Raw genomic sequence first — 60,948 nt, 5'->3', positions numbered from 1 at the left:
GAGGGCCACGAGTCGAGTATCGATTACGAGGTCCAGATGATGTGATAGATTAAGCTTGATGAACACACTTTCCATTACAACGTGTCATGGTACAGGATGGAACTTGAGGGATGCATCATAAGATCTCACTCCACTTAATCAAACGAATTATCTCACATCACATTCAGCACATCGACATGTTTTGGTCCATGGTAGATAAAACCCTTTCGACTACGACATGTCATGGTAGAGGAAGCTTGGAAGAAGAGACCTCTCTCAACTACGACATGTTTAGAGACTTCTTAGACGACGAACCCCATTCGACGAGGCAAATTAAACACCTTTCCCGGCCAGCCACAATAACGCACTCCTGATGGCACACCAACCGAATAACGCACTCCTTTTAAACACGCATTTTACCCACTTCTCTTGTGGGGAGAAACTCGTTGTTCTTTTCAACGCCTGGTGGCGCGCATTTCCCGTATTTTTAGATGCTTCTCTCTGGAGCGACGCGTTTCTTGACTTCGTTGCTTATAAGTTATTCAACGCAGTAGCGATCATTCAAAGAACTTCTCCATCAACCTCAAAAGATCGTCGTCTTCAACTGATAATCTGCTTCCCAACTGAGCTCCATCTCCGACCAACAAGAACGCCAAGGAGCTAAAAGTGTTTGGGTGAAATTCGCGACCCTCTACTTCAACCGTTTCGGAATGGTACTCCCGACTCCAGCACAACACACCGACGAAATAATGCTCACATCATCTGCAACAGTTTATTTCTCGTGTCCTTCTTTTGCACCGCACGTACGCGTTCGCTCACGGTTTATAGGTTCTTTTTTCTGTTTCCGCAAGAACAATTTGCTCTTTAAATCATTCACAAAACTTTGGTTATGCATAAAAGATAAATATCATAGGCGCATGCACGCCAGGTGTGTTCGGGTTTGTGTTTGTTTTCCTGTCCGGTTTCCGGGTTTGACTCTGCCTAACATTCCCATGTACGAAACCGCGGCGCTAGTGATCTTAGCGATGCGTGTTTCATGCATGGTGATGCGTAATGTGTAGAATAAATATATCGAGCCGTCTGATCTGTCTGTCCTTCGTGTATAATTTATTACTCTCTTGTATGAACTACCTAATTACGGATGCCGCTAGGATCAATATGTATACATATATGTGTACATGCTGCTTACGAGCATCACACGTGTTTGCGCTGCCTTTGATAACTCAACTCTACTCAGTGTCATTGGATTTGGAGCATCTCCGAATTATAATCCTACACATATACACGTCATGCATAGAAGTACACGGTAAACGAAGAGGTGACGAAACATAGGTGTCCACAAATTATACCATTTCATCTTTTTTACATTAAAACAACTAACCGTTTAGAATTTTAGTTGGACACACTGTCCTCGGTTTGTGGCAGCATTCATCTACTGCGCCGATCGCAATAGCCGCTCGTTCCAGGCAACGGTAGATTGAACAATAAATAGCCTTTTTCTGTCCTTGTGTCAAATAAATTATATTTTTCCCCGTTACTTTGGAAGATTTTTGGTAATAATAGGTTGTTCACACTGCTACCGGTGCTTCGCGTGTGCTATTCTAATGCAAGCGCTGCTTGATGATCGCTTGATCGGTCGTTAAAAGAAGCTTGCTAGTAGAGAACGATCGCTTGAATTGAAATATTGTTCAAATGAAAAAGTTTGCAACCATTCGCTGTATGTTTCTGAAACCTGACGGTTAGTTTTAGGTAACATTGACCACGTCGTTTTTTTTTGTTGCTTTTTCGTTAATGGCTCTCAACGTAAACATATTTAAACGGGCGCAAACTCCAAACATGATCGTATCATGTGGAATACACAACTTCTCGGTATATGACAACGTAATATGATAGTTTAGAATGGTTCACTAGTTGAAACTGCACACAGAAGACACACTCAAACACACAATCACAAAAACAATTCAAAACTTAATAAAAAAGAAAAAAACAATGGATCCGATTCTAGCTCAGCTTCAAAACCCTATAACAACAGATTCTTGCATCTTTTTCACAGACATCAAGATTGAATTGAAGTTGTCGGACAAGCGAGAATGTTATTGGATGCTTAGTGACACATTAAAACATACGATGCACAAAATAGTCTTAAAAGGTGCTAACAGACAAACACGCACACACACACACACACACAAAGTCCGTCCTTCCTCCGTTAGGGGGTAAGTAGTGTGGTTAAATGACAAAAAAAAGGTTTGAAGGTAACAACGTTTGAGTTTCAATGACAGTTTTCATAACGGCACTCCTTAACGTCCCTTGTTCGTTCCTTAGCAACAAACAACTCAGCATTGACGCACAGCATTGCTATAAGCAAGTGTTTTGCTCTGTTTTTCGTTCTCTCTCTCTCTCTCTCTCTCTCTCTCTCTCTCTCTCTCTCTCTCTCTCTCTCTCTCTCTTTCCGGACCGAAAGAAGTTGTTGTGTTTATAGAGCACTAGGTAAATTTTGATCCTGATATCCACGAACGTATAGTGGTATGTCAAACATGTACATCAATATACCAACACTCGCAAAAATCGGATAATCAGTGTGGATATGACCTATATTATATCACAATTTTACTGACTTCGCCACTACACGCTAAGCTACATCAACAGCCAATATAATCTTTGTGTTCCTGTATCCTTTCGTATTTCTTTTGGTATGCTTTGCTCTGCTTGTTGTTGTCATTTATGTATTATAATTCTGCTCCAAAGATCGAGCACAATCTGTGGTTAGTAAGGCAGAGATAGCGCGCGCGAGTGAGAGACAGGCTGCTACGTCTGAAGACTCTATCGAACGTAGCAAGACAAAACGAAACAAAAATTGAGTATTTGTTTGTCAGTTCCAGCTCCAGCCAATCCTACCAAGCGGAACTGAGAAAGGATTACAAAAAAAAAGCGAATGAACTTTAAATGTTGTACTCTTGACAGCACTTGGAGCAATAAAAGTTAGTATTGATACTGCCATAGAATTTGCACCCTTCCGTGCGGCAAAGCTGATTTTTGCCATAGTGACTGCTGGTTACGATTGGTGGTGGTGCCGTTTGGTGTCCGCTACCCCCACCCACCCCAGCACCGAGCGAGGACGAGGACGACGATGACGAAAAGGGATGCATGGAGCGTATGGCTTCGTTCACACCGGTAGCCGCTATTCCATTGTGGCAGTTTGCAAACTGGCCACCATCCGGGCCCGGACTGCTCGATACGGGGGGCAGATTCACCACACACAATGCTCGCTCGGTACGGGTGTAAGGTGTGCTCGAACTGTGGGGGGTACCGCTCTGTCCACTGCCGCCCGGTGAGTATACGGACGCAACAATGCCACTCGAGCTGGAAGTGGTAGAGCCGGATGATGATGGACCCGCAGGTGGTTTGGCACTGGTAGAATATTCCATGCACGCCGCGGTAGCCACGTGCGGCTGGTGCTGGTGCTGTTGATGGTGTAACGGTTTGCTCATTTCTTCTCCTCTATGATAGTGGGGCTGGTGTTGCTGCTGCTGCTGCTGCGGCTGCTGGTGATGGTGGTGGTGATGATGATGATGATGGTGAAGCTGTTGCGGTTGAGAATTCTGTCTGACAAACCCCACTGCCGCCGCATGTGGCACCTGTTCCGGTACACTTTGCCTGTAGCCAGAGCCCGCCAGTGAGTGGATGTCGTCCGGTTTGGTATCGTTGTAGAACGTCGATCGCGACAGATAGAGTGTTTGATCGAGATCGTTCAAGCGTCTCGCCGACGGTAGCTTTTGTATTCGATCGTGCGCGTCCATGTCAGCTTCAGCGTAAAACTTTGACTTTCCCGTCCCGTAGCGAGGGGTGTAATCCGTCGGGTCGACGTTACATTTCGTGTTGGATGACTCTCGCTTGCATTGCATTTCATAGCAATCTAGGCACATGTAACTGGTTGCCGCTGTACCGTAGTTGAGACACCCGGCATTGATACAGTTCACGGGCGGCCCTCCGTCCAGCTCGGACAGTTCCGGCACACCTGCATCACCCGTGTAGTCAATCTCGTGGTGCAGCTGTCCTACCTCAGCCACGTACTTGGTGAGACGCTCGATTTCCTTCCGATCGCGCAACTTCTCCGCCTCCAGGTACCGCTCCTGGGCGCACTCGAGATAGTTCTTGATCATCTCCTCCTGGTACTCGTGGCGGCGCGATTTTAACTGTGCGCACAAAATCCGAAACCGCGGATACTCGTTCCGGAAGTTGCTCTTATCGCTGCTGTAGTGTGACTTTTTACCATTGGCTCCACCGGTGCTGCTACCGCTGTGACTGCTTTTGCTACCGATGCGTGTAATCGAGCCGATGTTTTTGCGCAGCTTGCGGCTCATCGATTTTCCGATGCTGCCAAACTGTTTGGCAACACTTTGCAGCTGTTTGGCCGCTTTGCTTTTCCCTCCAGCGTCTTTTCCACTGCTACCGGCCGGGAGCGATTGGTTGGAAGCCGTCATGGAAGCGATTGTTCCTCCAGCAACTGGAGTTGCGGTCGTCGTTGTCGTCGCCGCCACTACCGTCGAGGATGCAGCTGCTGCTGCTGGTGCTGCGCTAGTGACCGCTACCGGCGTCGTACTAATGTTATGATTGTAATTTTCGTCCGATGTGAACACTATTTCTCCTTCGGCAATTTTCTTCTCATACTCATCGTCGGAGTAATCGTCGTAGTAGATCTCATCGTCCGGACTCTCGAGGCCGGTTGCATGCACTATGTCGAGATATTCCTTCAACAGCGCTATGTGCTCACGGTCCGTCAGTATCCAGTTTCCGTCGCTACCGTCGTACTCGCTCCAGTTGAAATCTTTCCCCGGATCAATACAAAACTGTATCGGAAGCAGCTGATTGGTTTCGTCCACCAGCGGTATTAGCGCCGGCGGACTATCGCTACCCGCCTCCATTGCTACTAGCGCCGAAAAGTGTGCCATGTCGTACGCCAGCAGCAACGGCGCACGGTGGCATTCGTTCGACGGTACCTCGAACGGCAAGTACACGCCACCGAACGGTATGGGTGAAAATGCTTCGCCATTAATGTCCCTCAGAAACACATCGGACACTACGATGATCGTGCGTCGCAGAATGTGCGCCAGCGCTAGCACATGAATCTCCTCCAGACTTTCGTACGTAGCACTTTCGCCCTCCCGATCGTTAATGAGCGCCGCCGAACCCGTCCCACCCGTTACAGCGTCAAAGTTTTTCTCGATCAACAGTGATCGACGACGGGACGGGCCTGTGCTTTTCGAATTGCGCCTCGGTTCGGGTGACGCGATGGCCACAATTTCTTCCCATTCCTTGGCCCACTCGCTTTCGCAGAACACAAACCCTGCCTGCTTGTTGACGCGCGTTTGCTGGAAGCGCCACCGCCGGTACAGCGCGTCCCGAAACTCTTCCTTCGACAGGATGTCGTGCAGCGTACGGCGCAGCGTCAAACGACGGTCGTGAAAGCCCCACATGGCCAGCGAGGCGGCGTGTAGCAGGCAGTTGCCATCGCCGGTAGTTGCCAGTGGCCACAATTTGCGGCAGGCGCCCGATTCATACCACCAGTTCAGCCGGTTCGTTGCTTCCAGCGAGTTGAGCGTAGAGTTTTCGATAAGATCTTTTTCGAGAAATTTGCTGCAAATAAACAAACCAAGCAAAGCATTGAGTACAAAATTCACATTTGCGCACAGCTCGACTTACCGGAAGTCGTCCGTATACTTCGTTAGGTCGGGCAGCGTGAACGTATAGTCCGGCGTATCGATAAAGTTCAAGTTTTTGTCATTCTGCTCGTGAATGTGAGCGTGAAAATCCATCTCAAACTCTTGTCTGGCACGCGACACCAGTGTCACATTTTCGGTGGCACGAGAAATTCCCCGCTCTAACTTTTTGCCTTTAGGATACGGAATGAAAAAGCGATCATAAAACGAAAGCATTAGCGTTAGCGTACACTTTCGAGGGCTTGGTACACGTAGAACGATAGAAGCATATTTAAACAGCGAAATACGAAATTGATTAATTTAGTTGGTAGACTTTATGTAAAATTTGCACTAAGATACTGATACGTAGCTTTCAGACACTTTTAACATTTTTTTTTAAATTAGACGTAAGAGACGTACAAGCAAGACGGTGAACGCAACGACGTTAAAGGTTAGAATCGTACAAGTAAAACACAAAAGGTGGAGAGAGTGGTGAAAAAATGTGTTTAAAAAATCGTGAAACATACTATCGAAAATGTCAATTGAATCGGCTTTCTTGAGCATTGGCTTCAGCTGTACGGTCGGTGTGTGTAATGCGGAAGTGCTGTAGTTGACGCCACAGCTGCTGCTGCTGCTGCCGCTGATGCAGCTGTCCGGATGCGCATTCCCCAGCATCGGCATGCCCCCGGTGGCCGACGACCCGGAATGGTTAAAATGGTTAAACGGTGGTGGATTGCGATGCGACTTCACCGCGGACAGCGATGAGGTGGATAGCTTTACCGATGGAGATTGCATTTGCGCGGCGGTGGTCGTTATGTTATTGCTGCTATTGCTAATTATTCGGTTGCTTTCACCAAATGTGCCGTTCTTGTTGCAGATCACACTCCCGTTAGTGACGTATGAATATTGTGAATCATGAATGTGTTGCTGCACATGTAGCGGGTGGTGGTTGGGTTGGCGTTGAACTTTACTAAATGTACCCGCGGATAGCATCGATCGCGCCGCTGTTGCCGATGGCAGCATGGAAGGAGACGCCGATCCGTACAAATGTGGCGCCGATGTGGATGCGGATGATTGTGCTTTCATTAGATCTTCGTTTTCATTTTTCTTGTTGTTGAAATATTCCGTAGTCGAAGTATCTATCGAATGATATGTTGAATTACTAATTAATACAAATATCAAACTAGGTCACATCAGGACAGGTAACAAATCAATGGACAACAGCAAAAATGTGGATTGGATAAAAGCTTTTGCGGTCGGTTTAAACAAGCTGCAAAACGTTGCTTTTCCGTTTTTTTAGTAAGCAAGATGAAAGCTAACTAGGCGTTACATTGCATTAAGGTGTTTATAGAGATATGTACAGCATTTACAGAACGATCGTATGAGGAGTAAAGAATAAAATGCACCAAGTACTATAGTATCCGGGAAGATTGGTCGAAAACTAAAGGCCACGAGCCACGGCAAGAAACAGAAGACATTGCAACAACAACAACAACAACAAAAGAAGAGAAGAACACAAATCCCAAGTTTGATGAAGCGTCAACTGCACCGCCATGATAAAGAAGTGTATATCAACCAATATCTTAAAGGACATGAAGGGTTATAAATACCATTGTAATCGATTAGCGCTTTCTTCAAATCCCACTCCCAAGATTTTAAACAGCTGACGGCATCTTGTGTATTAGCTCCAGTATGCGTGATGAATTCCGTGACCAAGTGAGTCGTCTCCATGTTCATTGTTCCAACGATTTGCCTTTATCTCGCGCAAATATTCTGCACGACGGATTGCTATCGATTGATTAAGTTTACAGCGCGGCAGGCCGCAATTTACGACGTTCCGATTGTGGTCCGCTCCTCCGGCGCGGCTTACATTATTTGCTACGGTACGATACATCGACCAACCATATCTGACACCACCTGCTGTGGAGGGTTTTTTTTATGTTGTTGTTGTTTTGTTTGGTGTTCAAGTCAGTGCTACTATGATTTGAATGTAAATTTAAATTCTGTTCGTAGGTTTCACTATCCACAGGACGTAACACAACGTTCGTGATCGGATACGTATATGAAGATCGCCATGTAAGTGGCCGTCCACCAGTACATTTGCTCCTGTTTTTTAAGGTTTTACATAGACGTAATCGTTTTCAATTGCATAATCGCTCAGAATATTGTTTTGAAGCGATCAAAAATTCAATACTGATGCGAGAGAAACGGAACTGTCCCACCAGAGCGTTTTTTGGCAGTTTTAATGATGCAAATTCTGGTTAACATGTATAAAGGAAGTGTATGAGTGTAACGGCAGCTGATGTTTTGAATGGTGAAGTGAGTATGTTTGTCAGCACACATGAAAGGAGCTTGAAAAGAGATGAGAAAAGGTTACATGAAGAGATCATTAGTACTTTCTGTTTTAATGCTAATGTTAACACACACAGCAAGGTAAACATACGTTATATTAGTCACAGTGTTTTTACTGTACAGAAACGTAAATATAATGCATAAATAAACTTGAAACCGATTAAGTAAGGTTGAAAGTAAGTTGAAAAAGGTTGATCGTACATAATACTGAAGATATACAGTGTCCTACAATAAAACTGTTTCTAAATGGTTTATACACGGTTTAAACATTACTATACCTTGCACTAGCTAATCTCGCTACTACTAATAGTGCAAGTGGTATGTATAAGCTTAACAGAATAACAGATGCCCGCCAAAATCACTAATCCCATCAGAAAACGCAGCTCAGCTCCGTCGTCAGGTGTATCGCATATTAAACGTAATATTGTTCATATTTGGCTTTTTTCCATAGATGGTACAGCTTCGTTAGGATTTTATTGTGATTCTCAACCGTGCGTTGTTGGCTATGACTTGAATTAACCGAAGCTTTAAGCTGGAATAGTCAACGGGGACATGGATCATGTTGAGATCTGAACCATAAAGTGGGCGTTGCAAGACTCTTGTGGATATACTGATGCCTCTGTTTCTTTGCAATTTGCTTTATAAATCCTACACAGTCGAAACACAATGTGTTGTCTTTTATTGATGGACCTGTTCGCTGTTTATTTCTTTTGTATTGCATATAAACATTTCTACACAAGATCTTCCATGAGTCCTGTTTAGTCAAACGGTGATTTGAGTGTGCATCAAGTTAACTATTCTGGTACTGTTATCTCAACAAATAGCAAATAGCAAATTTTAGTTTCAGATGAAATGAGTTGCATTCAACGAGCAAGATTCAACATTAAGCATAAATAATATATCAATTCAATAATATATTGAATCCGCCACTGTAGAGAACGTAACGGAACGAGCATTGAAACCGATCTGAAGGTGTTAGCAACCGGTGTCGCTACCACAGAAACGTAGTTCACTAACGCAATGACATTGGGTGGTACGTATCGAGATGAAAGGTAAGGTGAATGCACTTGTCCGGTGCTCCGAGTTGCTCCACAGGTGCAATTAACTGCAGTTGGATAAATGTTTCTATTCGATTGGTTCAGGAATATATCCGGATAGACTATATCGTTGTTATGGGGATTGGTAATATAGCTGATGTATCTTTTTCTGCGGCCTACTGAGTATATTTTTGCTGTACCGTATCGTATCCAGCTACATCCAGCCCCACTGTTTACGAAGTGTTTCAACTTTTTCGTCAACGCATAACACACAGGGAATGTGCGATGTGCAGACACAAAAGCAATGCCTTACGTCTCCCACACAATGCAACATGTAACACCGATTCAACAATCGTTTTGAGGCCAATGGAGTAGAGCTTCCAAGCGGCAATAAAGCATCCATCATCAGTTGGTGTGTTCAATCACAAAGTTCAAGGTAAGCGATGGACGCGAATGCTACACTCGCGTAAAATAGAAACAGAATCTTTAGATAACTAATCCACGGTACGATAATTCAGTGCTCAGCAATCACACCAAACTTACTTTCATTCTCAAATAATAACACTTTTCATTCACCAATCTGCTGAGTGTACTGCAGTATTTGTGTTTTGTTGTTGTTTATATTAAGTGCCATCGTTCTCTTTTTTTTTCTTTGTCAAACACTACTTCTCACGCTCAGCCAACCTCAAGGACGGGGAAGAATCGGTACATTATGGTTACATTACGCGTTGTTTCCCCTTTTAGAAATTTGCCATGCCTTCAAATGTTTCCTTCGAATGCGCACCGTTCTGCTATGCTGCAGGCAGGCAGCACACATTATCTATTTCCGATATCACTTCCGTTCCGTTTTACACCCGAAACGTTCGCTACAGGTTCCCGACCTTACTCAGTGTGCAAATAAATCCGACCGTCGGTGCTGCCATATTCTATCGGAAAACATGAATCATCTCTCGCACATATTACGCGTTTTGTCTGCCTCTCGGACGAGGAATTTCGTTTACCTTGGGTTATATATTTGTGACCGCTAGTCCGATTTTCCACTTGTTTTCAGATACGATAAATCGTCGAGACACAACATAAATAACAAAAAGACGGCTTCACTTCTTTACCCGATTCACTTGCTATTATGGACGCCACCAATATTCGGTCAGTCAACCATTCGACCGACACAATAATCTATTTCACCCCGAACAACGAATTACTATGGACGATTACAAAACTGCTTAATTTGGAATCGCACTGCACACATTCCGTAGGAAAACTTTGTGTGCGTTTTTTTCTCTCTCACTGCCTGCAAGGGATGTGAATCAGATGGCCATGAAATCGAGCAACAAGAATGCAGCCCCCTACAGACGGCAGCACTAGCAAAGTGATAAAGTCCTTTGGGATATTTGCTGTGACTTCTGTTTGCAAAGTACATTGTGGTATTTGCAACAAAAACTCAAAATTTTTTCAATGCTGAACGCAAAATACAGAAATCGAAGGACCAAGGATGTGTTTAATAAAATCGTTTCAATTGTGTACAGTGTACAGGGAGCTTTAGAGAAGCATTCACAGCCATCTTCACTTCAGGTCAACCTGGTACTATAAACAGGCTACGCTTCAAGTTGGATTCGGTTGATCGGACGAAGCCCGCTTGAAAGCGAAAAACCTGCGGCGAAATGCAGTTCCCGCTGTCAAAACAGTAAAATGATCGCGATTTAGTTTTTTTTCCCCACTGTTGTCGCTTGTTACCTCCGATTGTTACGCAGCTACTGTATGCCGTCCTAGCAATTGCATCTAAAAAGGGCAATAGAACGGGATTGTGGCCAGAACCCTTTTTCTATGTTGGTCCGACAATGTTCAACGCTGAGCAGTGGTAGTGTTTGGAGTCTAACCTGAACCGTGGTAGAACCGTGTATGTGTTCGTCGTAGCAATCACACGCATCAGCGCTATCCTGCGTCCCAAAATTTACGAAACGCTGATACGAAAAAGGAAAAGAAAACTGTGTGATTTCATCGAGCCAAACAAACCGTACACCGTAGTGTTGTGTGCATCAACGAACAAAGTTTGCTCGCCGGATCATCTCTTCCCCGAAGGGTGTTGTTTCCTGGCCCCGTTCCCAACTCCAGTTCTATCATTGAACGACGCACGACGGGGCGTTTCCGACTGGATTCGGAAGAAAGCTCAACCCACCAACCTAGCTCTGGCCACTGGTACGATATGATGGTTCCATTTCGACGCAAGAAAACAAACAAACAGTTTCCAGTAAAAGTGTGCACCTTTGATTCGGAGCTTGAGTTTCACCTTGAGGTAAGCTGCCAGTTGCTACCGAGCGTGCTCCGAGTTTGCTAATGTGCGCGTATATGTCGTTTTTCTTTTTGTTCACAGCACCGTGCAACAGGTAGATACTTGTTCGATCTCATTTGCCGAACGATCGGGCTGCGTGAAACATGGTACTTTGGGCTGCAGTTCGAAGATTCTAAAGGGAATCTTTCGTGGCTGAAGATGGATAAAAAGGTGCAGGATCAGAGCGTACACATGACAAACGGCAGCTGTATGTTCATATTCTTGGCCAAGTTTTTTCCCGAAAACGTGGCCGAAGAACTGGTCCAGGAAGTAACGCAGCATCTGTTCTTTCTGCAAATTAAGCAAGCGATACTGTCGATGGACGTTTACTGCCCTCCGGAAGCATCCGTACTGCTCGCCTCGTATGCCGTTCAAGCTAAGGTAACTTTGATGAATGGTTTAGGCGATAAGCTGGCTGATGGATTGCTTCGATCTGTATCATTTGTTTAGTACGGCGATTATGACGAAGCCGTGTGCAAACCGGGAATGTTGATCAGTGAAAATCTGTTACCGCAACGAGTGATCGATCAGTACCAAATGACACCGCAAATGTGGGAGGAACGCATCAAAACGTGGTACGCCGATCATCGGGGCATGTCCAGAGATGAGGCAGAAATGGAATATCTTAAGATAGCACAAGATCTGGACATGTTCGGTGTTAACTACTTCCCCATTACGGTATGTAGTTGTGATGGTTTTTGTACGGGAAAAAGCGGAAAACCATTATCAATCTCTCGTTTTGCTTGCTTTTCGTTTGCAGAATAAGAAAAACACCGAAGTGTGGCTGGGAGTGACGGCGCTAGGATTAAACATATACAACAAGGAGAACAAGCTTCTACCAGTGACGACCTTCCAATGGAACGAGATTTTACACATCAGCTTCGACGATCGAAAGTTTGTGGTCAAAACGAACGACAGCAAAAACCCCAAGCCTGTGATATTCTACTCGCAAAAGCTGCGCATCAACAAACTGATACTGGATCTGTGCGTGGGAAACCACGATCTGTACATGAAGCGGCGCAAACCAGACACGATGGAAATTCAGCAAATGAAAGCTCAAGCGAAGGAGGAGAAGCAGCGAAGGCAAGTCGAGCGGAATAAGCTAACACGCGAAAAGCAGCTGCGTGAGGCGGCCGAGCGAGAAAAGGCTGCAATGGAGCAGCGGCTAATGCAGCTGCAGGAGGAAATGCGGGCGGCCAACGAAGCTTTGGTAGCTTGGACATTTGTCAATTTCTTTCACCGTGCATGGGCAGAAAACTAATTTTCTACTCTTATTACCATTTTTGGCTGTGTTTGTGTTTGTTTTTAGCATCGAAGCGAGGAGGCTGCAGAACTGCTGGCGGAAAAGAATCGGCTCGCCGAGGAGGAGGCAATGCTGCTGTCGCACAAGGCACAGGAGGTGGAACAGGAGATTAACCGGATGCGTATGACGGCACGCAAAACGGAGGAGGAAAAAATGTACCTGGAACGAAAGACACAAGAGGCCGAAATGCTCACCGCGCACATGATGGAGGAATCACGCAAGCGAGCACTGGAGGCCGATAAGCTAAAGAACGAGCTCATCCATGCACGGGTGGCGGAAAAGGAGGCGAAGGAAAAGCTGCTGAACTTTCTAAGCCGAACGTCCACCGAATCGATACTCATCACACCCTCGTCATCACCGGAATCTCCAATGCATGAAATGCATTCCTACGATCTCTTGGCCGATGGTGATATGGAGCAGCTTTCGCTAGAAATCGAAAAAGAACGGTAAGCGCCAAACGTCCGATGCGTAATGTAATGTATTGTACAATGTTTTCGTTCTGCGTTTGTAGGGTTGAATATTTGGCCAAATCGAAACAGGTGCAGAATCAGCTGAAGGAGCTACGCTCCGAGATCGAACAGCTAAAGATTGGTGAGAATCAATGTCCACTGGATGATATCAATGCCGAGCAGTTGCGGCTAGGTGAGACAAAATATTCCACCCTGAAAAAGGTTAAGTCCGGTTCAACAAAAGCACGAGTAGCATTTTTTGAAGAACTGTAAGTTGTGTTTAATCTCTGTACTACACCCTTGTTTCGTTTTTAGTTTTGAGTTGGTTGAGCGTACGCTTTTCTTTTCTTCCCCCTTCATTGCTTCTTTCCACTTATGCTGTTCGTGAGCATACAGCACAAAGGTTCAGCAAACTAGAGCCATGTATGCATTACGCTGCTGAACGTGATTCCTACACATTTTTGAACAAAATAAGTAGCAGAATCCGTTCACTTTCTCCAAATTCACTCAAAGTGTTCAGTGCATTACCAATTTGCTGTATGCATTTCGGAACAGACGGATTAGAAAGAAGCTTTGATAGTGGTTAGCAGCTACAAAAAAAGGCATTGAAATGTCGTTTGCTTCTGTTTTCATTTTTAGAGTTGAAAACTGAATAGTGCATTAAATTACACTGTGTATTACAGTCGCTGGCCATCTAAAGTCCATAGTTTTTTTTTTTATATAGTTTTGCTTAATGTTCTCCGTTCTGTAAAATACTGCGTACTCAATTCCTTTACACACTATCATTTACATAGTATTTGCAACGTACGTTACAGTGGAAAATTGCAGTATATAGTTTGATAAAATAATGTCTTTAGTGAAACCGTAGATTGGTGTGTATTATAATTTATATGCGAGATTTCAGAGAACCCCCATCACACTATGAATAGCTCATCCGTACTAGACGTTGTTTTATATTTTATATTAATATATCATACATCTATTATATGTCAACATCTCTAGCGTAGTATCAAACCCGTTGTCATCCGCTTCCATTATTCGAGCATTGTGTAGCGTGTATAATAAAGTGAATTGATTCATCTTCGGTTATGTTTCTGCTCATTTTTGCGTTGTACCACATACTTCCACCCATTTGGTTTCGTCATTGGTTCGGAGTTATTTGTGTTGGGGTGTTTCGTGTGTGAGTGTTTCGTTATTATACATTTATCCATTTGGAAATTATGGTTTATGTATGTGGTTAAGGACACAACATTACATTTGGTTGCTATTGGTTCATTACGTTTTATTCATCTCTCGATGGTGTGGCACAAACTTCTTTTGTTCAAACTACATAATCCGTTGTGTTACGGGGCTGTGGAAACTCAGCGACTGGCCATTTCATTCGTTTTATGTTGCGCTGCAATTGTTCATGTGTTATAAGAGACATAGCTGTTGGTTGTTGGGTTACATGTTGTTTTATTCACAAAACACTGAACGAGTTTGTTGGTAAAATGGAAATGAAACTCTGATGCACCATATTCTGTAAATTACAGGGAGCCGGAAGAATCGATAGTATAGAGGGAAGTATATATGCGAGACTGATGCATTAATTTCTCGCCACCATCACCAGCCATCTCAGGAATGACAACTATTGTAAACGGTGCCTTATGAAAATTTCGAACATATCAAATTGTTGTGAAAAGCAACAAACAGAAAAAAGAAATCCAACAAACCCCGCCAAAAAGTGTGCAAATCAATGATGATAGAAGCCTTATGATGAGCTACTTCGAGAGACTGCCAGTTGCCTACCGAAAGAGAGAAGGTATCGCAAATGTGGAAGCAATTGTTTGAACATAAACCATGTTTAATTGCGTTGACAATAAATAATTTGAATGTTATTACTACTAGCGGCTAGATTACTACTTATTTTTAATTTATAAACTGCAGCAGCAGCAATGAACACTTCAGTCCATTTTGTGGAGCTACGATTACAATTGGGGTGGTTTTAGTGTCTTCCCATGGCTATTGTCCGTGGCGCAAATTGTACAACTAACATATAAAACATATTTCATTTTTTTTTAAACTAGCAGATTGAAGCATTCACAATTCGATGGTAATATGTTTTGCAAACAATTGTATCCAGACAGCAATACGGCCAGGCCGTTCCTTATGAATAAAAAAAATTGTATCGAGACCACCGAGGAACACCGTCAAGGCCCAATAGTGCCAGCAAACTATGGGAAAAGATATAGCAATTTTATTCACCGGTATGTATACAGTGTTTCACAATATTTCGCACAATCTCCCTGGGAACGTGTTCCAACCTAAAGATAAGTAATGGCCAACCGAAAGCAGCAACCGCCTTTCGGGACATTATTTCCCGCGACAGCGCTTCACTACCGCTGACCACGTTTTATCGGGCCAGGAGTTGGTGTGTACAAGCGTGCACAATGTGCGAATCCGTTGCACCGTTTGCACTGCACTGTAAACTAAGGGAGTATCAGCTGGTCATAACATGAAAAAATGCACGCGTGACAGCAGTGAAATTTAACCACATTTCGTGTACGGCAGCCAGTGTGTTTGCGACCGCTACTTGGATAAGGGGATTTGCTCCTGTGAACCTGTGAAGTCGACTGTCGATAAAACTTTGGTGATCATCCCACGAGCCTCGAACGACCAAAATGCCGCTGAAAGCCGTGTGCGTTCTTAATGGAGAAGTAAAGGGAACGATTTTCTTCGAACAGAGCGTAAGTACTGTGTGCGCCGGGCGATGTAGAGGCCGCGATTGGCCGCGATTCGTAGATAAGCAAGTACGAGCTACCCAAGCCAAGCCGCGGCCATAGTACTGCAAGCAGGGGGGTCGTTCCCGGAAATCGATCGCTATTTTATGTAATCTCGCTTTAGATGTGTACAATGTGCGGCTGGCTGGTTGGTGGTAGCGCAACCTGTGTGTAGCTTAACAAATGCATGCGGAAGAAATCCTGTGATCGGAGCAACCGTATGTCCCTAACTTCGTACCGATTGCATAGAAAAGAAGAAGAAAAAGAAAGGCAAACAAAAACCGCAAAGTCATGACTGCTGGTTCCACTTGTTTTATCATTGATTATTCAAGACGCCATTACGGTGAAGTTCATGCTCTTAAGAATAACAACAAGCACAATAATAACAATTGCACCTTATCGGTACGCTGCTCGCCTCTGTGTGTGCGCGACTGTGCCGATAAGTGCTAGGGAGCCATCCATTCAATCGCATTAATTTGATTCATCCCATTTGTGTACATGTAGGCGGAATCGGACCCGGTCAAAGTGACCGGCTCGGTCACCGGGCTGAAAGCGGGCGACCATGGATTCCACATCCACGAGTTCGGAGACAACACCAACGGTTGCATGTCCACGGGCGCTCACTTCAACCCGCACGGCAAAACACACGGTGCCCCGGATGCGGACGAGCGCCATGCCGGTGACATGGGCAACATCGTAGCGGACGCCAGCGGTGAAGCGAAGGTGGACTTGGTCGCGAGCCAGATTGCGCTGAGTGGACCGATGAACGTAGTGGGCCGCTCGCTGGTAGTTCATGCCGATCCGGACGATCTCGGGCTGGGAGGGCACGAGCTGAGCAAAACCACTGGCAATGCTGGAGCACGTTTGGCTTGCGGTGTGATTGGACTGTGCAAGATTTAACCGGCCATGCTCTGCCATTCGACGATCAACGCTATTCGCGCCCTGTGTTAGGCGGAAGGGAAAACGGCCAATAGCAAACGGTAACAACCACCACCCCGTACACATTTGTATTTATGGCCGCCATCAGCGTGGAAGAGTTGATGTAAAATTATTGTTAATTCCGTTGCTAAGAAGGGAACAGGTCTACTACTGCTATCACTACTACTACAGGTACATTTTGTTGTTAATAAATGTCTGAAAACAAAGCTGCTACATGTTTGAGTGTGTTACTAAAAGCTCGCCAAGCCAAACCTTTTGTCCCCCTTCCTCTTTTTTTTTTGTTCCCTTTTCCACATTGGATGTAACTCGGGGAGAGTTCCGGTTTCCCGTTTTTTTTTCTTTCTCCGATTCCAGGGATCGTCCGTCGCTATTACGGGCGCGGTAGAAGGTTTACGGCCGGGCAAGCACGGATTTCACATTCACGAGTTTGGCGATTTCTCGCGCGGGTGTCTTTCCACTGGGCCACACTACAACCCCGATGGAAACGATCATGGGGCACCGGATGACTGCAATTCCCATGCTGGCGATCTTGGCAACATAATGGCGTACAGCACCGGGCTGGCAAAAGTACAAATCGCAGCCCGGAAGATAACGCTTGCAGGCGACCGAAGCATCATCGGCCGGACGCTCTCCATTACCGAGTTCGAGGATGATCTGGGCCGTGGTAGGCACGACTACAGCAAAACGACGGGAAACTCGGGTAACTGCATTGCGTGCGCCATCATTGGGGTCGCTCGGGAAGAATACTTTGCCGAGCGGCTGCATCTGACCACGGATGAATGATTTCATTCAGTAGCGTTATATAGCAAAATTCTATCGAATGTAATGCATCCCTTCGGTACCACAAGCAAACAATTCACGGCTGTGTATTTATTTTTGCTTATTTTATTGTCTACAGGTGTTACGATTCCATAAAATCAAATAACATTTCCATCCCTCCACCCGAAGTGGAACTAGTTGGCAGCGGATCAGAGGAAGAATTTCCCATCGATACGATGGGACGGAGTTTGTTTACCTGTCTTCCGGGACTGTTGTCGGGACTGTAGACCTCGGCATGCTTCATTGTACTGAGGTGCGGCGGTGGTTCAATTGTTACTTGCGAAACTCCACTTAGACCGTCGTTGCCCTCAGCCTTGGGTACCGTCACCGGTGGGCTACTTTTTGTTTCATCGCTAGTTTTCGCACTGCGCTGTATAAAACTGACCATCTTTTGTACTTTATCGTTGCTGGGAACAGTGGTCGGCTGTTGGTGCCGTACTGTTGGGGCTGCTGTTTCCGTCATTGTGTTCAGCTTGCTCACCAACTCCAGTGGTTTTAATTTTTTACTTTTCACCAACAATTTCGCTTGCTTCAGCGTCCCGTTTGAGCTAACATCCAGCGGGAAAGGTTTGACTAGGTTCCGCTCCCTCTGTTTGCCCGCATTTGTTCTTGTTTGACTGTACGCTGCTTGCGGAACCCGTTTTATCCTTACTCGGGTGGGCGATATGTGTTCAACGACGAGACTATCTTTCGCCGGACTCTTTGGCTTCTTGCAAACTCTAGCATCACCAGGTTTCTCGAATTTTTTGAGACATTTCTCCAGCTTACGGCCACTACTGTTACTACCACTGCTACTTCTACTACCACTGCTAGATTGTGTGACGGATTTGCACGGTAAATTTTGATTTACTGTGACGGTAGAAATGGGTTTTGTAGAAACTTCTTTAGTTTCCACCGGTTTCGCCACATTTGGAACGGGGTTCGATGCCCCAGGAAAAAGATCTTCCAGTAGTTCAATAAGTCCAGCATTGAAATCGTCCGCGGGATCAATGGTACGCGCGCTTTGGGCAAAGTTTAACTGAGGTGCTGTACATGGTTGTGTCGTGATGTTGTCGCCGGCAGCATCGCAGCTTAAGAAATCCACTCTGTTATCCACCGAAGCGAGGTGGTCAATGGAGTTTTCGCAAGTGTCGTAACTGGTGGAAAAGTCCTCTACGTAGTTCGTGTCGAAATCATGCTGTTGTGATACTGACTGCAGTTCTTCGTACCGGTATACGGAACACTCGTCAACGTTTTTGTACTTAAAGTCCCGAAAGGGATACATGCAATCGTACGCTTCACATTTGTATATGGCTTCACTTAGGTTAAGGAACAGATAGCGCACCATGTTTTGTTGATCTCGATCTAAGCACCGGGGGCACGGCACCACCTGTTCCTGTAATAAACGATAAGCAGACAAATGGATTAGCGTTTTGCAAGTGAATGGTTTGTTAGCAAACCGGCAATGCGGCCTTACGTTCGCAGGATCCTCCTCGATGTATATTTTACGAACCGGTGGTCTGTTAATATAGGATAGACCATCTTTAATTTGTTGGACGAGCACATCGAACGGGTTTCTCATATTTTCTGTCTGCATTATGATTAAATTTACACTCTTCTTCTCCTTCTTTCAGTGTGTGGTTTCTATCCTCCTATGGGACGTCTATCCCATAATCAGTATGATAGAGAGTGGGATAGAAGGACTGTTGCGTCTATTTCTCTTGCGTTTCAATTGTCATTTCGTTGTTTTTCCTTTTTTTTCTATTGGTTGTCACAGTGTTTATGTTGTGAGTTTTGTTTCTGTATTATATGTGTTTTGTTCAAGGGTACGGTTAGTATGATTTTTTGTCGGGGTTTTGTTTTATTTTTATGTTTTTTGTCGATCTGTGCATTTTTCTTTTTTTATGAGTTTGTGTTGTTCTTTTTTATTGTTTTGGTTTGCTGGTTTGTATTTCTATCCTGACTTAAAACTTTTTTTTATTATTGTGTTTGTCCTGTTTTGGAGGTTAAATTGTGGGTTATACTGATTTGTGTTCTATTGTGCTTGGTGTTCTATTGTGCCAAAATTAAAGAAATCGAACAATAGTGCTGCTTGAGGGCTGCTTAAGGAAAAAACGCACCAGCGCCGAACCTTGAGGCAAGTTAAAAAGAGCTTGGAACTTGATGGAACTATGAAGCTTTTCTACTTGCACTTGGAACTCGATGGAACTATGAGGCTTATTTCGGCGGTAGTACGTTACAAACAATATTTTATTTGTTTTATATAATTATTCATAAATGGGAAGTAAATAGTCCTGTTTACAGTATATTTTTTGCGTTTAAGAATAAACGAGCGCATATTCTTACTTGATAAAAGAACGGTAAAAGAGGGTTTTTTATATGTGCAGTAAACGTTTGACATTCCTGCCAAGCCAAGCGGTGAAGGTAAACATAATATTGTGCTGTAGCAATCTTGGTTGAATGAAATATTTCAAGCAACAGCATCCAATTTCGCGCTGTAGTTTCAAGTGCTGGTTCGGAATAAACAACAGTACTTTCCGAATCCTCAACCCGAAAATCCCGCTGCAGTACAGGTTAATGCCTTTTTCCTAGCACATCGATGCTAATTTATAATTGCACCTGCTCCTGTTATCAAAAAATGATGCATTCCAGAGAGTTTTTGGGATCCCATGAGTAAGGTTTCTTTCGTCGTCCGTGTTTTCTTGATGGTCCACTTGATTCGTTTTACAAAAGCCTTAAGCCGCTGTCGGTCACATTCGCTTCGTTCGTTCGCACATTCGTTTAAATCGTTTCGCGATCTAGGGACTGCAGCTAAAGTTCTCAATACCTCGATACGGAATAGCGCCGGGGTCTGTCAAACCCATATCACGGTCTTTCTGGTGGACGCATTAACGCTATCACCGCATTTTAGTTTGGGCCTGCCACGTCTCCTTCGTCTGGCGTGTTCGACGGCCTAGTAGGATTTTACGGATTGGGTCGTTCGGTGGCATTCTCATGGCATAACTAGCCTACCCCGAAGAATTTAGCACGCTGCACAATGGGGAGCGATCATCGACTGTTCAACTCGTAGTTCGTGGACTTGATTTTACGCGTAGCCTGATTTTCAGACCTGTGTACGGGGAGGTTGTCTAGATGGGATTTCATCTCCGTGTCTGCCATGTGCAGACTGACGCCGGTATCTCTTCGGCTTCACGTCCACCCATTTCCATACATACGGTGGCAAAAATCTGTCTGAGCAACGCTGCTAGGAGGAGTTGGGCAGAGTCCATGTTTCGGAATGCTGCTTGATAGATTTTTCGATTAACATAACGTTTTCGGATTGACTTCATCAAAAATTCGTTAATAATTTTAAAATTTTATTTACATTATCATAGGGCACATAAATGTTAACAGACCAATGAAACAACTCGCTATGTACAACAGACTGCAATACGCATTTGATCGTAAAACAAGCAGCGATTATCAATCAGACCTGTGCTCAATCAATTTTTACTCTTTACGCGGTATGACGAGAAGCAAAAGCGATCTTTAAAAACAAAATAAAAATAAAAAAACAGCAAGAGACCCGTGCGTTTTCCACGAGTCGTAATAAATAGAGTGGACAAATAAATAGTTATTCTATGCGAACTCCCCGCATACTAGCGTGCAAGAAGGGTGGGATAGGGGTTGCCGTAAACTCCCAGGAACTGGTATGCAATCATGCTTTATGGTTTTGGGGACGCGTCAGTAGGTGTTTTCCGTTGGTCGGTATGGTTGGCCCGGTGTCATGCTTTACATTTAAAGTGATGTTTTTTGCGCGGGATTCCTGTGGGACCGTCGGTTAGCTCACAGATGTGCAAACCGATCCGTTTCAGTGGATGGCATTTCGTCTTCGGATTGCCCCATCGTCCGTTGAACTTCATCCATTTCGGTTGCAGTGCGCTGCGTCCTGCAAGTACATACAAGAGGAGGGATGAAAAAAAAATGCATATGAGTGTGGTGGGAAATTCGGCACTATCTCCAACTATCCGGTTCTATTTGATTACAGAATTGGTAATAGCTCACTATTACCGTATTAGCGTAGTAGATGTCTTAGAGATTTAGGGATCTTATTTGATAAGTCGCTCAGCTTTCGGACCGCATATAACAAATATAACAAACCGTGGTAATCAGAAGCTAGCAATATCTATAGAGTAATCAAAGAGCTTCGCGATCCTATCTCCACAAAAACATTTTGTTTTTGTTCGTTAGTCCAATAGGGGTAGAATTTACTAGTATTGCTGATCGCCCTTTCGCCCAATTCTGGAGTAAACGTATAGAAACCATTCGGATCTCCTCCCTTAAATACCGAACGATGCACGTCCGGATTATGTTAGTCGAAGTCTGCTGGCACGACGATCGACAGCTTAGAACCTGCTTGTGGCTGGGCTGATGAGCTACGAAGTGGACGCTTCCTTAGCTATCCTTTGCTATTACACGTTATAGAGAATCGTTAAGATAATCCGATCCCTTAAATATCATATGTTATCGATTTAGTCCACTTCTGGCCGGTTGGCCGGTTGGCTGGTTCATTCATGGACTAGCGTTTTCTCGAGCTATGTGTCAAATCTTTAACGAAAACTGATCTTTGTATGCGTCCAGCATAGTTGAAGGTTTTTTCGTTGTTACGTACGTTAGTGTAAATTGTTAGTTATTAAGAACTTTCATTAAGACGCGAAGTAACGCATCCTGCGCTGGATGATTACCTTGGGGCCCATTCTCGTAGATGACCTGCACGTTCCGCCACGTTGACCATGGCATACCGAATCCATTGATGTCGTAGAGACGGGGAACGCGCACGAATTTGTGCTTTCCGGGCGCCGTCCACAGCCCATGGGAACCTTCCGCTGCGAAAAGCACGGGATGATTGCTGGACGTAACGACCGTTTTGGGGAAGGTTGGCTGTTGAAGAATTCCTTTTCTCGTTTCCTGACTATGGTACTCGAACGTGCCCGTTAGCCTTTCGTACGAATAGAATGCTCCTGCATCATGGGCCGATACGTACATTTCCTGCAAAAAAGAACAAAGAGTCAGTACTGTTAGAGAGTTCGCCCTTGGTCTAGGCTGAGACAATGGCGAACAGGCAAGCGAACGCCAAGCAAAGACCAGTAGTCAAAGGGTAATAGTTTACATCTGGTTCCTTTCTGCCGCGGAAAAAGAGACTCATGTGCTCCCAGTCGCCAACATGGCTGCCGAACTCTTTCTTCGTACCAAGACACATGCCAAAGATTAGAGGTATCGGCCACGGACCGAACGGCCCCAGGTCAATGGTACACATTATTTTACCCTGCAACCAGGAAAACAAGAAAACAAAAGGCGTTCATTAGAGCTAAAGTGTGATCAAGCGGGCACTCCAAATCTCTGGAGTTACGGCCTACCTGACTGTAGGGATAGAACATCCAATACGTAACGTGAAAGTGGGGATAATCGTGGGACACTTCCTCGCGATATCGTTCCGTATCGTGCCGCCGTTCGGTGATGGTTTCCCATTCCTCATTCTCTTCGCTTCGCTGGACGCTTTCAACGGAATCATCCGCGTTGGAGTTCAAATTGTGCTTACCGGTTCCATCATCGGAATCGATAGTAACCTTCCGTCCCATGGTGATGTCGTCTGCATCTTGCTGTGCCGGTGTATCGGTACTATCAGAGGACGTTTGACCCTGGCGTGTGGTGGACTCTACCGGTGCGTCTCGTTTTCTGCGAATCAGACGAATGCTTTTTTCTACCTTGTTCATCGTCTGGCGCAAGTTGGGCTGTAGCTCGAAAATGTTTTTCGGCGTCGGAGCGTACGGGTTCCGCTTGTACTGTGGACGATCATTTGCTGTGTACGCTACCTCTGTAAAGGACATGAAACATTATTACACAGAGCTTTAAAGAGCTGCCTTAAGGATTCCATTTCTCCTGTTCCATACCGTTTTCTTGATTATTTTTAACGTGAAGCAGGTGTGTGGACGGCAGCGGATACGCAGTTGTTGTTGTTGGCTGCGGTGCGAATGGTACACCGGCGTCCGGTGGCTTGCGGGACATTTCCGACTGCGAGTGCCGGCACATGCTGATCACCGCGTAAATTGGCACATTTTCCTCCAGGGGGTTCTGTCCGTGCAAGAACGAGTCCTTCTGCGTGATCAGCTCATCGATGTCGTTGTTGGTCACCAGGTACCAGCTTTTCGACTCATTCCCGATCGGAAAGTCGAACAGCAGGTCCAACGAAACGGAAGGATCCTTAAAGTTGCGCTTGTTGCGAAAGCGCCCTTGCCGCTGATCCACCGGATCGTAGTACGACAGCTCGTTGGTCATCCCATCGTCGTAGTGTTTGAGATCGTCGAGCTCCGTAATTTCGCTGCCCGGATACACTGTCACCACTTTCGCCTCCTCCGCGTGCACATGCTCGAGAAACTTGGACACATCGCCGGGCATGTATTTTTCGTTCGGTGCCAACCATACCAGCGGTGCCCATTGTTTTACTAGCGCTTCCACTGGGAAAGACAAGAGAAAAAGCACGTCAATTGTTTTGGCACGGTTTTATGATTCACATAAGTAAAGGACAATTATTAGTACAGTATGTAGAGAACAATGAAAAACGGCCGGATGAAAAGCGGAAGTAACGGCTTAGGTTTAAATGAGCACAGTTAAAGTACACGAGCATGATAAACGATAATTATGTGAATTTCGGTCTGTGCTTTGAAATGGACCTAACCCAACTTAACCTAACCGAAGATGAAGAAGTAATTTGAGGTAGCATTTTATAGTTGTTTAAAGCCACTCTTTTCACAATTAAAAGGCAGTTCGAATGGGTGCCAGTGGCGGTTCAAGTCCCTTTTAGGCCTAAGCAGGAGGGCTGCGACCGAAGCCAATCGACAAGAGACGATCGCTGGGGGTTAGGGGCTCTCTAAAAGTTCGAGACACACAGGACCGCACAGCCATATGTACGGCTTCAAAAGCTCGGGGCCCCCAAGCATCTGCTTAGTTTTCTTATACTATACCGTACCTGTTGCCTGCTGTATTAAGATTACAAGCCTGTCGCGATCATGCTTTTGCACATGATCGTCTCTTTACGATGTTGTGCAAAAGTATCCGCGTATGTAAACTATTTGCCTTTAATGACTTTAACATTCTGTCAATGCAACAGCTAAAAGCAAACGCCCTAATCGTAGCTAATTATTTTTCATGTTTTCGTTACAACGATTCCCTTGCGCAGGTTCACTGCAGGGCAACAAGCTTTCTTGGCACTCTGTTTTTGTCATACGTGTGACACCCAAGAAGGCGAAATGGATGGCAGCTGACTGTGAATGTGTGGTAGCGGCTCGTATGGTCGGTCGGTCGGTCGCTTCGGATCATGGGTGAACGTCGCGCGCGTTTCTCAAACTTTCACTTAATTCTGCAGCTCCAAACCGACAGCGACGGGGTTTTTTTCTTCGTGTGAATCGGCAGCAAGCAATGGCGAGCAAAGCGAGCCAAAGTCAAGTTCATCCAGCAAGGCTGGAGAAAGAAGGAAGACAACGCTGGCCGACGAATGATTAGCTAGAGCCAGTCAGCCAGCCATGGGTGGACTAAATCGACCAATTCCTAGAGCGACATGCAACCGAATGCACAGACACGCAGAAAATCACGCCAGCGTTAGTTAGCCAACAGGCAAATTCAGGTAATTCGTGTGAGAAAGGCAATAGGAAAGAAGTGTTGCTGCTGGAGCGTGTTGGGTGAAAGGACTCCAAAGACTAGTCTTACACTCGGATGATAAATAAAACGAAAAGCCATTAAAAAGGCGCAAGTTAACATCCATCCCACTGCACCTACCTTTTTCACGATCCGACAGGTGATGCAAGTCTTCGCTTTCTAATGACTGACATTTTAGTGCTGATAGTAATCCCAAAAAAATGAAGCAGATACCTTTGTACGGTTTCACAAAGTTCATGTTCCCGCTTGGAGGAACCCGCTCAGCTCAACCCCGGACGGGTGTATCGGATGCGGAACTGCCCGACAACTTGCGCATGGATGGAGAAGATGCGTGGCGGTGAACAGATATTGTCGCCGTTTTTGCGAAAGTCACGAACACTGTACGACACTTTTTTCTTTGCGTAGCCGCTCTTCGTCACTGCTGGCCGTATCGCACTTCCGTAAGCGGTTTCAAGCTCTTGCAATGAGTATGCTCGCGTTGAAATCATTCGATCATCACACACATTCTGGCAATAGGGCACACGGAATGGGATTTAAATGCCAGGAATTATGACCAACGAAAGCACACATGAGTACAGACGCACAAACCACAAGCACGAGCGCACGAAAAAAGCTCAACTCACGCAACTCAATTCTCACTGCACCAAATCGTTGCAACACACAGACTTCCAGCAGGCGCACTTCCGAATATGCTGCACTTAAAACGAATTGTTATGTACCGTTGCAAATAGAAATCCCGTTTTTTCTTTATTCGCTGATAACACAACAAAACTGGCACACGGCGGAAATCAGTCCATCCAAAACAAGCGCAACCGGCAAACGATCCAGGCTCCCTGGAGTTCCCTTTATTCTGGTATGTTCGCGTCTCGTGTTGCAGGCACCGTGGTGCTTGTGCGGAATAAAGCAGCGCGCAGACTGACACCCCAGTTGCGAATTGGCAGCCACCGTAGACAATAACAACGGCCCATCAGTGGATTGCCGGGGCAGGGCATAACCGAACCGAACTGATCGAAAGCCACGCTATACACTAAACGGCGCTGCGCACGAAATTTCTGCTCGCAGCTCGCCGCTCGCAACAGCTGATGATGCTCGCTGATGCCCGTGAATTGGTCGTGTGGTGGGCCTGCGAAATACAGGGCGGCGCAAAGCTGGCGCTACAGCTGCAATTGAACGTGAAAGTAGCAAAAACGAGACTAAAAAGAAATTTGAAACACTTGTTGCAGTGATCGTCTAGATCGATAAAATCGCCAAGATCGGAGCTACTGACAAAAGGAAATTTCATTTGAAAATATCCCACCCAAAGTACTTCAAGCATTACTATGAGCTTTGCAACAATGCTTCTCAGTCAACGAATTTCGTCCGTTACAGTGTTTCAGTGAGGAAATACTTTTTTTTTGCAAATACAATCTTTTGAGGATGATAGTCATGGGGCGGTTCGGTGGCCGAGGCGACAGCGGTGCCGGTCTTCATACGGCAGGACCGGGGCTCAAATCCCATCCCAACCGCCTCCCCGTACGCAGGGCTGACTACTTTGCTACGGGTAAAACCAGTCACAGAAAGCCAGAAAAGGCAGGCCAAGACCTTTCGAGGTTGTAGTGCTACCGAAGAAGAAGAAGAAGTCATGGAATTGACTCTAAGAATAAATGTGAACATGTTTGAGGCTTCAGCCCATAAAAATCAGAATCGCCCAATATTCCTTCTGAATGAATGATTTCCGATGGGGATGGGAAAACAGTAGCACATACTTTCAACATCTTCAGGATGTCTTGTTGATTGATAGAGGTAATAGTTAAATAGCAATTAACTGTATATAATCGTCTTCTTCTTTGGAACTTGAAACCTCGAAAGGAGTCGGCCTATGACACCGTTTTTGACGTCCTGTGACTTGATTTTACCCATAGCTTTAGCCAAGGTTGCTTGATTTTGTTAGCTTGTTAGGTTTAGCTAGTTCTTGAGCCAGTGACTGGGAGGAATGTTATGTTTGCACTGGCTATGCAATGTGTGGCCGAGCGCTGTAATGCTTTGTCGTGTCGTCGACGCAAATATTCTTCTGGCTGCTTCTCTCACAGTGCTTGGCTCAATCTCAATAACTGCCTTCGAAATCGTTCCCCTGTGATGGTTTTGCCTGAATCATAATAAATCTCACCTGTCTGGTCCCACAAGATAAACACCGAAACCTTTGCTCTATAGAGCTGGCGATGAAAAAGACGCTGAAAGCTTCAAGCCACATTGCACAAAAAGGTATTACAGTTTTACGTCCGTTACTGTGTTTGCCAGCGCATACATTCCATGCTTTCCTAGGTTTCGGTGTCTGATGAAAGCATGATGTTAACGGCCGTGCCCGTAGAAGTTGGCGTAGTGCGCGGTCGATCGGCAAGGTGCGCTAGTGTTAGTAGTACAGGTAAACATTGATTGCCGGGGCAATAGAAATGCATTGCGGGGTGGCTGGTGGTGTTGTGTTTCGTTTTGGTGCAACTTATCGAAGCGCGAATCCGCGAAAGCTCGTGGAAAGAAGAAATAGGAAGGCTCGTGGTTGTTCGTGGTACATGCAAGCAGCGTGGTCAACAGCAATGCCATTGGGGGCCGTTCGCCGCTCGGCTTACGAAAACCGTGATCTGATCGTGCAAGCTTTCTGTCTGTCTCAGGTGAGAAATGAATGGGAGAGAAAGAGAGAGAGTGAGTGAGTGAGGGATAAAAATCACACATGTATGCAAAGGTGATAGTACGCATCGAGCCAACGTTGTTGGTCATTGTATAGTGTGTGCTTGGCGATCATCAACCGATTCCCACTCTTCGATGCTCTTTATAAGTACACCGCTGAAGTAATTTGCGTATCAAGAGCTTCCAATTTCAACCGTTTATCAGGTTTTGGTTCGATCTTGAGCTACTTTGCCGCCCATTGATGCGGCAACCGCGAGGCCAGCGAACCATCTAGGGGGAGCAGGCTGGCGAGATCTGTTTGAAATCAGCGGATCAGTGTGGGCAAAGGTTTGCTGTGACCTGTTGAAAATAGATGGAAAACAAAAGCACGACCGATCTAAAATTATCACCGTCAACAAAGACAGTTGACAGGGTGTTGGTATTCCATGGCGGACGCATCATTCTCGAATGCAAATCCAGTTGGACCGATTCATTTAGTCGCAACGCTTGCTACATTTCTAATCAAACCCAATTTATGTACGTTAATCTATATCGATGGGAATGTGAAGCATATTCACCCGACGTAAGACAATTGCACTAATGAGCAACTGAAACCCTGGCCAGCTGACCCCGATTATGCAAACGGCGCGATTGGTGAGCGATGAGCCTCTTTAGCGAAGATTTACCCGGGGCAACTACTGGAAAAGATCGCCCATCAACATCATATGGCACATATGGAGAGATTTCATAATAAATAGATAGGACCATTATTACGCATACTCCAGAAAGCTGGCCGCCCTTGTGCTCGGCCGGGCGTTGTGCCGAACCAGTGAGCAACATGTTTAATAACTGTGTGCAGTGAGTGAAGCACATGCCGGCGGTAGCCCTTGATTGATTTCGACGGAGATACCGGTTGGCCTAATTTTTTGGGAGTAGAAATTTTTGTTGTTGTGCATTACCGCTTTCTCGGTACTTGCGTTACGGGTTACTACATCACGCCAACTTGGTGTCCAGGAGAAAAGCTTGTTTTTATACTAGTCTGAAGTAAAGAATGTTAGCTTTTGCTTCCAAAATCTAGCTGGCAGAGCATGGTTTGGGACTATCTTCCCAATTTGGCACAAACGGATGGGGAAAGTAGGATTGACCTATTCACGAAAGCGTTGGAAGCTTTCCGGTATACTCTTTGGCCGATAGAATTGTGTACCATTAACCGACATATTTTTCAGTTTCAGCTTTTCCCTAGTGAGAATGAGCTTTATTGTCGGTTCAACACACAAACAAACATATTGCAAAATGTGTAATGAATGTCAACCATAAAAGCTTCCAGAAGGAGAGAGAAAAAAACCAATAACCGGTTGCTTTTACCTTCGAATAAAGCGAGACCCTTAAATGTCAATGGCAACAACAATTGGGAAACACAAACTCAGCCCTTGCCCCGATACCGTTAATGTATTCAAGGGCTTTATGGTGGGATTGTGTTATAAAATCTCTCAAGCTTCACGCATCACATTTACCGGAAAGTTTACGTGCTCTCAAGCTGATAGCAAAAAAGGAGGGAACAGGAAGAATTCAACATTTAAACTATTGTTTGAACGAAAACATACAATAGACTTGCCACACACCGGGTGGCACACTCGGGTGCTCGATTATTAGTTCGCAGCTATTCTTGTTGCGATAATACGGTTGTGTTTATTAATTTTCCTTTTTTCAACAAAAAAAGAAAGAAAGAAAGAAAAAGGAAAAAACAGACGAAGTTGCCTGGAGAAAGTAAAGTTTGTAGACTACTCGCTTATGCGATTTGCGACCGGGTTGGAAGCAGCATCATATGCATGCTGCGGCTCGTCGGAGCGCTTAAACCGGATTCAGTGGAATGCACCAGTGCTTTGAACTATGAAGCAACGGCAACGTGTGGCCTGATGAGGTATGGTTTACATCCGCTACATCAGCCTGAAGGAAGCTGCTGATGGATGCTGCATGCGATTTTGTTATTTGTTATATTTCGTATCATATTTCACTCTTACTTAGTTTCACTTTTTTATTTTTGTTAATTAATGTAAATTGAATTATTTGTGTTTTTTTCAAATGTTTTATTTATTGGTTCTCAGTTTTTTATGTAAACAATATCTAGGAATATCATTGTTACGAAATGTGACCCGTTTTTCTTGGTGGAATCATGTCGGTCAGCTTAGATGCGTCAATCGGAGGACCCTTCAGAATGCTAGTCGATGCCACCACTTATTCGTAGCTTTTTTACTTTTACTTGTAAGGTTAAATATCAGAGTAAAAATATTTTAAAGATATTTCCGTCCATCTCAAACCTGTGTTGGGGTAAGAGGTGGGACTTACCATCATCATCATCATAATCGTCATGTTCTTAACAATTTGGTAGATTTGGATTCAAATTGGCTGAATCGGCAATATATCCTTCAAATTAAATTTCCAAGCCGATATATCCTAGACCACTCTCCGTGACAGTCGTAGACTGACACAGTTTGTTAATCCATCAACGCGAGACTGCCCAGCGTATAAAATTTCATACGCTAAATATAGCAAGTTGGGGATAAATTCATCAGGTAAAATAAGTATTGTTTTTTTTTTCAATAGGGAGACCCGTAGAGGATTCTCAATTCCTCAAATTTGCTAAAAACTGTAAAAATGTAAATAAATCACATTTTTCCTGTAGCGCAAGCCACAGTCAACAGAAGGTGTGCGTATTGCAACACTTCGTTGAGCTTTTTCCAGTACCACATCCAGCAAAACTGATGGTGGATTAGTTCTAGTTTAGCGATAATTGTATTTTAGCATAATTTTTTTTTAGTTAAATTACCGTTTGGGGACGTAATGAGGTGGACGTCAACTTTTCTTGGATTTTGTTTTTGTTTTGTTTTGTACTATTTCTGCTCATTTTATATCACAGTAATAGATAAACAGCTTACGAGTAAAATTTAGTACTTACTTCATACACATCACGGTCAGTAGTAGTAGAATTAGAAGAATGTTTAATGCTATTAATTTACATGAATGTGGGTTGGATGGGTTCGATATATAAACTCTCCTCATTTCTGTTGTTTAGAATAGTTACCTTATCTTGCCATTGTTGTGCTTGGGTTCCTTCATAGCTGATGATGGGTTTTTAAAGGAAAATTAAATAAAAATCCCTTCATGTTTAAAATGGTGTGATATTAATCTTAGCTGCAAAATCTCCACCTAACTTCAATCTAACGTACGAATCCTATGTCTAAGTAAACAAACTAATTATATTTATTCTGATATTTGTGGCAAAATCGGATTTTTGCTCGTCAGACAATTATTATTCTATTCCATGCAAATATTATCTACAGTGAGTCAAACGGAAATCCGGACACCTTATATAGATTTAAGAAGTTAAAAAAAACCTGCACATTTTAATGCAAACTGTGGCCAACAGTGCCTCATTTAGGTTGATCGTTATATGTCTGATTCGTTTGAGGTATGTTACAACGAAAAGAGGGTACTATTATGTTTCAAACATGATCTTTAATTCATAACTGAAGACTATCAAAATATTTCCTAGTCATATTCCAGCCAAGTGTCAAAGCTTTAGCGTATATTCAGTAATGTAGATCCTTAAATTGCATCATATGAGTACTGTACAAGCTTTTGGGTAATTCAAAATAATCGTGGAAATCTTCGATGTTTACTGTTCGCAATCAATCTCCGTGGTTTTCCTTTTTTCCTCCGGTGAATCAGCTATTCTTTGACATTTTTCCGTAGTTTTCGGGGCTCTGGTATTGGGGTGGTCCGATGGCCGAGGCGATAATGACGCCGGTCTTCACACGGCAGGGGTTCAAATCCCATCCAGACCACCTCCCCGTTCGTAGGGCTGACTACTTTACTACGGATAAAATCAAGTCACAGAAATCCAGAAATGAGGCAGGCCGATACCCATCGAGGCTTGTAGTGCCAAGGAAGAAGTAGAAGGTATTGTTTTTATTATTTCACAAGAAATGGGAGATCTTCACTAACGCTTAAAACTCCTGCAGAGTAGTACATTCCTCTCATTTAAAATGGATAAAAATCAAGTTTTGTCGCTCTAGAGTTGGTTGATTTAATGATTTAATCCTTCATTATTTAATATTCCTGTCTTACACTCTATTGATAGTTTAGAGATGAATTTTTTTATCCATTTCATATGCTATCACTAGGAAATGCGGCTGTCTGGATTTCCGCTTGGTTTGCAAAAATCATATTTTCTGCACAATTTTGTCCATTTCGGTCGTTTGGCAACCGATTTTCAATTCAATGATTATTGTCTTCCCTATGTATATTAAGAAAAGCGTCCTCAAAGTCCAGCAATTGCTCGATGTTGAGGTGTTTGGATTTCTGTTTGAGGCATTGTATATGATATTCTATCATAAACTTATTTGTAGCTGTGTGTAGTTGTCTGGTGCTATTCGACATGGACAAAATCAGTATTATTCTGAAAGATTTGGGGCTTTTAAGTGTAGGTTGGGGCACAACTCTTAAAAATCGCTGAAGCATACAGTGTCGGACAATACAATAAGATCACTTTTATGTCTGATTCACATCCGACATTTTAAACTAAATTAAACAACAACAAAAATTAGTGTATTCGTTGGAAGTCGTCATCATGATCTCATTTTTACGATTTTTAAAAATTGGGCGTTCTTATTCTATTTTCCGTCACTGTATGTAAGCTTTGGGCTGAAATTGGCACAATTCTGGAGAAGATTTTTGTTTTGTGCTCAACGTGGTCTTGGCGGGATTTTTATTTTAGTCAGCCTTTTGTGTAGTGCAAACGCAAAGCATTTTATTAATCGTTGCATCGGATAGGAGTACAATAAATCATTAAATTCATTTTTAAAGTTTCAACCGTTTCATCAGTTTAACGTCTTATCTTTTTTTAAAGTACGTCCAACCGTAATAGTAATTTAGTGAATCGAAAATTAGCAAGGCGCTGTTTTGGCGGATATTTCGGGAAGGGTTTGCGCTAATGAATAAACCACTACGGTTAACGCGACAGATTATGCGTCATCGGTGCAATCAGTCTTACATATAACGTAACAAATAATTGCATCACAGCGCAAACGAGCGTAATGTGCTTGACTTTTTTGCCTCCTTTTTTTTCACTCCCAATGTCCTATTACTTGTTACAAGTGCCGACAGTCCTCGGCTACATATCCCTTCCTCCAAATCGTTCGACCATCGACCATGCCGTTGAGCAATTGGTGTATGAAGTCCGCGGCGCGGTAATGCCGCTTTATACGTCCTCTATTGCCAAAGTGTACTGCGGCTCCTATTAGCCACAGGCATGGTGCGAGACGACGCTCCCTGATCAATGAAATATTTAGGTTACAGAAAATGGCTTTCAAGCGGTTTTGATGAAAGCAATCATCTTGGCACTTGTTGGTATGTGCCATACAGCCGTAGTTGAAGTGCGCAACAGGAGAGATGTCCACTGAACTGTTACCTTTTTTTTCTTCTGTCATTTACCCATTTAAGCAAAAGTTTAACTTTTTTTTATAACTTTTTTTTTGTTAACTCATGCTCTTTGCTGAAGAGTCCTCCTCTGTCGTCCTAATAAGCTGCTTAAGACTAGGAAATCGCAAAAAGTAAGAGTACTTTAACTAAAACCCCGATACCGCGACGCACAAAACGATTCCCTTGTGACCACAGGAAGAGGGAAATGAAGCTATTCATGCGGCATAGATAGTGCAAGGTGAAATGGTAATCCGTTCGAATTTGGCTACCGTAACGCTTCCGAATTTAAATTAATTCCTATGCGTGCGCACACTCACACACTCACACGCCACATGGTTACGACGATGCCGCCACCCGTATATTGCGCCATACTTTCCGGACGCCAGTGTTTGGAATCAGCTGGGACCACAAACCACATCATACCCGGCTTGGCAAAGTTTGCCATCTGACTTATGCGTCAAGGAAATAAAACCAGCGAATGGAACGCCGCCAGTAAATGGAATTATTAACCGGCAAACGGGCGGAAAGAGGCAGGTGCCAATCGACCGCGAATCAGGGGCACCGTTTACACCGGGGGGTGTAAAACCATGGTCCCACCACTCTTAAATAATGCTGAAACTGATCATCTCATAATTTCTGATTATGATTGTAAATTTATTTTACCGCGGGAGGATCCGTTACGAATGGTATGGCAATACCGGGCAATAATCTTACCCGAACTTGTATTTTTCTGATATTTTGGAAATTCTCATTCGGAAAACTCGTTTGGCGATGCGAGAGCGACCGTTAACTGGATGTTGAACCATTTTTGGTAATGAATATTCCTTTGTCAGAACCTAATGGGATTAAGGTCACCATTGATCGAAAATTTATATTTTATTAATTGTATTTGGCGGTGTTCTGTGTTTTGATCAACAAGTTCTTAGATTTTTTTTTAAATATTCAAAACATCATTTAAATCGTTAATGCATTCAAAACTGCATTGCGCGATAACTTCTTGATTGCCAAATATGCTCATAAACGCATAAACATATACATAGACAAGGTTTCAGGGTCACTTTCTTTGCTGGTGGTGTTTGCTTTGTGGTCCCGGTTTTGGCAAATAACCTTCCACGGTTTCCGGACACCTCGTTACGCTTCCATGACCTTAAATGTGCTCTTCCAAACCTCTTTTTTTCGCACATTTGTTCAAGAACTTAATGGAGCATAGGAACGCTCGAAGGTGGTAGAACTCGGTGTTGGTGCGTACGACGAGCTAATGGGCTTGAGTGAGGTAGGGGTTTTGCGATTTCTGGTTTGAAGTTGCCATTGATTCCAAACCCTGACCAGGGTGGCAGGCACACTGTGTACTGCGGAAATTCCCTGAACGAGCTGAAACCGGGCGGGCGGAATCATACACAGACTGTGTTTGTGTGTTTGTGTTTTGGTGTATGTTTTTCTCTCTTCTGTCCGATTAAAAATAGCACCATCTCAAAATCCCCATACGCCATCAAAATCCATCACAGGAGGGTCGCTGTAGTCAGCTGGCTGTACAGAACACGTTTGCACTTTCAACCGTACTGTCGTACGGTGTAACCAGAGGGTCCCAGTGTTAGATTAAATAGTTTCCGTGAGTGCGCGCGTTCAACTGCGAAGCGGAACAAGCACACAGTGAATATGCACGTGACCGTGGACAAGTGTAACAGGCAAGTGCCGATTCGAACGATCGGGATGATGTGTTTGCTGCACCTGCTATTACTCGCACAGTTCGTATCAGCGGCGACGGAAGAAAGTAAGACGCTCGATGGTGTGGGAGCCATCCATAAGGTTCCGTGCAACGAAGCTCAAAATGTTTAATTTATAGAGACGAGTGCAGATCCTCCCGATTCCCCGTACGAAACGCAAACGGCACAATGTACGATCACTTCCGGTGATATTGAAGCTAGTGCACAAGCTTCGATTAGCAAAACTTTGGTAGGAGTGTGCGGCTCTGGTAAGCAATCGGAATAGAATTCAATCGGCATATTTCCATCGAAAAGTTATTATTCTATTCCAGAGGAAATGTTGGAGGCTTTCCGCACGCTGGAGATTAAAATGCTCGAGGAGATGTACAACCTTCGGAAGATGATACGTGATCCTTACTTTGTTCCACCACCGTTACGTCCATCCGTTTACAGAACGATCAAAAGAACCACAACGGCATCGAACACATCGTCCAATACCGCAATACCGCAGCAACAGTCAGCCGCAGAACGGTCCGACGCATCATCTTCCTCCAGGCAGACGAGTGCGGCACCATCTCTAACACCAACAACGACACCTTCAGCGAAAGTCGTCTTCCTGGATGATTACGACGACGAGGAGGATGAGGAAAGTTCGGAAACTTTACACAAAGGCACTAAGAAACAAAATAGTGAACTTGTAAAAACGTTGTCGATGAACAACGACACTCGTTCTGTGACTCGCTTATCACTCGACGAAAAACAGTTGCCCCCAGTATCGGCACCGATCGACTTCAAGCCCATCGATAAACCTATGGAGAAGAAATTCATCACGTAAGTTTTTGTGTTGATATTTCGTTGATATGCTTTTCGAAACGACTTCAAACGAATTGGACCGCTTGCCAACAGTGGTGGACTGCGAGACTACGAGGTTTACCGGTTCAACAACACCGTCATATCGTCCGGTGACGCTAAAGTGTTCAAATACTTTTGGAAAATTGAAAACTTTATGAGCCGTTTGCGGGCCGCCACCGGCGCGAAGGGAGCCACATTTTCCAGCCCGGTGTTTGTGATCTCCGGCTTGAACCTGAGGCTGCACGCTAAGACGACGGTAAAACCGGTGCACGGGGAAGTGTTGCACGTGCAGCTGGAACAGTTGTCCGCGTCCGACGATGCACTGCGCAAAACGCCCAACGTTATTCTAGCCTCGGGAGCGCTTTACGGGCAGGTGGAAACGAAAAAATTCTTCCGCCATAAGATTATGATTCTAAACCAGGTAACGGTCAAATCACGGCTTCTTTTGGTAGTTGAGAGACTAATAGTTTATTTAATAATGTCTTTTTTTCTGCTTTTAGGATAAGCCATTCAGTGATTTGATTTCTACAGACCTTACCAACACGAATGCAAAGTTTGAGGCACCACTGTCCGCGTTGACCGAACAGCCTTACTTGAAGGACGATAAGCTGCTAGTGAAGGTCATTATTTTCCTATAAATTTACCCTTAGTTAAATAAAGAAAGAAAAAGCGAATCGATTGTTGATCCACGAATGTGTTGCTTCAATGGTGAATAAAATGTTGACTCGTTTATTTAACACCACTAACACCAGCACATAGTATGTTAGAGAAAGTAAGCTACCCTGCTGTACTGCAATTGTCCTGCGCCATCATCATGTTATGTGTGTCGGGATTGACTGGGCTGATGGTACGCGAACAATTGTGGCCGTATTGACCGTCGAACGCGCGGTGCTCTGCTGCAAGCCATAATTACAGCTTGCATCGACCGCCCTTTGGCATAACCTCCATGTAAGGTTGAGCTAGAGGATAGAGTGAGCGAGACGATTTGAAACTGGCTAGATCCGTCACCTTTACAAGGTTCTGTTTCGTAATATTTAGCGCAGCGGTAGGATCGGCTTCCTCAGCTGCGGCTGGAGCGTCTTCTGCATCTGGCGCGTCAGCAGTGGAAATTACGTGCACTGATAAAGTACTTCTGGATGGAGCGCCCAATAGAATGTGTTCCTACAATAATTAGTCTTGTAAAAAAGGGACAACACACAATTTGCGGCTGTGATGAGCTCTGTTACCTTATAATAATCAATGACCTGCTGCTTGGTCAATGTTCGAACCTTCTCGGCTTCTACCTGTGCCCGGTTAAAGTGATACTGCCTTAGGGAAATTTCTTGCAGGTATATTTTAAACTGTGTAATCAATCGCTTCGGCTTCTCCAGGAACAGTGCGACTAGTGCTTCCTTGTGCCGTTCAAACTCACTCTCCGGCAAATTTTCCAAATACTCCTGCAAAGCGGAACGAGCAACATTTTTATTATCCCAGCAGATCGCTTTAGATCACTGAAGCCCCAACTTACCAGCATATTGTTGAGGAAATTTTCAATCCGATCCTCTACGTAAGTCGGGTGGCGAGGTGACTGTACAATGATGCGTAGACCACAGATGCCGTTTGCCTTGCGCGCTCCGCAGTACACAACGTAGCCGAGCTGCTCTTTGGTGCGCAGCTGGGTGTAACACTTTTCGCTCAGCAATTGTGACAAAATGTCGACAAATATCGAGTGTGGCTCTTGCTGGCCGCACTGCAAGTACAGTTCCATGCAGGAGCTTTTGTGGAACTCGTTCGTTGCCTCGAACAAGAAGCTTTCTCCTGGAGAGTAAAGAACGTCGCATCATTTGTCTTTTAAGTGGCGGTTCCGAATTGATGCTTACCTTTTCCGATCTTGTGCTCACGCTTCGGGAGCAACTGTCTTGCGAGCAGCGGTACCACCGTTGCATCGGTGTACTTCATTTTATCTTCCACCAGTCGTGTCATTTGCAATGCTTTTTCCTTATTCACGTTCCCATAAATGAAACACTCGACGTGCATTTGGGAAAGCAACTCCTCGATAAACGTTTGCAGTCGTTCCAAGGAAAGTACTGGAGGGAAGAATAGGTTAAGAATATAGTTACTGTGGTGCTTTAACACCAAACCACCAAGCTCCCAACCACGTACACTGGGTAGAATCCAACAGCTCCTGTCTGGTCCATGCCTGTTCCGTTAGCAGTAGCGCAAGGTAGTAGATCGCATGCTGGTACGGTTGTTCTGTTTGGTAGTTTTTGAGACTCCGAACATATTGCTCTTTTAGAATGTCGAATCGACGACGGTCGATTTTAAAGTTGAACATGCTATCCAATACCTTTTCGAGTAGTATAACCTGCTTATGGCTGTAGCCACCGATAGAGAGCTAAAACGAGGGTAAGGTAATGGAAACCATTTTCTTTCATACCTCCACTGGCCGCGGTAGTGTGATTTGCTCACGATACTTACACTTATACCCGAAGTTGTGTTGCTAAACCCAAATGCTAACCCTGCCAAATCTGCCTCGAACAGGAACTCGTTCAGTTGGTCCTTAAGCAACTGTACGAACAGACGCGTCAGATTGCAGTTCAACGGGTTGGAGTATACGATAGGGCTGTTGAAATCGAAACTCATCAAAGCCTTCGGTTTAAGGAACTCCACATCTTGCTTAAACCACGTCCTGATGATGGGCGTGTCCTGTATTACAGTGGGAAAGTTTTCCAGTCCACTATCGATGGGCAGTAATTCAAAGTCGGTCGGAATGAATGGATTGGGCTCGGGTAAGCTTAGATTGTCGTTCGAATCGGGCGTAGACCAGTACTGTAAGCAAACCCCCAAAACACGCCACGCCAAACACGCGTTGTTAATGTAAACGATCAATTCAAAACCCAATGCTACTCGCGCACTACTTACCTCCAGTACTGATGGTTCGATTTTGTACACACCGTACTTCGTACCGTACCAACGTTCTTCAGCATTGGCCAGCGCTTCACACTTTTGACCCACGATGACGAGCCTCGCCTTGTCGGGGGTTAGTTTACTAATGAGATCCTCCACCAGATCGGGCCGCCATTCCGTAATTAAACAGTGCGCCACAAGCACATCCTCCAGCGGGAACAGGTGCATCAAGCTGACCACGTTCGTTACTAGCGTGCTCGGGTACTCCTTGTCTTTGAAGCGAAACAACATTTCGCACAGATTACAGTACTCCTCGAAGATCCACTTTTGAGGCTTTTTCACGCGCAACATATGAATGTACTGGAAGATGAGTTTGGCGGTGTCATCGATATGGTTGAATCCGTCTTCCGTTAGATCGACCATCACATCGAAACTGCCGAACCCTCGGCCCAAGCTGCAGTAACCGCTGCTTAACTTATTGCACCATCCCCTAGCCTTTAGCTCGGACAAAATGCTACCCTTGCCTTCGTGCCCGATCAGATGGCTCACGTAATGTTCCGGGCCAGCCTTGTAGTACTGCTCCAGGTCCTCCATCTGGAAGGATATCGTAAGCGATCGTATGTCTTTCACCGGCACGATGTACGTCTTCGTTCTGAGTTCCTCGTTTTCGTATGGCATTTCCGGCCACCTGGGGGCAACTATTTGCTTATTTTCAATCTGGGAGAACATTTTTATGACCATTGCCTCCAGCTCGTCCAAGCTTTCCTGTCCAAACACAGCCAAACTCATGATGTTCGACGAGTACCACCTGTTGCAAAACTTTATCAGCTCGTTGCGCACGTTAATGTTGTTCTGCTTTGGGCTTTCGGAAAGCGTTTGCTTATTTCCCGTCCCGAACCGACTGTACGGATGGGTCGGTTTGCATAGCGACTTGGTCACTTGCTTAATACGCCACACATCCTGTGGTACGTTCTTCTCATGCTCCGAATTGACTGCGTTAATTTCCCGTTCGGTCGCTTCCTCGTTGAACAGGGGCGCAATAAAGAACTGTGAAAACCGGTCCAGTGCGTCTTCCAGCTTGCCGGGAATGACGTCAAAGTAGTATTTCGTCATGTCGGTACAGGTGGCGGCGTTCGAGCTTCCGCCATGCGTTTTTAGAAACGTTGTGTACTCATCCTCATTCGGATACTTCTCGGTGCCAAGAAATAGCATATGTTCGCACAGATGCGCCAAACCGGGTATTTCCAGCGGGTCGCTTAGATGTCCAACGGCGACGGACAGAGCGGCCGCCGATCGGTCCGTGGTGGGATCCGATATCAGGATTACTTTCATTCCATTGGACAGCCTGAGCCCGCGGTAGTCACGATTGTCCTGGATGGATTTTGTGATCGTATTGATACGCTCAAATGGGGGCGTAGCGTTTGCGGTCGATTGAGGGAGAGCTATCGAAGCATTCGACAGCTGTGCTTTGCTCGATAGTTCAGTTGCCATTTTGGGTGTAGCTAGCAAGGTTTGAGTAATCACTGATCGATTATTATTATGTACTGCCCTTATCGTGCGGCCAATCGTGCTGTAAACCAATGACTTCCTGTAAAATATTTAAGATAGGGGTGAGAACCAGTGACGACAACACATACTGCACAATCGATAGGACGTAGAGCGAATTACCCTAGTTGGATGTTGCACAGCGTATTGGCATTCCGGTTGATTGACCGATACACAAAGTAAGTGCTACGTAAAACCACTTTAGTTAACATTAACACTAAGTTTTTAGCTAAAATATGGGGATTTATGCACAATACTTATTTTGTCAACAATGGCAAAAGATACGCAATGTGTACAGTGTTGACACCACGGTGAGAAGTGCCAGAATGGCAAACACATCTGATTGGCATCGTTGGTAGAGCGGCCTTGTTAGAAAATCGTTTTTTATGAAAAAGAGCTGAGAGATTCCAATCTTCAAGTAATTGAATAAGTTTGGAAATTTGTAAAATGTGTCAATTTCAAACCATTCACAATAATTTGAATAAAGAGCAAAAATTAAAAACGATCTAACTATTATTTGTTTGGTTCGATGCACGACGACTTCCCACTGTGCGGTATTTTTTTTAGATCGGTTTCAGAGCTGTCATTCAATTAGACACATTTCATTGGTACGTAAACAAAAACACCCAAAGCCATTTCACTCGGGATAGTTTTCTAACGTGCGTTTATTCCGTAAAAGTGCGGCAAATTCAGCAAAGATGGGTAAAGGAAAGGCAGAAGTTGGTACGCCAAAGTATTTGGCCAACAAAATGAAGGCAAAGGGCTTGCAGAAGCTGCGCTGGTACTGCCAGATGTGCGAAAAGCAGTGTCGCGATGAGAACGGCTTCAAGTGCCACACCATGAGCGAATCGCACCAGCGACAAATCTTGCTATTTGCGGACAATGCGGGCCGTTTCATTGACGGCTTTTCTTCCGAGTTCCTGACAGGCTATCTTCAAATATTACGGCGCCAGTTCGGAACCAAGCGTGTGGCTGCCAACAAGGTGTACCAGGAGTACATTGCAGATCGGCACCACCTTCACATGAACGCTACCAAATGGCATTCGCTGTCCGACTTTGTGAAGTATCTCGGCCGCAACGGGCACTGTGTGGCGGACGAAACGGATAAAGGCTGGTTCATAACGTACATTGACCGCGATCCTGAGACGCTGGCCATGCAGGAAAAGATGGCAAAGAAGCAAAAGATGGACAAAGATGATGCGGAACGTTTGGCGGAGTTTATTGAGGAACAGGTGCGCCGAGGCAAAACCGAGGAGGAACCCAGCAGCTCCGGATTTTCGGAACTGAAACGAGCCAATGAGGAAGAAACGATAAAAATTGACCTTAAGCTGAGCAGCAAACAACAGCCACAGCAAAGCGCACCGGCGGTGGTAATGAAGCGACCGTTCGATACGTTGGACGATTCGAGGAAGGAGAAAAAGCCAAAACCATCTTCTAGCAGTGGAGAGACGAAAAAAATGTCCGCGCTGGACGAACTTATCCGTGAAGAGGAGCAGAAGAAGGAAAAGAGCAACCGCAAGGACTACTGGCTGGCGGAGGGAATCGTCGTAAAGCTGGTTACCCGCTCGTTAGGCGACAAATATTACAAAGAGAAAGGGGTAGTTGTGGAGGTGATAGAAAAGTATCGTGCAAAGTTGAAGCTACTCGAAACGGGAGAGAAATTGAAGGTGGATCAAGCGCATCTGGAAACCGTGATTCCCGCAGTCGGGAAACAAATATTGGTATTGAACGGAGGCTATCGAGGTTGTACGGCGACGTTGAAAGCCATCAACACGGAACGATACAGCGTCACGATAGAGATAGCGTCTGGACCATTGAAAGGACGGTTGGTGAGCAACGTTGCTTATGAAGATATCAGTAAACTATTTGTTTAAAATTCGCATTAGTTCTATTGAGCTATATTTTATTCTGGACGGGATTGAATCAAATAAAATAACGGCAAAATAAATTACAAATGAACGATATGAAACACTTCTTAAGCTCTACGGCAGATAGTTATTTATACGATAAGAAACGAACGAGAGAATGATTCGTTGGACGAATTGAAGCAAAACTCAGCTCCTACCAAGCATCATTCAATAAAATATGATCAATGATATATGCACATGATGAGGTAATTTTGCTTAAATATATTTTCAAACATATTAAATTCGAGACAAAACAGAAAAACGGCCTTTCAAAATTATTTGTTGATTTCAAATATTCCTTTGTTTATTTCGCAACACTGTTCGATTTGACAGCCCTGAAATGTCAACATCCTTGCAGCGCCAAAATAAACGTCAGTGTACGCGAAGCATCGAAAACAATCACAGTTCGATGAATAACCAAATCGCTCGCCATGGAAACCTCTCCGCCGAGAAGAACTCTGCGAAGTTCTAATCGATTATCACTTTCCCTAACTCGCAAAAAAGGAAAACCGAAGGAAACCGAAGGTTCATGCAATGCATCCCAAACGCCATCAAGTGAAACGGAGGTCAAAGGCATGGACACGCCGGATGTGTCTTACAGGAATAAACAAGTATCACCGGTGAACGAGGATCGAAAGAATGGATTGAAATCTGAACCGGTGAGCACAGGAAGCGCCATCGGCAACCGTAGTATTACTGTGAGGAAAGATGCTTGTTCGCCCGAAACAATCATTATACTCAGTGATGATGAAAATGATGATGAAACACCGTCGAAGAGGTCGATCCGCGAGTACTTCACACCATCCAAACAATCAAGCAATATTTCGGACGCATCTGCTAGTTGGACAACAGGTGGCAAAAAGAGCAGAGCTGGTAAAGTATCATTTAGTTACTTTTGATGTGATTGAAGAAAATCAATGCAACTCCCTATCGTTTGTCTTTTTTAGCTCAATCATCCATTAAAAAACATGGCTCACAAACCCAGCCCAGAAAGGACGTCAGCAAAGTGCGTCGCAAGATTTGTCCGAGCACCAACATCAAGATGCTAACGAAGAAATACTTTGATGATTCGCAAAAGCGCATAACAAACTTCTTCAACAAAGATGAAGACCCGGACCGCATCGGGTACTGCCGTGTGCTGAAGGAATCGGTAATGCCAGCGATCATTACGGGTGATATGGACGTGGAGCAGATGCTAGCCGTTACGGTGGATGAAGGTACGGAGCGGTTGAGTTTTTCACAAAATGCACCAGAATTCGCTGCGCCTGATCCGGCCGCAGCGATGAACCCGTCTCAAATTATGGAACGCATCGAACGTGTTCAGAGTGCGTGCTACGATCCTGAGCGAGAAGACTGGAATATGGAACGTGTGGCATTTCCGGTTGCGGTACCGACTACTGCATCGACCAACAACAACAATTATGGTGATAGCGCGCAAAAGACTGAATCATCAGCGATTCAACCCAATCGACGAGTTAGTACTATTCCACAAACACCGAACAACCGAACGACACCCGCAGCAAAGATGATGTCCCGCAGTAAAGGGTCGTCCAATAGCGGTCGGAGTAAAGGTGGTAAAAAGATCATCTGTCCTTCGTACAAAATCATAGCGGGAACCAATTTTGCTGTCGATGCGTTCCGGTACGGTGATATCGAGGGTGTGACGCACTACTTCCTGACGCACTTCCATGCCGATCACTATATTGGACTGAAGAAATCGTTTTCCAAGCCTCTCATCATGTCTTCGATAACGGCACGGCTTGTGAAGACGTTTATAAACGTCGGCGAAGAGTTCTATCGCGTGATCGAGCTGCACCAGTCGATTTTTATTGATAATGTAGAGATAATAGCACTGGATGCGAATCAGTGAGTAGCACCGAATCGAAGCTATTGATGCAGGAAACACCCGTTAACCCGTTTGTGTTTGTGTTCCATTTTTTAGCTGCCCGGGTGGTATAATGTTTCTGTTCCGCTTGCCAAATGGGAGCAACATCCTTCACACGGGAGATTTCCGTGCATCGCCCGAGATGGAAGAGTATCCGGAGTTTTGGAATTTCCCGATCGACTGCATCTATCTCGACACGACCTACCTTTCGTCCAAATACGCGTTCAAGTCACAGTGGGAAAGTGTGGCCGATGCACGGGAAGCTGTATCCACCTTCTTGAAGAAACACATCGGCCTGAAGGTGCTAATCGTGTGCGGTAGCTATCTGATTGGCAAGGAGAAGGTTTGGCTCGAGCTAGCCATGGCGACCGGTATGAAGGTATGGACGGAACCGAATCGATGGAAAGCGTTGAAAGCGATTGCCGATCCGCAACACCTGGCGCTGCTGGTAGCTGATCCGCTTCAGGCCAACATACACGTGCTGGCCATGAAGAAACTGTCGTACGATGTAAGTAACATGGTGTTTAATGGTGTTTGACGGAAAGATGTCTCATAGTTGGAACTTGTCTTTGCAAACAGGAACTGAACGAATACATGAACCAGTTTCCGGATCGGTACGACAGCGTCATCGCGATACGTCCCAGTGGATGGGAGAAGAACAGCAAACCACAGTACCGAGGGCGAATCAACATCGTGGGAATAGAATATTCGGAACATTCGAGCTTCGATGAGCTGAAACGCTTCGTGCAGTACATAAGACCTCGCGAGGTAATTAGCACCGTTCCGTACGGGAATTCGAATCAAAATCGAACGCCAACAGTGCCTGCCTCCTGGTACCAGGGAGACATCCGACCGCAACGAAAGGCTTTACAGCTGTCCATAACTAACTTTATCACACCCGTCAAGGGTGGTGATGTCATTGTGCCAAATGGACCATTTACCGCTAGTAGCCTAAGCGGCGCTCGCTTACTATCAAATCGGGCCAAATCGGGGGAGGAAAATGAAGGGGACGTGGTTGTGATAGAAAAAAAGGACGATGAAGATACGAAATCCTATCACAAATCAGAAAATGGAGAGCTAAGCTACGACAGCGACTGGTTACCGTGAGCATGGTCACGAATTTACGTTCGCAGACGGAAGTTTGGTAAGCAAATAAGAATATATCTTATCTTCTTTACAATTTTTAAACCCTAAGTAAATTTGATGCTTGATCTGAACAGCTGGAAAACGTTCGTAGAATATGGAAGATGTTCAGGAAAAAATGGATACATTTCTCAATTGTGGCTGTGCTACTTGTTTTTTATGTGTAATGTTGGTTAAATCCATTCCCTTAATGGATAGGATGAGTGTAGTGTGTATAGTTAGGATTTCTAAAAAAATATACTCATGAAGACAAAGATAAATGTAAACTTTATCATTATTAGTTTATATTTCATAGTTAAGTTCCTGTTATTATCGTTTTTGTGAACGATTAAAAAGCAAAAAACAAGCTAGTTTAGCTATATAAGTAAACGTGCATTTTACTTCTAATTCTTAATTTACAAATTGTTTTCAACTATGCGGAATTGATTGATTGGAGTTTAATGCAATTTTTGGTTGAAGCTGCTATCAGCACAAGCTTGGTAGATTATAATATACGTTCCGTAGGTCCTTTTAGGGGTATTGACACACACACACACTGTTCGTCTCTTGCGTGTTTGAACCATTCTTCCTTTAAATTAGTTTTGTCGAACAGGATGGATGACTGGAACCCACTTGAATTGTGGAAGAGAATACAGTTAAAAACGGTCAGGCAACGAGGGTTCCTAGGATAATCCTCGTTGAATTTAGACTAGACTTCTCTAAACGGCGTTGGTTTGTGGATATGTATTCTTTGACGAAGAATACGTGGAGGGCCTCATTGTGACTTAAAATAGCTGTGAGGATTCGCGAACGACGGTAGTAAAGCTTGTGTTAACATTGGTAGCCAATTAACCAACGAACATTGGTGGCCGTGTGTATGGCAGCAAGAATCGGTTCCTTGTCACATCACTGCGAAAACTCCTCAGACTTTAATATCAATCCCACCTCCAGTCGTACAAAACGGCCCAGTTAAAGAAATCTGAAGCAACTACCAAACCAAACAAGATAGAGTAATCATTAGACAGAGGCTCAAAGTCAAATATCGAATATTTCTTTAAACTCTTGTCGGTTGTGGAATTATCATACATAAACTCCGGTACATATACTCCGGTTCATCGTACATACGTCTAATTCCAGTGTCTTATTCGCTGCATGATAGAGGCATTTAGACAAAACGACTCGTTTTAAAGTAACTGTTAATTTATTATTTGTTTATTATTTTTACTTAATAGTTTAGTTATGCTTTCCTTAAAGTTTAGTTAAAAAGGACAAAATAGAAATTCGTGCTAGAAAAAGCGCGAGCGAAACATAGTTGATACCAGTCCCGTGGTATGATAATAATGATTATTCTTTTCGATGCCATGCTAAGCAGCAGCTAGCGAGCGGTGCACAAAGTTCGAAAAAAGGTAAATGATTGGTTCTTTATTTTGCTGCCCTGGTCTCCCTCTGCGCTTGAACGAACGAACGAACTAACGGCAAGTTGCTGATGCTGTTGGTTCATTGTTCCTTCCAGTGCAACGGGCGTGTCATCATCACGGTTCATGCTCGTTATTATGAATCCTCATTATGATTATCTCAAATCCCTTGCGGGGGAGCGAGCGTTCGCAGTCCGAACCACAGACACCCGAGTGTCCCGTGAGCGTATATACTGTCCAGCATTTGACGAGATCCTACGTCTTTCGTTTGACGTGCAAAACAACTTATTTTCCTGCTGCTCTACCTACTACGGCTACTACTCATGCTGGACCAATTCAATGTTCCCGCTGGTTGATTTGGTTGGCTTTCGGTTCGACGGTCTCTACTCTACTGACTGCTGGGAGATTTTCTTGCGCACAAACACACCTTCCCTCTGTCGCTGGAAGTCCCTGAAGATCGCCTGCGAAATGGATGAGACTCTTGAACGCACACACACACACATTCGCGCATCTCGTGGGAGTCCTTGCGATCCCCAGCTCGACTTTAGTTGTGCTAGAAAGTGCAAATTTTTTCCCTCCTTTTCTATCCTGCAAGATACTCCTCCGTACTCACGCCGTCCTCCCGGTTGGTTAGCCAAACCCTTGTTTTTTTTTGCGACGAGCGTCAATTTGGTCTGCATCTATCCGTCCATCACGATGATCGTCAGTCTCAACATTATGGTGGAGCCGATTGTTGATGGAACGGGTATTCTTTTCTTGACGTCTGAATTCCTGTCGGTCCGCATTAAATTACGTACGAGAAGCGCGTTGTGGCAGCAACATGATGATGCGAAGGGAGAAGGCACATTTTCTTGCTAGTCTTCTGTCTTTGTCTGCTGTCGCTTTTGTTTTGTCGCAGCTAAAGTACAATATAAAATACTCGACCACCACCACCCTTCCCTTTCGCTCCACCCCCCCCCCCCCCTCCTACCGGGCGTCTTTCATGTCTGCAGGTAAGTCATCATCTTCACTAGCAGCCGCTACTTAAGCGCCGCTTCGTCTATTTACATTTCAATTTTTAAGCTGTGTGTGTGTGCGGGTTTGCAAATGACCATCCTCCGCCAGACACGCGGTAGGTTTTACTTGATTTTGCAATGTAAGGTGATGTTAGTAAACGATACAGCTGAGCATGAGGACAGTTGGCACATTAATTCTTGTAAAAAGCTTACTAACACCGACGGGATGAATTTTGCAAAAAAAAAGAAATCAAAAAAATATAGGTACTATTTCAGCTAAGATAGAAATTAAATACGAGACCTTGTGATGTAGTAATGGTAGCGGCACTTCAGCTTTCTACACGGAAGGATACTTATAAAATCCCGATTCGAACCTTTTCTCGCCTCATGCAGCTACAGGAAGATTAATGTCAAGGAAGTCAGGTAGACTTTTTTTTAAGTGTTGCGAATGACGCTAGTAGAAGGCGAGACGGAAATAAGATCTTTTTGTTTTTGAATAGAAAATTTTGTAGGACATATAATTGTTGGCGAGTCTGACTAAGCAGTGCCAAAATTGAAACAAAACTAATAGTCGGCCAATAATCGCCCATAATAGCAAATAGTCGGCCGGTCCTTTTTCTGTCTTCCCTTAAATTGGTTTTATTCATATGGCTAGAAGGTCGGTCGAGTTGTAGATCGCTATTGCCGCGCCGCTATTGCCTCTACCGACTTCGCCAATCAATCAGACCGATATGTTTTCATGTATAACCGGGGATGTTTTGACTGATCTCTATCCACTTTTATTTCGTCCCTCTGTTCCGTTTTCCCGTCTTCTAAATATTTTTAAATTTATCTTAATATTTTTCGAATTAACTCTTCTTTTTATTCATAAATAACGGACTGGCCGTATTGCTGAATTAACTCTTTTCTTTCGAAGGAAAATAAAAAATCTTGAGGAGAAGGATTTAAATAATATTGTGCTTGTTAAAATGATGGGAAAAAAATAAACGTTTTTTATTATTCTTGCGCGTTTCGGGGATGTCCGTTGTCTGGTTCTGGTTCAGGAGTGCATGGATTGGAATTTGACTTCGTCCTTTTTTGAATCTGTGAAGACACAAGCACAAGCAATGAAAAACAACGACATGGACAGCACAAACATTTACTGTACTGCGTACAGTGATCCTCAAACTGCTGTCCAGCAGTGATCCGGCCCAATCTCGACCGGACCAGCATCGAATTCTGAAACTATCGGCGAGTCTCATCCCGTAATAGCAGGGTCACTGCTAATCACGAGATTGCACTCGCCGACCACCATCGAACCCAACGCCAGCGAGGCCGAGCTCACCCCATCAAGGCTAGACTGGACAGAGATGAACAACACTGTTACAGAAAATATTATGAGTCCCTTTTTACGACAGTGTCGACTTTGGCATAACATGCCCTAATACATCGATCAAACAGAAATGACCAATTATAAAACATGACGATCGTTCACATACCCAGCACCCATACTTCGTCGTTCGATCGCATACGTAATATAAGTAGTTAAATAAATTAACTAAGCATTTAATCAGTGAAGCACAAATGAGTCGATTAGCATTGTATCTTAAATAGTTCCTCAATCCCTAAATTACCATCCAACCACGAACAGCACTTTGAGTTCTCTTGTCAGAATCTACAAGAAGCGTAAAGATGCATTTACGCTACAGCGCTGTCAGCAACTCGAGTAAAACTTAAAGCACATCGCACATCGCAACCCCGGTGAAAACAAAAGCCAAGTGAAAAAATACGACGGAAGTTAATTGCATAGTCGATAGTCGCAAGTTTCAAGACGCGTCGCATGGAGCCGCCCGGTCGCTCGTAGAATAGGTTCGATGTAAATTAGCACATTTAAAGCACATCTTCGGCCCGTCGGGCGACCGGCCGGCCGGAAGTCGCGGGTAATGGTTTTTCTTGACCAGGTTCGCGTGAAACGCTGCTCGGATGGAAGGTGATGTTTTTGTATCTTGTTTTGTCTAGCAGCGGCTCCCTGGCCAGCTCTAGACCCCGTGGTTCAGGCACTTTGCACTTTGCGTTTTTTTGTGATCCAAGAATCGAAACCGACCGATTCGCTCAGGAGGGGTCGTTGTCGTCGTCAACGGTTGGGACCGGGAAGAAGCAAAATTGTGTGAATGAATTTTTTTGCCTTTGGCTGGACTTTCCACCAGATGGCCAGAAACTGACCTTCGCCTAACAAAAGGATCTTGGTGGAGGAGCATGAAGCAAAAAAAGAAATGCGTCTTCCCATTCCTTTTTCCCGGTGCGAGAAGAAAGTGAGAAGTTTGTCGGGCACCGCAATAAGTTCAGCACCACCAAACCGACACTGGTAGGCGGGCTGGCGGGCTGGCGGGCTGGCGGGCTGGCTAGCTGGCCGGCGACTGGCAGACCGTTGCGTGCAGAAAATTTTACTCAATTTGAGGGTTTGAATAATAAATTAAATTATGCTTTCGATTTCACTTGACCTAGCTCTCGGTGGACGCTGCGAGAGTGTAAACTGTGATGGTCGCGAACCCCCGAAATGACCGGGAGCAAGGTGGCCGGGGTTCTTTTTTCTTCTTCTACTTCTGGTTAGACCACTTGAAACAAAAACAAAAAACAAAAAAGGAGCACAAAAAATGCTACTTTTGAAATTGGCAGTCTTGCTGCTTTAAAGTGTCTAATCGGACTAATGCACCCGATACCACGGTTGGGATGATAAACGATAAGGTGCAGAAAGAAATTATGGCAGCAAACAAAGAAAAGGAAGGTTGATTGAAAGTGAGATTGAGAGATGATAAAGCGAGTGAGCAAGAGAGAAGGAGCTCGAAATGCTTTTTTGGTAAAGAAATCTCATCCCACAATCATATACACACTCAGCTATACACTCAGCTTTTACGGGTAAATTCATGATTATAATGAAGTTTAATTACCTAGATATTACCATTAGCGTGTAGTTTTACAAGATTTAGATAGTAACATATTGAACAGTACTCTTATCGCAGAACAGATAGTTGCACTAAGCTCCAAGCCTCAAAGCCTCGAAGCTCGAGTGATATAGTCACGTGCCATTATTCGGCCTCAAACACCTTACCGAAATGTACTTGATGATGTAGGTCATGTGAGTCAAAAGAGGTCCGGAGCTCCGTGACACCAATTGTTGTCCGAACTCTCGACCTGAGCTTCCTGACTCAACTAGGCAATAGATCGTGCCATTGAAAAGATTAGCGATGAAGTTCATGCGCTATGTTATTGATCAGTCCTAGTAATTGGCTGCTTCTTTTAAACGACATGGTCAAGCTGTTCCTCGAACGATAATCAATACTCGCGCCACGATGCTTGACACAACATGTTCTCCTGTGGATTGGTCCCTTTAAAGCACAGGGGCTCGAGGGGTTCGACTAAAGATGGCGGTAACGAATTTATCGATGCAGAGGGTTAAAGCGTTATGTCCTGTAAGGCCTAAAGATGGAGCTGATCTTCTGACGTCCATTAGATTATTCTGATATCGGAGGAAGTTATCCTAATCGAACTAATCACCATGGACAAGATGCTATACTGATGTATATCGTAAACTGAAAGTATATGCAGTAAAATGATCCTATGTGTCTCAAGATTTAAATAATAACACTCTCAAGACAATTCCGAGCGCTAGAACTCGTCGTTTGAATGGAGTCCTTCCACATCGATTTCAGGATCTTTACAACAGGATACGATCATTTAGGGCTACATCATTAGATAAGGGTTGAGCTTAAACTTTAATATTTAACTATTTTGCGATCCAACAATTGGATTCCTAAGGGAGCCACCAATCTTTGACCCAAAATTCCACGTTACGTAAACATGTGATAGTTTACGGCCAAAGTTAAGCAATACGGCCAGGCCGTTCTTTATGAATAATAAAAAACATGTGACATGAGCTTCCATCCATTTTAGGACAATGTTTTGAACATTAGAGAAATTGTTCTTCACACATGGAAGCACTTGGTTCTTCAAAATTCTAACGCTTACCAGTATAAATTTTAACACCCAGGGTCAATTTAAACAGACCACAGTTTCAAATCGTTGGATGCCATACAAGTCAAACATTGTGCCTATAACCGGATGCCAGAAGTGAAACTTAAACTTTACCTTTCTCAGGGACAACTTCAAGCACGTCTAGTGAGATAGAACGATTTGTGTCATTATGGAACACGTGATCAATCGGAATCGAGCTCGAGATCGAAACTCTGGAGAAGTTTATGGTCCCGGCACATCAAGACCTCTATGAGAAGGATCATCGGGTGTTGGGAGATTTTGTTTGTTCTTTTTTTCTCGATAAGACTTTCAAACGTAGTAGGCTTTGGAACTTTGGATTTGGATTTGTAGGGTATATTCGAACTTATTTAAATTGAGATTTTTATATGTCATCGTAAGCATATTAATAATGGCCTGATGGTGTTTCAAACGAGCAGCAAACTCAAAACCAATTCTTTTGCTTACAATTTATAAAATTGCTTTAAAAACCATTTGAAAGCTTCAATGTCAATGACGATTCGAGAATCTCGGAGGCTATAGGCGGAATGGAAGCTGGAATCTCACTGGCAACTCACAGCGAGTCCTTTCAGACGCGTCCTTTATACGAGGCCTCGTGTGTGAGGCGCTTCGTTCCGTTTATTTGAGACCGCTTCTACTACGCTAATACATTTACTCCGTCTTTTATACGATGCAGCTTACTGCTGGTCCCACTGGCCAGCAAGGCTTTGCCACTAGTGCAATTATCACCAGCCCGATCATTTCCCTTCTATGCAAAAGCGGTTTTATTCCAAGGTGCTAATAGCACCTTTACACACCTGATCCGAACCAAATACCAGCATCATCACCACATCTTCACAGTCGGCTCCGTTAATCCAGAGTCAACCGGTTGATGGATCCATTCCAGACTTAACAACTGTGCCATCAAGCTCCGAAAGCATACAGCAGTACCTATAGCCATCCAACTTACCGCCGACAAAGGACTTGGGACCGACATTCCATACATCATCTTTACCGACGGTTGCCAGTGTTCTGATCGCTCTTGAACACGGCATCTCCAAAAACCCTCATATCCAGCTCCTTGACGACATCCCCTCATCACCTGCAATAGTTTTTTTTTCTGTTGGATTCCGGGTCATTCCGGCTCATTCCGGTCATTTCCAATGAAGGTGGACTTCGGCCAACCGTACCACACAGCACACTTTTACGCCCAGGCGCCATCCGCTTTACCAGTGCAACAGAACTCCGCTCCATCAAGCACGACGAGTCCTTTCTCGCCTTCGCAGTCTACGACTTTCCAGCTCCACATTACGGTCCGCCAAATCCTTACCGATTACCATGGATAAACTACCCACGAAGCTACCTGCCAACTTGACACCGGCCTAGCCATCATACTATCACCCGATAAGCATCAGCAGAACTGCCACATCCGATGTTTAAGCATAAGGAACCTGTATTGCGAGATTTGGATTCATGCAACAATAGTCTTACACGAGCCATCCACGCAATAGTTAAGCCATATTCGCAATAGATGTGTGATACACATGTAGCCATACACGGGAAAAGGGGCGAATGAGGTTTCGGGGAAGCTCAAAGCCTCTTTAAATATACGAAACAAAAAATGACTTGCGAGGCCTCGCGGCTCTGGAGGCCGTCAACTCCTCCTATAGCTTAATGTTTTGCATATAACTGATCAAACCAGTGGCCTTTTAAAATGTTTTATTAGTAACGTAGATTGAGCCAATATTCCTGTTAGTTTCGTTTAACATAGTTTAAGCAAACAATCAAACATTATGTAGTCTATTATGGGGTCTGCCCGCATTAACTTCTACATTCTAGAGATATTGAGAGCCACGTTTCCAACATGAGGTATCCAAAAACTTCGGCCCAGCGTCTCAGTGGGATTATTTCTAGCTTCTGTTAATGAGCAATTTTGTTTGAATGCCTCATAAAATGAAGTAAATAATATATTATTCCTTCCAAATGTTCCAGTTACCAAGAATAAACGGTGTGCGTGTGTTCCATCATACATTAAGTATGATGACTATTATCATCATTTACTCGCCAAACCTACCCCCACGGTGGTCAAACTACTTCCTCTAATGTTCACTTAAAAAGCGATGATGCGTCGTACACATTAAAGATTCATATACACGGGACGGGGCCGGCCGACCAGGTCCACATCTCAGGTGTAGAACATTTCCAACCTGCCGCACTCGTTGTTGTTGGATGTTTTTTTGGCTCTTTGGCGCACGCTGTATATGTGCCACAGCTGGGCTGTAAGCATTCATTACAGGGTGCCAGAGATTGCGTATTCTGCCAGGAATGGAACATAATGCCTTCCCCCCCCCCCCAAAAAAAACCCCTCCTGCCACCGATGACGTGCTGTATGTGTGGCTGTATAATTAGAATGATCTCATCATCAGCTGCTGCTGCTCGGCTCGGGTGGACGCTGGAATAGGAAAATCTCAATTCATTACATTTTCATGATCTACCATCAAGCACATCGTTGACGCGCTGGGAGCAGCGCGATGGTCATGACCATGCAAAACTGGAGCCACAGGGGGTAAAAAACCTTAACGGCATGACAACAACAAAAAAAAAGAACCTTCCCGCTGCCAGGTTTTGTTGCCATACACCCAAAAATGGGACACGAAAAGCAGTGCCGAGAGAAAGTGTTTCCGTGCTTACAAGATTTCAGTAATCCGTGGCATCAATTTTTATGTGGTAATGTTGGTTGCCGGAGTCTTTTTTTCCCTTCTCGCATAATAAGCTATCTGCAGTCCCATTGGGACAGCGATCTGCTAAGGACGCATCTAAGGACGACGGCCTCGGGACGAAGGCGTCAATGCCAAACAGCGTGTGGGGAGACATATCCGCCGGCACGGGCAGGCAAAATAAAAGTCAATTTTAATAACAATACTTTCAACCTGCCCAAGATGCTGCCTACAACTGTTGGTGTTCCTTGGTGTGCGACCCGGCGTGTTGTATGTAGCCTGGTGGCCGTTTTGGTGCCGAACTGTGGCACGGGAAAACCACTCTCTCGAGATGTATAAAATCTTAAATACTCAGCTCGCGCTTTCGCCCTGTCCTACCGTGTGGCCGTGTAAGGGGGAAAACGGACAGACCATTTTACCAGCCGGACCGGAGGTGGGTGTTGCTCTGCCTCAGCATTCACAGCATTACAGACGGACGTTTAATTTTTTTCGTTCGTGAATGCTGGGGTGCCATGCCCTGTTCCGATTCCCTGGCTCGTGGGGAAATTCACGCAAAAGCGAATCATTCGGCTGGTGGACGTAATGAGCACATTTGGTCGGATGGCTTGTGATGGGACGCGACTGCTGTTTATTGAGTTACGCTTCGAGCATCAGCGCGCCGCGATGTCGGATGTGTGTCAGGACAGCCCGATTTTGAGTAGAATCTAATTTATTTTTTTGCTGACTGCTGGAGTTTATGAATGTATCGGCAGTGGGGAAGGTTGTTTGGGGAGTTGGGGGGGGGGGGAGTGGGGGGGGGGGTGTCGTGGTGTTGGGTGGTTTGTGGCCATTGAACTTCAACTGTACCAGCTTTATAGCGCTTTGATTTTAACGCTGTCAATGTTAGGGACTGATTATTGTGAAGGATTTCCGAGTTAAACTAATATCGGAATGGACTGGAGCTAGTATGTAAAAATTGGAGATTGAAGTCGTGTTCCTTATTAGAATCAGCTAGCTGGGAAGGTTTAGAAAACTAAACACTAATAAAAAGTGTCCTAAACGTGGTCTGCGAATAGAACTTTTGAATTGTCCAGGAAAAAGCTTCCTGCCGGTTAGTGGAGCTTTGCAACCATATAATGGAATCTACATAAAAAGAGGGGACATTTGAGTAGCGATGGACGAATCTGCGACTGCATAGAACATGCCTAGTCCCAATATTCATGTACGCCTGACTGACGATACCATCATAGCCGCGTTGCAGGCGTGTTCCATTGCTCAGCGTGTTCCATCGCTATGCTCAGCGTGTTCATATATGCTCAGCGTGTTCCATTGCGCTCGTCAAGCTTCGCTTGGCTGGTCATGTCATGAGAATGGTACCGGACGACTTAGCCCATTAAAGTCGCTCTAGACCGTCCACGTGGATAGAGGAGGAGATGGAGCGATGGCATTGATGCGTCCACCGCAACGGCCGGGATAAGGGATTGGCAGACGACGGCGCTAAACCGTAAGCCGTATCGAGGATTGCTGCAATTGACCAAGACCACGAAGCGGTTGTAACGTCTGATATATAATTGAAACACGGCTGTGAAACGTTCCACCGGATGATTCAAAAGATCCATTATATGATTCTAAAACTAGTGATGAGCGGATCGACCCGAACTTACCGGGTCGGAGCCGTCCGTAAGCGACTTGGAATCGTTCTGGTCGTATTCCTAATTTCAACTAGCTTCAACAGCCAAGAGGCCGGGTCGACCGGTAGGAGCAGCAAGACATACGCAAGTTCGACTCGTAGGTTCGGGTCGACCCGTGAACTCGACGAGTTCAGTCTAATCAATCAGTCGTTATATAATCGTTGCTCCACGAGTCGAACTCGATTTCTACAAACAACAAACTCGACGGATCCTTGAAAAGAGTTGTACATTTGTCCTATCACTATTCAATACCCTGTACCATATACTTGACAATTAAACGTAGTATTATGCAGTGTCTTTTAGGCCATACCGGAAGTCTCTAAATGTTTAAAACAATAACATAACTCTTGATCTACAATTTTGACTTAACGCTCAACTTACACGCAATCTACGTCTAGGCCTAGACAAAACATCAGGCGCAAAACGATGCGTTGTGTCTACAGTTACTGAAGTTTTGTAAGTTCACCATGCATTTGTGTAAGTAATCTCGAAATAACTACCGCAAACACATTTATAAAGGTGCAGTGCAGTGTATCTAGTCGATAATATTCACTTTTCAACTAGACTAACTCATTACCTATGCTATGAATGAAGGCCGCCATGTGCTGGTGGTGGCCGTCCAAACTTCCACAAAGAACAGGGCAAGCAAAAATGGGGATGAATCGTACGACTCTCGCACGATTCGAAAGACTCCCCAAGGCACAAAAGATTATTTTCCAATTAATCGACTGATTTGAAGTCGCGAAATCGGATTCGATTTCGGACTCCACTGCCCTCCAAGCCAGTTCCAGTTGTCCAAAATCGGGAAGCTTTTTTGGGCATGTAATCGATTCATCCAGTCCGTTTCCGTTTTCTCTTTACTTTTTTCTTTTGTTAATTTTTAACCAACCCAAAAGTGAGCAGGAACTGAGCAGGAAGTAAGCCGGGGAAATCTATAAAAGCTGAAAAAATGACTTTTTTCTCTAATGGTATGTGTGTGTGTTTGTGCGCATCTGTGTGCAGTACATAGTACGATGGTAAATCGGACTGATTTCTGCAAAGGCAAAGTTCGTGCTCCCAATCAACCCGTGGACCTATGGCGTGCTGGCGGTATCTCGACCACTCCATCGCCTAGGTCACTGGGAGCTTGGTGATAGGGCGAGTTGAAATCCTAGTATCGGGGGCAATCGGGAAGGTGAATTCCGGGAAAAAGGAAATGGGAAAGGATCACACTATCTCCCGAGCTCACCGGTCCCCTTTTTCATCAGATGGCCAGCAGTGGCATCTCGGCACGTGCGTTGCTGACTGACATCCTGGGCGAAGGGGAAGCAGTTGAGAACGGGAGTATTGTATCGTGCGTCCGCGGCCCGTGCTCTCGAAAGACTTATTTATATTCGTTCGATGTGAAGCAAAAAAAAGAAAAGAAATAATCCCTTCCTACTTAAACATCGACTGATTAAATGCCGTAACATATTGGAATAGATTTGGTTGCCTAGGAAACGCTGCGCGGTCGGATGTGAACGAAGTAGGTCAGGTCGGTGCGTTTGTGTAGGATTGTTTTAAAACACACGCGAATTGCATTCCAGCTGCATGATCCGTTCTGTCGGACGGGTGCTCTCGCTGAGCAAATACGATAGATGATGAAATTGACACAGGATTGATGGATATTTTTGCTCAATCAACAGCGGGCATGGCCACTTCCGCGATGAATTTCCGAACTAGCTAAGCAGCCCACGATGATGCATCTTATGCTAAAGATATTGTATCGTTTACATTCATTGAAGGATAAGCGCTTTGATAAAAATGGGGGTTTTATTGAGGTTGAGAGATTTTTATGAACTGAAATAAGTTTTGATACTTCTATTGATTGATTATTGATGAAAAGCGCTTGTACTGCATTCTGAAGATATCATCAACAACATATATTGGAAGACCAGGAATCAAATCCCATCCAAATCGTCTATCCAGCTGGGAGTAAAATCAAGTCACAAAAATCTTTCGACTTTATCCTTCGAGGTTACAGTGCCAAGGAAGAAGAAATTGATCAAAATTATTTCTCGAAATGTCTCGAGTATTTGGTTGAAAATGTATTACTTAAAGAGAATACATATCTCAACTGCACCACGCCTTGCAGGAACTGTGAATGTTGATAAAAAGTTCCACTCCAGGCGTAATTTCCTAGAAAAAGCAGTTCTTAACATTTTTCTTTCTCTCCCATTTCTACTCGATCGACTATTACTGCTCGGTACATATAAGAATGTAAGCTCGGCTTGGGTCGGTGAAGGAATAAATTTGAATTCCGTAGAAATCAAATTTGCGGGTTGTGACAGAAGCAATAAGTTTGTCTGGACTTTTGTTTTGTCAAAAAACGGTCCAAACCGCTGCCGTTGGGTGGCATAGGTTGTTCACCGTCGCAAGCCCAGGTGTGGAGCAGTGTGAAGCTGGCATGGCTTTGGGAACAATTGCAGACTTTTGTGCGGATTTTGGGCACACGATTCCCGATGGTGGTGGTGCTGGTGTTCTTTTTGCCTCTAGCCTTTGCTTTCTTCATTTGGCTTTTATTTTTGCCATCCATCCAGTCGCCAAACCCCAAAGGAGGAGTGAGTGATTGCGGCGCATTGGTTTTGACCTCGGCTCGCTCACCACCAGCAGCATGCAGTACAGACCGTGGCTCGCATTTTCCACTCGACGGGATTTTCCGACTCCGATCCGTTGGCAAGATCGTGCCGCGAACTTGTGGGACAATTTATAATGAAGAGCGAAAGAATATTAAAAAGTAGAAATATAAGTACATCCTCTTCGAAACTTGCAGCGGCCAGCCAACCGCACCCCCCTTCTCATTCGATTCGCTGACATTCTCCGTTCGGTTCCGTTGGCTTCGAGCATCGATGGGATGGCGGAATGGCTTGGGCAGCGCACTGTCGTACGGTGTTTTGGCTTCTGGTACAGTCAGTTACATGACGTGTTTCTGGAAGCGAACCGGAATTTACGAATTGTGTGGCTTACTGTTGAATAAAATATTACGATTTCAACTTTTTTTTCTCTCTCTCTCTCTCTTTCTCTCTCCCGCTCTCCTTCATCATCATTTGAGCTCCATTCGATGACTTTTCTTCTTGCCCTTTACTTACTCGGCAAACTGCAGCTGCTCCGGGCTCTTCCCAGTTACACCCGGCGGTTTTTCGGCGGGATAGAGAAATATTGGAATGGTGTTTAAGGAGAGAGTCGATAGTATGGACAACTGGCATGCACAAAGATTTAATTCAGTTCCGTTGATGGCCGGATGGTTTTGTTTTGATGGTTCTGTGGCTGAAGCATAATGCGTGATGGAAATGTAGATTTGTTTGGCTGCAATATGAATTGCTACAACATTTTTTCGCCAATGGATCCCAATGTGTATTCGTTAGTGCAAGTGCTAGTTAATAGTTTATTAGTTATTATAAGTGGTTTTTTTTTTGTCAAGAGCTAATGAGAGTATTTTACATACAGTACGGACAATAGGATAAATCAACCATTTTTTTAATTGCTTGAGTGGGCTTATAATTCAAACTTTAATCGAATCGACTAAGTTTTTTTTTAATACAATTTTGTGTAAAATTTTGAAAAACAGAAAAATCTTTTAGTCATTATCATGAAAATATGGCCACAATATATTTTACAATAAAATAAGAATATTCTCCAAATTTCGGGGTGGACCGATGGCCGAGGCGAGCGGCACCGGTTTTCATACGTCAGGACCGGGGTTCAAATCCCATTCGAACCGCCGCCCTGTACGCTGGGCTGACTACCTTGCTACGGGTAAAATCCAGTCACGGAAAGCCAGAAATGGCAGGTCAAGACCTTTCGAAGTTGTAGTGCCAAGGAAGAAGAAGAAGAAGAAGAAGATAGTTTCATACCCAGCTACGAAAGTGGTCTTATTCTATTGTCCGTCACTGTATATGGTGCATTACAATCACTTCTAACATTTCTATGACAATTCCTCTACCATCCTCCTTAGCGGATCAAATACTTATTGTAAAGTGAACCGACGCCTCAAAACATGTGCATGCATTTGCGCCATATCGTGTGTAATGTTCAGCGTCTTGCTGCTTTATATTGATTGTCCTTAACGTTACGCCTGCCATAAATGTAATCCTTAATTCTTCTATTCTGTTTATCCATGTCTCGGCATAAGGACCTTCTCGACTGAACTATACTCTAGAATGGAATAAACTAGACTGAAGTAAAGAGCTATAATGAACATGAGATCGACAAAGTTTTTGGCTTTCGATTATTTTCTCCACGTGAGACATAACAGGGAGTTTTAAGCCTAATAGTACCACCAAAATCCGTAGTAGGGGCTGACTGTCCAAGCTCACTCTCTCTCTCTCTTACTCTCTCTCTCTGTCTCTTCTTGGCCTAAACGGCCTCTTAGGTCATGCATGCTATTTCTGGCTTACTAGGCTTACTGAAACCACGTAGTTGGATAGTCAGTCGTCACTACCAGAGTACGGCCCGAATGGAATTCGAACCCCGGTCCTGCCATATGAAGATTAGCGTCGTTATCGCCTCTACCATCGGGTGCCCGATACGTGATCCATATGATCCCCGATCTGACTATCCATCTATGCGGATAATACAATTATCCTAGTAACTACTAGTAATTTATTATACCACCGACATAACCTAGCAGATCGTTAAGCCAAGAGGAAAACAGAAGAATAAGAACACCTCTATATCACGCATCGGATCGGTTCTCGTTAAAAGTTGTCCACTGGTACAATAATAGGCAGTACGTCAGGCTAGCAAATTAGCCAGAAGATAGCCTCTATTA

General features: G+C 44.5%; 10 protein-coding genes across 17 annotated transcripts; 6 read left to right on the top strand and 4 right to left on the bottom strand.

Annotated features, from left to right (window-relative positions):
• Positions 1-726: 726 nt before the first annotated feature.
• Positions 727-10,393, bottom strand: LOC118517645. 5 transcript variants are annotated; one of them, XM_036063967.1, is made up of 6 exons: positions 10,066-10,393; positions 9,608-9,990; positions 7,286-8,026; positions 6,203-6,814; positions 5,680-5,869; positions 727-5,613 (listed from the first exon to the last, which is right to left on the bottom strand). In XM_036063967.1, the coding sequence occupies exons 3-6, from the start codon at positions 7,410-7,412 to the stop codon at positions 2,919-2,921; spliced, it is 3,624 nt and encodes a 1,207-aa protein (XP_035919860.1). In that variant the 5' UTR covers positions 7,413-8,026; positions 9,608-9,990; positions 10,066-10,393; the 3' UTR covers positions 727-2,918. The 5 variants fall into 5 exon arrangements, with proteins under 5 accessions (XP_035919860.1, XP_035919859.1, XP_035919861.1 ...); XM_036063966.1 differs by lacking the exon at positions 9,608-9,990; XM_036063968.1 differs by lacking the exon at positions 9,608-9,990 and having other exon boundaries at positions 10,174-10,393.
• Positions 10,394-10,727: 334 nt separating this feature from the next.
• LOC118517647 (moesin/ezrin/radixin homolog 2) lies at positions 10,728-15,031 on the top strand. Of its 3 annotated transcripts, none has more exons than XM_036063973.1 (7): positions 10,728-11,357; positions 11,436-11,774; positions 11,844-12,071; positions 12,154-12,603; positions 12,703-13,142; positions 13,208-13,414; positions 14,678-15,031. In XM_036063973.1, exons 1-7 carry the CDS (start codon positions 11,268-11,270, stop codon positions 14,700-14,702), a joined length of 1,779 nt encoding a protein of 592 aa, XP_035919866.1. In that variant the 5' UTR covers positions 10,728-11,267; the 3' UTR covers positions 14,703-15,031. The 3 variants fall into 3 exon arrangements, with proteins under 3 accessions (XP_035919866.1, XP_035919868.1, XP_035919867.1); XM_036063975.1 differs by having other exon boundaries at positions 10,741-11,357; positions 13,208-13,338; positions 14,678-15,022; XM_036063974.1 differs by having other exon boundaries at positions 10,781-11,357; positions 13,208-14,834.
• Positions 15,032-15,669: 638 nt separating this feature from the next.
• Positions 15,670-17,049, top strand: LOC118517652 (superoxide dismutase [Cu-Zn]-like). Its single transcript, XM_036063979.1, has 2 exons — positions 15,670-15,871; positions 16,409-17,049. The coding sequence occupies exons 1-2, from the start codon at positions 15,806-15,808 to the stop codon at positions 16,802-16,804; spliced, it is 462 nt and encodes a 153-aa protein (XP_035919872.1). The 5' UTR covers positions 15,670-15,805; the 3' UTR covers positions 16,805-17,049.
• On the top strand, positions 16,918-17,695 carry LOC118507932 (superoxide dismutase [Cu-Zn]-like). The gene is made up of 2 exons (XM_036047236.1): positions 16,918-16,932; positions 17,081-17,695. The coding sequence occupies exons 1-2, from the start codon at positions 16,918-16,920 to the stop codon at positions 17,624-17,626; spliced, it is 561 nt and encodes a 186-aa protein (XP_035903129.1). The 3' UTR covers positions 17,627-17,695.
• Positions 17,683-19,376, bottom strand: LOC118517649. The gene is made up of 2 exons (XM_036063977.1): positions 19,119-19,376; positions 17,683-19,037 (listed from the first exon to the last, which is right to left on the bottom strand). The coding sequence occupies exons 1-2, from the start codon at positions 19,236-19,238 to the stop codon at positions 17,745-17,747; spliced, it is 1,413 nt and encodes a 470-aa protein (XP_035919870.1). The 5' UTR covers positions 19,239-19,376; the 3' UTR covers positions 17,683-17,744.
• A 1,608-nt stretch (positions 19,377-20,984) lies between these two features.
• Positions 20,985-26,420, bottom strand: LOC118517648. Its single transcript, XM_036063976.1, has 6 exons — positions 25,454-26,420; positions 23,572-24,135; positions 23,038-23,495; positions 22,791-22,946; positions 22,366-22,669; positions 20,985-21,569 (listed from the first exon to the last, which is right to left on the bottom strand). The coding sequence occupies exons 1-6, from the start codon at positions 25,569-25,571 to the stop codon at positions 21,406-21,408; spliced, it is 1,764 nt and encodes a 587-aa protein (XP_035919869.1). The 5' UTR covers positions 25,572-26,420; the 3' UTR covers positions 20,985-21,405.
• Positions 26,421-34,818: 8,398 nt separating this feature from the next.
• Positions 34,819-36,702, top strand: LOC118517650. The gene is made up of 5 exons (XM_036063978.1): positions 34,819-35,225; positions 35,298-35,426; positions 35,490-35,988; positions 36,064-36,430; positions 36,510-36,702. The coding sequence occupies exons 1-5, from the start codon at positions 35,111-35,113 to the stop codon at positions 36,645-36,647; spliced, it is 1,248 nt and encodes a 415-aa protein (XP_035919871.1). The 5' UTR covers positions 34,819-35,110; the 3' UTR covers positions 36,648-36,702.
• Positions 36,695-40,778, bottom strand: LOC118517646 (insulin-degrading enzyme). Its single transcript, XM_036063972.1, has 8 exons — positions 40,564-40,778; positions 38,911-40,483; positions 38,467-38,817; positions 38,152-38,383; positions 37,869-38,075; positions 37,517-37,806; positions 37,236-37,445; positions 36,695-37,170 (listed from the first exon to the last, which is right to left on the bottom strand). The coding sequence occupies exons 1-8, from the start codon at positions 40,650-40,652 to the stop codon at positions 36,919-36,921; spliced, it is 3,204 nt and encodes a 1,067-aa protein (XP_035919865.1). The 5' UTR covers positions 40,653-40,778; the 3' UTR covers positions 36,695-36,918.
• Positions 40,779-41,031: 253 nt separating this feature from the next.
• Positions 41,032-42,419, top strand: LOC118517644 (DNA/RNA-binding protein KIN17). Its single transcript, XM_036063965.1, has one exon. It carries the CDS (start codon positions 41,139-41,141, stop codon positions 42,312-42,314), a length of 1,176 nt encoding a protein of 391 aa, XP_035919858.1. The 5' UTR covers positions 41,032-41,138; the 3' UTR covers positions 42,315-42,419.
• A 290-nt stretch (positions 42,420-42,709) lies between these two features.
• Positions 42,710-46,485, top strand: LOC118517643 (DNA cross-link repair 1A protein-like). Of its 2 annotated transcripts, XM_036063964.1 has the most exons (5): positions 42,710-43,220; positions 43,295-44,213; positions 44,290-44,740; positions 44,812-45,376; positions 45,453-46,485. In XM_036063964.1, the coding sequence occupies exons 1-4, from the start codon at positions 42,779-42,781 to the stop codon at positions 45,337-45,339; spliced, it is 2,340 nt and encodes a 779-aa protein (XP_035919857.1). In that variant the 5' UTR covers positions 42,710-42,778; the 3' UTR covers positions 45,340-45,376; positions 45,453-46,485. The 2 variants fall into 2 exon arrangements, with proteins under 2 accessions (XP_035919857.1, XP_035919856.1); XM_036063963.1 differs by having other exon boundaries at positions 44,812-46,485.
• Positions 46,486-60,948: the final 14,463 nt, after the last annotated feature.

Source organism: Anopheles stephensi, chromosome 2 (genome assembly GCF_013141755.1).
Source record: "Anopheles stephensi strain Indian chromosome 2, UCI_ANSTEP_V1.0, whole genome shotgun sequence".
NCBI lineage: Eukaryota > Metazoa > Arthropoda > Insecta > Diptera > Culicidae > Anopheles > Anopheles stephensi.
This window is presented reverse-complemented; position numbering and strand designations above follow the sequence as displayed.

Coding starts and splice junctions, on each gene's coding strand:
- LOC118517647 (XM_036063973.1), top strand. CDS start 11,268: ATGATGGTTCCATTTCGACGCAAGAAAACAAACAAACAGTTTCCAGTA. Junction 11,775..11,843: donor CGTATGCCGTTCAAGCTAAG/GTAACTTTGATG, acceptor TCATTTGTTTAG/TACGGCGATTATGACGAAGC. Junction 13,415..14,677: donor GTAGCATTTTTTGAAGAACT/GTAAGTTGTGTT, acceptor TGTAAATTACAG/GGAGCCGGAAGAATCGATAG.
- LOC118517649 (XM_036063977.1), bottom strand. CDS start 19,238: ATGCAGACAGAAAATATGAGAAACCCGTTCGATGTGCTCGTCCAACAA. Junction 19,038..19,118: donor TCGAGGAGGATCCTGCGAAC/GTAAGGCCGCAT, acceptor CGTTTATTACAG/GAACAGGTGGTGCCGTGCCC.
- LOC118517652 (XM_036063979.1), top strand. CDS start 15,806: ATGCCGCTGAAAGCCGTGTGCGTTCTTAATGGAGAAGTAAAGGGAACG. Junction 15,872..16,408: donor CGATTTTCTTCGAACAGAGC/GTAAGTACTGTG, acceptor GTGTACATGTAG/GCGGAATCGGACCCGGTCAA.
- LOC118517643 (XM_036063964.1), top strand. CDS start 42,779: ATGGAAACCTCTCCGCCGAGAAGAACTCTGCGAAGTTCTAATCGATTA. Junction 43,221..43,294: donor TGGCAAAAAGAGCAGAGCTG/GTAAAGTATCAT, acceptor TGTCTTTTTTAG/CTCAATCATCCATTAAAAAA. Junction 44,741..44,811: donor TGAAGAAACTGTCGTACGAT/GTAAGTAACATG, acceptor CTTTGCAAACAG/GAACTGAACGAATACATGAA.
- LOC118517646 (XM_036063972.1), bottom strand. CDS start 40,652: ATGTTAACTAAAGTGGTTTTACGTAGCACTTACTTTGTGTATCGGTCA. Junction 40,484..40,563: donor CTGTGCAACATCCAACTAGG/GTAATTCGCTCT, acceptor AATATTTTACAG/GAAGTCATTGGTTTACAGCA. Junction 38,384..38,466: donor ACACAACTTCGGGTATAAGT/GTAAGTATCGTG, acceptor CCCTCGTTTTAG/CTCTCTATCGGTGGCTACAG.
- LOC118517648 (XM_036063976.1), bottom strand. CDS start 25,571: ATGAACTTTGTGAAACCGTACAAAGGTATCTGCTTCATTTTTTTGGGA. Junction 24,136..25,453: donor CCTGTCGGATCGTGAAAAAG/GTAGGTGCAGTG, acceptor TGTCTTTCCCAG/TGGAAGCGCTAGTAAAACAA. Junction 22,670..22,790: donor GCGGCAGAAAGGAACCAGAT/GTAAACTATTAC, acceptor TCTTTTTTGCAG/GAAATGTACGTATCGGCCCA.
- LOC118517644 (XM_036063965.1), top strand. CDS start 41,139: ATGGGTAAAGGAAAGGCAGAAGTTGGTACGCCAAAGTATTTGGCCAAC.
- LOC118517645 (XM_036063967.1), bottom strand. CDS start 7,412: ATGAACATGGAGACGACTCACTTGGTCACGGAATTCATCACGCATACT. Junction 6,815..7,285: donor AGCGCTAATCGATTACAATG/GTATTTATAACC, acceptor ATCATTCGATAG/ATACTTCGACTACGGAATAT. Junction 5,614..5,679: donor AAGTATACGGACGACTTCCG/GTAAGTCGAGCT, acceptor GTTTATTTGCAG/CAAATTTCTCGAAAAAGATC.
- LOC118517650 (XM_036063978.1), top strand. CDS start 35,111: ATGCACGTGACCGTGGACAAGTGTAACAGGCAAGTGCCGATTCGAACG. Junction 35,427..35,489: donor GGTAGGAGTGTGCGGCTCTG/GTAAGCAATCGG, acceptor ATTCTATTCCAG/AGGAAATGTTGGAGGCTTTC. Junction 36,431..36,509: donor AGATTATGATTCTAAACCAG/GTAACGGTCAAA, acceptor TTCTGCTTTTAG/GATAAGCCATTCAGTGATTT.